A 56,824-nucleotide genomic window follows, 5' to 3' on the forward strand; every position below is an offset into this window, starting at 1 on the left:
TGGAATGTAGTGCATTTGCTGGGATTGGGGGGTGAGGGAGGCTCGGAGACAGCCTGGTTTAGGCACTGGCAGTAGACAGTGTGAGGAGTATGTGTGCCAGTGTGTGTGTGTGTGTGTGTGTGTGTGTGTGTGTGTGTGCGCGCGCGCGCACGCATATGCATGCTATGCATATTAGAATGGGAAGAAGAAATGTGTAAGTGTATGAGCAAGTCTGCTTGGGAAAGCACGGGAGCATGTGAGAGATGGGTACAAGGGTACACAATCACCCAGGGGCCAGTGTTGTGCACAGGTTAGGCGGGGGCTTTGGACACCTGCGCCCCGTATCAGAGTGCAGGTTCAAGTCCCAGTTATCCTGCAGTTCTGCTGTAGCTTCCGGCTAACGTGCCTGGGACATAATGGATGATGGCGCCAAGTACTTGGGCCCATGCCACCCAAGTGGGAGGCCCAGATGGAGTTCCTGACCTCTGACGTCAGCCTGGCCTAGCCCTGGCTGTTATAAGTGCTTGGGGAGTGAATGTGTTGAAGAGTTCTGTCTTTGTCTGTGGCTTTCAAATAAAACAACAAATAATTTTTATTTAGAAAATTGATATGTATTTTTAAAAATGAAATTTCAAAAATCATGGAAAAAATTAAGAGGCCTGCATGGCACAGTTGTCACTGCCTGTAGCATCAGCAATCTATATAAGTGCTGGTTTGAATCCCAGCTGCTCCACTTCCAATCCAGCTCCCTGATAATGCCGCTGGAAAAGCAGCTGAAGATGATCCAAGCCTTTGGGCCCTTGTACGCACATGGGACACTAGATGGAGTTTCAAGCTCCTGGCTTCACCCCAGCCCTCCCAGTTCCAGCCTTTTGGGAAGTTCTTTTTCTCCTTCCTCCCTATTTCTCCCTTCCCCTTTCTATAATTGACTTTTAAATAAATAAATCTGTTTAACAATTAAATTAAAGGTAATGCATGGGACTAATGTTTGACCTGGTAGTTGAGGCACCTGTTGGGACACCTGCATCCTAAAGCAGTGTGCTAAATGCGGTTCTTGGCTGTTTTCTACTCCAGCTCCGGCTAATGCTCACCCTGGGATACAGGCAGGTGAAGGTCCCAGGATTTGGTTCCCTACCTCGCCCTACCCCGTGAGAAACATGGATTGAGTTCCTGGCTCCTGGCATTGGCCTGGCCCAGCCCCTGATTTTGTAGGCATTTGGGCCATGAAGACGGGAAAACTCGCTCTCTTTAAAAAAAAAAAAATTCCATGAACTTTCTTTTTAAAAGATTTGCTTATTTTTATTGGGAAGGCAAATCAGATTTACAGAGAGGAGGAGAGACAGAAAGATCTTCTATCCACGGTTCACTCCCGATAAAGCCAAAATGGCCAGAACTGATCTGAAGCCAGGAGCTTCTTTCAGGTTTCTTATGTGGGTGCAGGGTCTTACGGCTTTGAGACATCCTCCTCTGCTTTCCCAGCCCACAAGCAGAGAGCTGGGTGGGAAATAGAGCAGCTGGGACATGAACCAGTGCCCATAAGGGATCCTGCGATGTGCAAGGTGAGGATTTAGTCACTGAGTCCTTGTCCTGGGCCCCAGTGAACTTTCTGAAGCACCCTGTATGGGTATCAGCTAGGATGCATAGATTTTTTCTTTTTTAAGATTAATCAATTTGAAAGGCAGTGCAGAGAGAAGGGTAAAGCATCACATGTTCCATCCACTGTTTCATTCCCCAAAAGCCTTGAGTCAGGAGCTTCATCTGGTCTCCCACGTGGGCCATCCTCCACTGCTTTCCCAGGCGCATTAGCAGGAAACTGCATCAGAAGCGGAGCAGCCAGGACCTGAGTTGGTGCTCTGAACATTTGCAAGGCGGATGCTTAACATGCCATGTCATAACGGCCGGCCCATGAAAGTCCGAATCCTCAGTTCTGGGTTTCACGCTGGTATACTAGTGTGAGTGAGCACTCTGTGTGTACCACCTGCCGTGGGTTTGCACCTGAGTGACAGTTTCCTGGGTGGCCGTTGTCAGACCTGCACCGGGAGGTGCGCCGGCATGACCTGAGCAGCAGATCATTCAAAGAAAGCAGGAGCACGTGTGTGGGCGTGCAAGCCTGCGCGACCAAGCTCACACGTGCACCAGCGTGTGCGGGGACGCGCGAGTGTCTGGGCTCGCGCGTGCGCGTGACTGAGCACGCGCCATCCCCCGCCGGGGTCGGAGCCGGTTGCCATGGTAACACGCCGCGGCCCGAGTTAATCATTTCCTGTGGAAAGTGTGCGGGAGGGGCGGGAACGGGGCGGGCCAAGGAGGAGGAGAAGGAGGCGGCGGCGTGGAGCTGCCTCCCACCGGCGGGCCGGGCCCGGCCGAGCCCCGGGCGCTGCGGCGACGCCGGGATCCTGCCTCCTCCACCCGGCCGGTGAGTCGAGGGCCCAGGCGGGCTGGGGACGGGCTGGACGCTCGGGCTCCGCCCGCTCCCCCGTTCGGGACGCTGCGTCCGTCTGTCCCGGCTGGCCCTTTCCGAGGGACGGCTGTGCCAGGACCCGCTAGGAACGCAAGGAGAGCCGGGCCCCCAGAGACCCAACCCTTACGCAGTACCCCGCCCCAGACCCTCCAGCCAGAGCTGAGGACCTTGCTGGGAGCTGGGCCTGGGGGCGGCACGTCCTTTGGGAACCGAGCAGGCTCTGTGCCCGAGTCTGATTTCATTGGTCGGGGAGAGCGCAGACCCTACCTGGGAGCTGCATTGCCAATCAGCACCGCCCCCTTTGCAGGGGTCTCTTCCATGTCCCCTCCTCTCGACCTTTTGCCGGCTACGGTTTTGATCCTTGCCCTGCCACTGTGTCCAGTTTTCTTGCCTCCTGGCAGCGCTAAGGGTGGGCTGCGTGGTCCTGAGGTCAGGAAGGAGGGCCTGTGCCGGTGCCTTCATGGGGCAGGGAGGTGAGGACCCTTGACAAGCAGCAGCTGGGAGGGAGAGTGTCCCATGTGGGAAAGCCCAGCAGCCACCCGTTTCCACCCCCCCAAATGTGAGTTAGCGCAGAACTCAGCTGGCGCAGGAAAGGGCCTGGCCCTGGGAGATCTTAAAGAGGAAGCCGCGTGTAAATTTTCCAAGAGCGTTTGTCGCCCCCACTGCGACCTCCCAACATGGGGTGAGTCTCTAGATTGGGGTTGGAGGCCCCCTTCATCTTCTCTGGCTCTCCCTGCGCCTGAAGGTGGGTGAGCACCCATCTGAAGTGGGATGTGTGCCTGGTGCCCTTGATAAAGGCGCCTACTTGGTCAGCCAGAGGCACTGGCCAGAACCTGGGACCCTGTGTCAGCAGTGAGCGGATCTCAGGGACACAGGTGCTGAACTCTGCTGTTGGTGTGGATGCCGGGGTTGACGCCAGAGTTGAGGTTGCCTTGGAGTGACCCAAGTCCCTGTCTAACCTCTCTGACCTTTGTTCCACCTATTCTCTACCCCTCACCAGGGGGACCAAGCACTCTCCAGAAGTAGCCTGTCGGCAGATGTCATCTGGGCTGCCATCTACGCAGTGTCACCTGGTTTAGGGCAAGATCAGAGCCACCATGGTCCAAACCCACAGACACAGGTGCCCTTTTTGCCCTTGGTCCCCAGTCAGTCCCTCTAATAGTCTCCTGCTGCTAGAGTAGAGCTGCTGCAAAACTAAACACACTCCTGGCACATGCCATGATTGTACACTGGGCAGGCTCTCACTGGCCCTCTGAATTGCATAGAGGAAAAGGAGGCACAGAGAGGTGGAGGCATCCTCCAAGGTCACACAGCTGCTCAGTGACAGAACCAGGGTCTGCACAGCGTCGTGGCCCTACCCCAGGAGCCCCAGGTCTGGCATTACATTTCTGGGTTCCTTTGGGATACTTCCAGACTTTCAGCCTTACTTCCCTCCTTGCTGCTAAATTCAGCTGCTATTTCCCCTTGGGGAGCTAGCACACGCCCTTCCTCTCTCTCCCTAGCATCTTCCTGGCCCCCTCCGAGCTTCACTTCCTGGTAGCCCCAGGGCCAGCATCTCTGCCCCTACCCCTCAGCCAGAGCCCAGCTCCCCTCAGCACAGAGTCAGCCTTGAACGCCCTGCAGCTGGGCACACAGTGGACTGGTCCTTCCGCTCCTCCTGCTATTTTGGCCAGCAGGGCGGTTGGTGTGCCTGGGGACCAAGATGCGCTCTGCTTCCCATGGTTTTGTCTGCTCCGTCCCACTGCCTGAATGGAGTCTGCTCACGTGTTTGAACTGGCCCCTGTCCCTTGCTTGGGCACACAACTGCACTCCTTTTGCAGTGGGCCTGCACCTGGGAGCCTCCTCCTCCAAGTGAAGGAAGAGACCGGCGCAGCTCTGCAGCCTCTGGTTCTTCAGGCCTCCAGCCCTGGACTCTTACATGCATTCATTTATTTTGCCTCCCAGGACCTCATTCATTCCTGCCTATCTACGCATCGTGTTCAACTCTGTCTTTGGTATACCACATCCTCTGGGGTGTCTTCTCTGCCACCATAGCTAAAATCCTCAAGCAGAAGGAATTGGCTGCTTCCTCTGGCCCCACCCCACTCCTCCAGCCTTCTGAGCTGCCCTCTGTCCTACCCACTGCTTTCTGCCTTCGGGGGACCCTAGAGCCCCCACCGTCTCCGCTCTCTTCCAGCTGTCCTGATGCACCATCCTCTCCCTCCCTGCACTCACTGGTTGTTTCTTGACAGTACACCTGCCACCTCTCTGACATCCTTCTCTGCCCCCATCCTCACCCAGCTGCCACTCCTCTCACTCACTCAGCCTCCCCACCTCTGTAGCTGGGCTCTGTGTCCAGCCCTGGCCTCTCTTCCAGGTTGCAGGTTCAGCGATTGTAAGGGAGGCAGTTCAGAACATCCACCCAGCAAGCAAGCCGCGCAGAGTGTGTGATGTGGGTGCAGCTGTAGGCTGCATGCTGGAGCCAGAGTGGGCTGGGGCTGGTGGCTATCATTCTGATAGATGACTTTCCTGCCTGCAGGAGGTGGTCTTTGCAGTCGGTGGGGCGAGGGGGGGCGGGGGGGGAGGGGGAGGGCGGGAGAGAGGACAGTGCTATACTAGCACATCCATTGGGGGAAGCACTCTCCCCAACTCAGAACCAAAAGCAAACTCTGCTTTGCCTCTGTAGGCTGACCTTCCTTCTGTGACATGGCCATTTGAGCCTGGGACTGTAGCTTTGATGCCCTCTGGGCTGCTTTGCACATAGTAGGTCCCCAAGGAGGTTTTGTGCAGTGACTGCTGGGACTCTGGTCTGTTGACCCCGTGTGTGAGGGCCCACTGAGGTTTTCAGTGTCCATCTGTGCTGTGCATGTCACCTCCATTTTCTGCACCTACCTTGGTCCTGGCACCCACCTCCCGCTTCCCTGGATCCCCATTCATACTGTGAGGGTTTATTGACATGTTGACCTCATTCATTGATAGGACTTTTGGCGCTGGGGCCATATCTCTCCTGATCAGAGGTCTCTCTCCCCCTTCTATGTGTAGCAGGGGCCCAGCCCATAATAAGTCACCTGATAAATAATCAGTAAATGAGGATTGAATGGGTCTCCTGTTCTCAACACCTGTGGTGGTGCCTGCCACACCCCTGGCCAGACAGATACCTGAATGAGCTAACTTTAAGAGAATTTGTCGCAGATCCATCGTGTTTGGCACTGGCCACAGTCCGGGACCTTTCCAAGCCCTTCCACTTGGGAGCATTAGCTGCTGGGCCACAGACCTAAAGCACAGGAGCCTGAGGCCGAGGCTGGGTGCAGTGAGAAAAAGAGATATCTTACAGAAAAAGGATCAAACTTTTTGGGAGACACGCCCACCCATAGCTCTGCCTCCAGGTGGGGCTGTGCACCCCTCATGCTGTCTTTGTGTTGCCCAGCTACATCACAGACCCCACAGTATGTTTGCACACACACCTGGTGGGCTGCTTGCTGAGCATCCCCTATTCCGTTTTAGCAAGCACCAGGCAAATGGTGGAGTCTCATTTCATTCTGGGGAGGACACTGCCATGGGGGCTGCTTTCCTGGGCAACAGGAGACCCATGTCATTCGTTCTGGTGTCTGTCCCCAAGCTCTTCTTCTGCCCCTCGATTTTTTCCCACAGGCTGCCACGTGCCCAGAGGAGGAGGAGGAGGCTGCAGAGCCCCAGGCCATGGTCCCCTCTCGCAGGACGTGGAACCTGGGAGCCACGCCCTCACTGCGGGGCCTGTGGAGAGTGGGCCGGGCCCCAGAGCCGGAGCAGCCGGGGATGGCTCGCCCCGCCCCAGCCCCAGCCAGCCCTGCCACCCGCCCTGCCCCACACACCGGCCTGGGGAGGTTGAGAACTGGTGAGTCCGCATTTTTAAAATGCCTCTTTATTTCCCGTCCTTCCTCCAGATACCAGAGATGAGACTGAGGTTTCTTGCCGGTTCCTAACCTCAGTCAGAGCTGACAGGTAATTACAGGGTGAGCGGCAGCCTGAGCCGGGCAGGCGGGCAGGCGGGCAGGCGTGGAGGCTCAGAGCCTATCGTGGTCTCACTGGGTGCCTCTTCCCTGCACCCTGCCTGCTGGACGCCCCAGTCCTCAGAGCCGGGTTAAACTTTAACAGTCACCAGAGTGGGGCTAACAACCTCGGTCTCCCCGACCCGGCCGGCTCCGGACTCTGCTGTCTGATCTGCCCCATCCCAGGCCAAGCATTCCCGGGCTTGCGGCTGGTAAACAAGGTAGGAAGTGGCGGCTGGCCGGGGCGCCCTGCGCGGTATTGCTGACACTTGATCCCGCCTGGGCTGGCCTGAGGAAGGCAAGGAAGGCACTAGGAATGGACGGAGGCTGCTCGGGAGCGCAGCCTGGCGGGGGTTTTGGACACCCATGTGTTCCCGGGGGAGATACCCTCCAGGCAGCCTCTGTGGATGCCTGGCAGCACAGGTTGGTGAAAGGGTCCCCACACTGGGCTTGTTGGAACCCTGGGTATCTGTCAGTGCCAACATACCTGTCTGGGTCACATCTCTCAGAGGCGTGTAGCTGGTAAGGGGTGAGTGGTGCCTCTGGTGCTGAGTTGGGCTGGATAGTGAGGGTCGAAGAGCTGCCCAGGACCCTTCCCAAGCTAGTTGTGGATAGGATGCCGTGGTGTTGTCAGACAGACCCAGTTCTCCAGGCTGGCTGCCCTGCCGGAGTTGGCTAACCTACACAGGGAAAGGGGTTTAGATGAACAGCTTGCCTCTTGGGCCATTGCCTGCAAGCCCCTTCCTGAACAGAAGGGGAAACTGAGGCACAGCACAGTTTCCCCTCATTCTTTCCCTCTCTCCTGTATTCATGTTTTCAGTGGCTGCCAGAGGGATGTCTTTCAAGATCCCACTGCTGCTCATCAGCGGCTCTGCCGGGTTCAGCATGCCCCCGGGGACCTCTGGGCAAAGCTAGGAGTTTTGGGTCCAGGAGAGGGCAAGGTTATCTTTAGGATCACAAATGTAATGTGAGCAAGTCCTGCCTTTCTGGCGGGAAAGAAAAGGGAATCTTCCCTTAGAAAAAAAAAAATGTGAGCAAGAAACTGGGACCAGCCAGTGAGGTTGTCCCGAAGGGATTTTTGTGGTCCCTGCCGGGCCTGTGTGTGTGTGTGTGTGTGTGTGTGTGTGTGTGTGCATGCACCTGTCAGGTGGGCACTGTGGCAACCACAGCCGTGCAGCCTCAGCTGTGTTAGAAGTGGAAGGCAGCAGTCGAACAGAACCCTGCATGAGGGGTGGAGACTCGGCACCTGCCAGCACAGCTGCACGAGGCCCCTCAGTGCCCCAGCCTCCCCTCTGCTATCCTCAGAAAGGTAGCCGCATAGGGCTGATTGGCACCTGGCATTGAATACTGGCTCCAGGTGACCCTGGGCACCCTGTTAATCCATTCGAGCCTCCACTTTTCTTTCTTTCTTTCTTTCCTTTTTTTTCATTTTATTGAAAAGGTAGATATACAGAGAGAGGAGAGACAGAGACAAAGATCAGGCTGCTGGTTTACTCTCTAAGTGGCCACGATGGCTGAAACTGAGCCCATCTGAAGCCAGGAGCCAGGAACTTCTCAGCTTCCCACTTGGGTGCAGGATCCCAAAATCTTGGACCATCCTCTACTGCTTTCCCAGTTCACAAGCAGGGAGCTGGATGGGAAGTGGAGCAGCCGGGGTATGAACTGGTGCCCATTTGGGATCCCAGTGGATACAAGGTGAGGATTCAGCCAATAGGTTATCTCACCGGATCTGAGCCCCCTGTTCTTTGCCTGACATTGGGGAGGTCGTGGGCGGATAGCAGTGGTGCTCCAGGTGGACCTGGGATGCTCCATTGTCTCATCCTGTCAGAGCCTCATCACAGGCTTGTGAGACTCCCTTATAATCCCCACTTTGCTGACAAGTAAACTGAGGAACAAATGAAATGGGAGGTCAGGATCTAGTGCCTCACACTTTGGAGTGTTTGGGGTCACATCCCAGCTGGCTTCAATTCTGGCTTCCTGCATGTATACACTGGGGGTGAGGGAGGGCAGCAGGGGATGGCTCAAGCAAGTACTTGGGTCCATGTGGGAGACCTAGATGGAGCCCTGACTCTTGGAGTCAGCCTGGCCCGGCCCTGGCTGTTGCCAGGCATTTGAGTAGTGAACCAGTGTATTCTTATCTGTCTGTATTGGACTCTCTGCCTTTCAAATCTATAAAAATAAACCCATGTAGACACAAAGGATTGTGGGGCCTGGAAAGCTCTTGGCCTTGCAGGTAGTGGAGATGGGCATTCAGGGCATTATACCCTTGGGGACTGTTGGCCCTCTCAAGGGAGCCCCTGTTTTACTTGTGGAACCCCATATGCCATGCTGGAAGGTGCAGGTGGGTGGGGTATCCTGCCCCAGGCAGCCCTCTCTCTTGCTCTGGGTGGGACATGCCAGGGGATAGGTTCTAGCTGCTTCTGAGTATGCTCTTAGAGACATAAGGAACCAGGCAAGGGTTGGGTCCTGGCAAAGTCAGGGGAGAAATTGCCACCTAGAGGCAGCCAGAGTAATGAAGCCAAGGGCTCCAGGTACCGCCTGGCACTGACTTCCTTCTGCCACTCTTTGCAGAGGGCGCTAAAGAGCACGTGCCAGCGCCAAAGCCACTGTAGTGCCAGGTAACACATAGGGTCTCCAGGAGAGAGGCTTGGGGGTGACCCCTGCCCATGTGTGGAACAGATGCAGGAGGATGTGGCAGGGGGAGGAGGCCAGGTTGGGTGGGAGGGGAGCAGCCAGGTTATGTATGGAAGCTGAATGCTGCCACAGCCCTGCACTGAACAGTGGTCAGAGTGTCTCACCTGCTTCTCTGTCCCGGGCCAGGGCGTGGGAAAGACGCAGCGATCGGTGGTGAGGAGGACTCCAGTGCCCGAATCACAGCTCGACCCGCCCTAGCGCAGTGCCGAGCGCTCAGTGTGGACTGGGCCGGCTCCGGGAGCCCCCACAGGCTGTACCTGACCGTGCAGGTAAGACCGTTGGGACCATGGCTGGCTGGCTGGGCTGGGATGCCTTTGCCGTTTGACCTCCAGCAAGCTGGATCCCCAGGGAGAGCTGGGACCTGCCACGTGCCTCTTTACTGTAGGCTGGTGAGGCAGTTTGCTTTGTTATCTGGGGGAGGTGACAGAGCTTTAGGGTGAAAAGTGTGGGGCTTCCTAGGGCGGGAAGGCAGACAGGTGTGGGGTGGAAGTGAGCTGGGGTGATGCTTATATTTCTTTGTGTAAAGGCCAAGCAGAAAGCTCTGCTGAAGGGAGGTTTTCTCTGGGAGTGATGGCTATGTCACGGGGTCAACTTGGTGTACCTGGGCCTGGTTGGGAGCCATGCAGGATAAGGGCACTGGTGACAGCTACCCTCTGTTGCACACCGTCTCTGTGCCTGTCGTCACACAGCTCGTGCCAGTCCTTGGGACCCTTGTCACAGCCTCCAGACACTGTCCCTTCAGTTTTAGAGAGGAAGACATTGAGGTGCAGAGAGGTGAAGTGAGTTGCTGTTGGCCATACAGCAGGCTGGGGTCTGAACCAATAACCAATACAAGCCTTGTAGCACACGGTACTCAGAGTTGATGTGGGCCACAGGTGCCAGCCTAGACCCCAAATGCCTCTTGCCTATGAAAATCCTCTAGTTTAACGTGTAGTTACTTCTCTCTCCCGTACAAGTGTCTCCTTGTATTTATGCGGTAGGGATTGTCCTTGACCTTGATGTCTGTTTCTGTGGCCAACTCTTTTTCTCAGCAGTGAGTCTTGGCCATCTCTTCATGCATGTTAATGTGTGCTGTACCTTCTTCCAGCGTAAGGCCTTGTATGCTTTGGGGCTTGTCTTCAAACCCGCCTGCTGTGCATCTGTGTCTGAGGGCAAGGAGCCCCTTGAGCTCTCCCCCTCCACTTGGGTGACATTCATTTTGTCACTTGGCATGTTTTCAGAGCAACGCAGACTGTGCCCATTCTGCATGAGTGCATTCGTTCCACAAATACTAACACAGGGCCTGCTGTGTGCCAGGGCCGTGCTAGTCACAGGGACATGGTGAGGAAGAAAAATACCTGGGGCAGTCTAGCAGTGCTCCACGCAGTGACCAAGCGGTCACGGTCACAAATATATGAACACAGGCAAGTGAACACCAGAGAGGACTGGAGCTCCCTCGGGGTATGACCAAGCAAGGGTGTGCGTGAGATCACTCACTGTCCCCCACTTCCTGCTGGCCACACACGTAGACTCTGCCCTTGCTAGAAGTCACGCTGGCATGGCCCCTTGAGGTACGTGCACATGGTGAGGACAGGATGGAGCAGGGGCAGTACATATACCCTTGATACGAGTCCTCCCATGTGCAGGATGAAAGTACTGGGCATGGGGAAAGCGTGCCCAGCAGCTGACCTGGCTTCAGGGTCAGTTTCCGGTTTGGTAGTATTTCTTGTTTTTGCCTCATGCCATCCAGCTGTGGCAATAGAACCTAGGTAGTCTTCTTTTTTTCCGGGAGGTCTGGGGGCAAAACAGATCTGGTGAGAGAAGAGTTAAAAGAAGTCAGGCGAGCAGAGCGCCGCTCGGACTTGAACTTGAGCCGGTGGTAGTTAAGTGGGCAGCCGTGGTCAGAAGCCCGCAGCCTGGAGCTGGGCGGTGGCCACATTCTGAGTTTTGATGATGGGGTGTCAGTTCTGGGGTCAGCAGATCTGCTGAGGATCCCCGAGGAGCTGCTGCGCCAGCAGATGGCTTCCAGGCCCTGGGAAGTTCAGCCACATTCAAAGGTCATGCACGTGGGGCATGGTGGGTCCCAAGAGTGGGGAGGTGACCTGGGCAGATACAGGGCCACCCCAACCTCTGGGGCAGCGGTAGAAACTCAAGGATTTTCTGCATACGAGCACTGATGAAATCCCCAACCCCTTGGGCTGGTCTGCCCTTCCAAGGAGTTGGCCAGCGGACCAGAAATAGTGTGACCATAGCTTGGGGTGGCATGGGAACCATAGCTGCCACCATCACTACATGGTCGAGGTCGGGGGTAACATGAGGTCGGTGGGCATGCCCCCTGCCTTTTCTAGTGGGACTCGCAGACAGTCCTGGGAGGACGGGAACAGATGACCCGAGTGGCTGTGTGGTTGTTATGTCTCCTTGCTTTTCTGTAAGTGACTTTTCAGTGATCAAAGCGAGATGTAAATACGACAGAAATAACAGGTTGCTGTAGTGCCACCTTCCCCCCAGGTGAAAAAATAAGTCTCAGTTGTTCCAAGATTCAGAACTTGCTGTGAGCTGACATGATGCCACAGGTGGGCACGTCCATACCACAAAAGTTTGTTTTGTGACAGAATTCTGAGTGTTTACATGGAAAAGTGTTTCATGAAATGACGATTGGGTTCTGTGCATGTGCAGCAGGCCTAGAGACTCCATGCTCAGACTGGGTGCCCCTCCCCAAGGTCTCTCCTGGGCTATGGGCCGATGTTCCCAAGTCCAAAAAGTTCTGGACAGGGGCTCATCCCACCTGTGCTAGCTGCCCGTGTTGGGATCTTTACCAGTGCCGGCCGCCTCCCGAGGACCTTGCCTCAGCGGGCCACGCTGGCCCCTGTGAGGCCGGAGCTGCTGCTCTGGTCTGTGCTCTGAGCAGGAAGATGGTGCAGCCAGCGAAGGCAAGGAAGCTGCCCACAGTCACATGGCTCACACCAGGCGGAGTCAGGCGTCCCACCACGACCCTGCCACCTTGGACCAGGCGTTTCTTTCTTCTCTCCCTCCCTCCCTTTTTCTCCTTCCCTTCTTCCCTCCCTTTCTTCCTCCCTTCCTTCCTTCCTTCCTTTTCTTTTTCTTTTTGGATTTATTTCTTTTTAATTGGAAAGTCTGATTTTACAGAGAGGAGAGACAGACCTGACATTTGCTGATTTCTCTCCCCAAGTGGCCACAATGGCCAGAGCTAAGCCAGTCTGAAGCCAGGAACTTCATCCCAGTATCCCACATGGGTGCAGGGTCCCAAGGCTTTGGGCTGTCCTCTACTGCATTCCCAGTCACATGCAGGGAGCTGGATGGGAAGTGGAGCAGCTGGGATACAAACCAGTGCCCATATGGGATCCCAGTGCATTCAAGGCAAGGACTTACGCCACTAGGCTACTGTACCAGGCCCTCTTTTTTTTTTTTAAGATTTGTTTTATTTTTATTGGAAAAGCAGATTTGCAGAGAGAAGAAGAAACAGAAAGATCTTCCATCAACAATTTACTCCCCAGATGGCCACAATAGCCAGAGCTGAGCTGATCTGAAGCCCCGGGGGCAGGAGCTTCTTCCAGGTCTCCCACAAAGGTGCAGGATCCCAAGGCTTTGGGCCATCCTCTACTGCTTTCCCAGGCCACAAGCAGGGAGCTGGATGGGAAGTGGAAGAGCCGGGACATGAACCAGTACACATATGGGATGCTGGTGCCACAGGTGGAGGCTTAAACTATTGCAAATTGCAGTGCCATTCCTCAGACCAGCAATTTTCAAAACATAGAGGGCATAAAGTTCTTTTGAAAATATAGAACCTGGCACAATGGCTCAGTGACTAAATCTTTGCCTTACATGCACTGGGGCTGAGGGGTGAGGGCAATGGGGCAGTCCTTGTGCTTAACATATGGACTTAGGTGCTGTGGCCTTAGTGGCCCTGAGGGTACCACTTGGATGCAGAAGATGCACCCTTGGGATGGTGGTGGCTGACGTGATGGGGAAGGGGGAAGATGCCTCAGATAGGTGCACATGTGGCAAGGCGGAGCGGGGACAGATGCTCAGGATCAATGGGGCTATTGCCCCGCTGACTCGCCTGTGGACTTGACGTGCCCTTGAGCTCTCCCTGTTGGTGCACAGGGCCAGCTGCCCCAGGGTGGCAGGAGAGGCAGTGTCTCCACATCCCTGTGGGGCCGTCCTCACCTCAGCTGGCAGGGCCTGGACCTGCTGGGTCCCCTGGGGTTCGTGCCAGCTCCAGGAGCGCTCCACTGCCCTGAGCACAAGGAGTCCCCTTCCCGGCAGAATCTCCATTGACAAGAGGCCTCTGATTGTGTCTTGGCAGGAGGCCCTGCAGGACAAGGGGTACGAGAGCAAGAGTCAGGGGACGAAAGAAGAGAAACTTGCAAAGAGGCCTGCACCGGCCCCCAGGCGCGAACGGGAGGCCCCGGAAGCCGGTGGCAGTGCCATGAATGTAGAGAAAACAGGTAAGGGAGGTCTACCTGGCAGCCCAGCGCCCTGGCCAGGCTAGTGCCAGAGGAAGCCACTTAGGGGGTCAGGGCCCACTCTCAGCAGCCACCTGCCCCTCCCCGGGGTCAAGAGTGGTGTATGTATCACTCCCTTTCCCCTGCCACCCTCTTCCCTCCCGGGGTGCCACCCAGTGATAAGAGGCCTTGGCCAGCTGGAGCTGGAATTGAATTTCCCCACGTTTTGTCTCTTCCCAGTGCCTGTCAAAAGCAGGACACAGTGGCAGCCGTACTGACGCCACTGCCTGCAGGGAGAGGCTGGCTTCCCCCCTTTCCTCTCTGTTCCCTGCCCCCCTTCCCACATTCTGGACTTGTGAGGACCCTGGCTTGTAGGGGACCCCAGTTTCGATTCTGCTGCCTTGAGGTACCAGAGGAAAGGGGCTGGCAGCTCTGTTCTCTGCCTGAGGTTCTGGAAGATTCTATACCCTCCCCCACCCCCACCCCGTAGCCTCACAGATCCATGCTGAGGTGCCCAGCAGTGAGTCTGAGCCCAGCATCCTCAGGCACCCACAGGAGAGACCAGGAGCGGGCGGACGGCGCAAAGTGGAGCCAGCCTCCTGTTATTTGCCTCCCACCGCCACTGCCAAAGGTTAATCTGTGTGTCTGAACTTGCTGGGGCCCGAAGGAGCCACTCCCTGCTCTGAGACCATGCCGAGCCATTCATGCCTGCCTCTGCCCAGGCACTTTGTGTCGAGCGGCAGGTGCAGGGTCTAGCTGGGGAGTGGGCTACAGGGTCTGGGAAGGGAGGGGGCAGTATCTTCCAGTTGGCAAATGGACTTTCTTCATTGGGCAGCAGAGGAGCCGGGCAGAGAAAGACCCACCCCAGTGAAGAACAAGGGCTGATTCATGTCAAGAGGTGCCAGGCTGGGGCCTTGTGGGGGCAGGGCCCCAGCAGGGCCTTGGAGGCCCACACTCTTTTAAACACCAATCTTTGAGGTGGATGCAATGCTCTGGACCCAGGGCTCCATTCCGCCCACCCTGATATTCATCCTGTCCTGCCTTATGCCTCCTGCTGGGACCTCCTTCAACTTCAGTCAGCATCATTGCTCCCCTCCCCCAGTGCCATCCCCCACCTTCCCACCAAGACCCCAGGTGGCTCCTTGCACCTGCGTGTTGGCCATGCCCAGGTCAGGCGGCACCTACTAGGGGAGGGCTTCTGAGACCCCCGTGGCAGGAGCAGCGACCCGAACAACAACTCTCAGGCTCTCTTCCCAGTCCCTGGCCCTGCACATCCCTGACATGATCCAGGCTCCATTCCCCCAAGTTGTCTTTTGGGCAAGGTGCATTGTCCCCACTTCCCTGAAGATGACCCCATGGAGCCCCTCCTCCCGTGTATCTCCTAGAAGGCAGGCCAAGCTCCAGAGCCAAGTCCAGCATGTTCCCTGCACTCAGGTCACACGGCAGCCCCGTGTGCAGGCCTGGAAGCATCCACCTGCCCTCACTCTCTCTAGAACTCATCGCGGGAAGCTCAGCCAGCTCCGTGTGACATGCATGCTGTGTCACGTGCAGGCCGCAGAGCCAGGCTTCCTGTCCACCCAGGGGCTGCCTCAGCTCCTGCTCTCTGGAAGGAGAGAGAAGCAGGGGTGCCTGCACCCTTCCTGCACTCTCTAGAGGGCCCTCTTCCCCCTCCTGTCCCTCCTGTCTCCCACCTGTGTTCCTCCCTCACTGGTGGTACTGGGAGGTCCCTGCCCAGCCTGCGGCCCCTGCTAGGCCCTCACCCCCATCCCCCCGCTGCCCAGTTTGTTGGCCTTGTCCACTGTGCAGTGAACAAACACGCTGGCTGCCTCCTGCTGAGGCTGCCAGCTGGGTCAGGTGCAGGTGGCTTCGTTCACAGAGGCAGGGAGCTGGGAGCCCGCCCACTCCAAACAAAGCCCAGAAACCCTGGGGCTTGAGGCAAAGTGGGTAGGGCTCCCAGGCTAGCAGGTGCCTTTCATTGCCCTTTGCTCTTGAACTCGCTGCTTGATTTCTATGTGCAGAGCCTGATGGGAGGAAATAACTTTTCCCCCACACACCCCGCCACTGCCTTTCCATCCACTGCCTAGCTCCCAACTTGCAAAGCTACAGGCACCTGTGAGCTGCAGTAAGTTTGCTGGGCTCCTGTCAGCAGATCTGGGGCCTTCATTCCATGTCTTGTCCTGCATCTGTCTTTTGCTCCTAGAGGTAGGAGAGAACTCCTCCAACCTCTGTATTTATCATGTGCCTGCATCTGCGCAGGTCCCACATGACCCAGCCTGGTTGCATGCACAGGGCCGTCTGCATGCTGACCCATCGCTCTCTCTTACACACACCTGCACACATACGTACATATGTTGTACTCTTCTTGCTCTGCCTCTGTGCGCAGGTGACCGCTCCATGCAGGCCCAGCTCTGCTCCTCTCTCTGGGACTCTTGAGACAGTGAGAGGTGTAAGAGGCTGTGCTTTTCTAAGAATGGTGTCTCCTGTTCTCCTGTCGCAGTTCCTGGCAGACTGACCCTGAAGAGGGGCTACCACCCAAAAGCCCTGGGGCACAGGCTCTGAGAGAAGGCCACAGGGAATGCCCAGGCACTCTAACTTCTTCATCCAGGCCTTCTGTTTCTGAGAGCAGCAGAAGGGCTCCCCAACCCCAGGCAGCCCTGACAGACCCCTGCTGCTACAGCTTCCAGGTCTCCTGCCCTGTACCCCAGGTTCTCTGCTTGCATCCCACTACTTCCCCAGCAGTCCATCCTGCCATGGGGGAGTGGGCGCCCTGCCCGCCTCCCTCTGTCACACCCGCTGATCAGCCACTGCTCTGCTTGCAGGTAGCCGGCTGTTTGGCAGTGGGAGGTGCTCGAGCCTGTCGGGATCGCCGGGGGCAGTCCCAGTCGTGCATAGGATGGTGGAGGCCATGTCCCAGCTCCAGGAGGAGAAGGCCCAGCTCCAGGAGGAGTTGGTGGTCCTGAGGGAGAGGCTGGCCCTCCATGACAGTGACCAGCAAGCCACCGCCACCCAGCTGCAGAACCAGGTACCTGGAGAGGTTGAGGCTGGTAGAGCTTACCATTGCCCACTTGTGGTGTTAGTCACAGGACAGGGGTCAGCCACCAGTGTAGTAAGAGGAGAGAGCTGGGATCTCCTCTGTCAGCCAGTGAACACCCTAGAGGAGGCAGGACAACCCGGGGGCCTGCTGCAATCTTCTCTGCTCAGGGAGCAATGTGTTACAGTGCACAGGTGCCTTGGTCCTTCAAAGCTGTCTGTGGCCGCCTGCCCGTTGCTCAGGGGTGGGCCTTCTGGGGGCAGCCTTCTTGCCCTGTGTTTGCCTCTTACACCGTTACCTGTTGCTTTCCTGTTTGTGGGCCTCCATGTGGCCAGCTGTGTTCCCTGCTGCCCACCTGCCCTTCTCAGACAGCTGTGGGAGTCTGTTTAGGACCTGGAGGGCTAGTGCACCTCTGCCCCTGTAGAGGCTGTAGGCTTCAGGAAGATGGTCACTGGTTCCAGGCCCGTGCATGGGTGTGAGGTAGGAAGGAACAAGCGATGAGGGCTCTGCAGGAGGGACACATGCATGGCTGTGAGGGCCATCTGGGTGGTTGAGGCAGTCTCCCTGGAATAGCAGAGCAGGGCTGAAGTGGGCACCGAGCAGAGGAAAGCACATTCTGAGCTAAGGGAAGGCGGTGTAGAGGGCACTGCCCTGGGGCCATGGGTTTGGTCTAGGACCACTCTGCAGGAGGGTCTGAGGTAGACACCCAGCAGCAGCTCTGCCTGCCCAGCCTGGCCCAGCCTGGTGATCCAGGGCTTCTCTTTGAGGGCAGGTCTTATGTGTGTGTTTCTTCCTCCCTCCCCACCTTCCTTCCTGACAGAGTTACAGAGAGCAGGAAGAAGGGCCAGGCCAAAGCTGGGAGGCAGAAGCTTCTTCTGGGTCTCCCCATGTGTGCAGGGGGCTTTGGGCCATTTTCCACTGCTTTTCCAGGTCATATGTAGGGAGCTGGATCGGCAGCGAAGCAGCCAGGATGTGAACCGGCATCCAGAAGGAATCCTGGCATTGTATGTGGCAGCTTAACCCATTATGCCACAATCCAGGGCTTTATTTTCTTTATTCCATGAGCTTTGTTGCTAGCCCATTCTCACACCCCAAATTCAGACTCCTCCCCCCTCTCCCCCCCCCCCCGTGATGGAGGGTTTCCTGGTCATGAGTAGGCATGGCTGCTATTTACAGCCCCCCAAAAAGCCCTACTGACAGCACCCTCCCTCTTCAACCCTTCACCTGCCTGCTCTTTTCATGGATTTTGCCTTTTCTGAACATTTCCCACAGATGAAATCATAATCATATGTGATCTTTAGTGACTCTAAACAGTTTTAAAAAAAAAATCACTGCTCCCTGTAATTAACAAAGTGGATGTTTCGCTTTGTCAAAGTTGAGGGTGAGGGTGAAGCAGTTCAGCTGCCTTGGCATCTGTGAAACCACTCTCCCCACTCCAACCTCCTTCAACCCTCCAGCCCTCCACCACCACTATCCTCTCCCCAATGACCCAGAAGTTTGCAGTGGTCCCCAGTCTCGGCTCAAGTATGGTTTGGGAACTCTCTGACTACCAGCCCTTTTCTGGAAATTTCTCCGAAGATGCACCTGCAGCTTCAGGTGTCTGAGCTGCCCTGTGGAGGTGAGCCTGGAGCTGAGTTCTGAGTCTCACTTTGGCACCACTCATTATCTGTGTGACCCCAGGTAGCTAATTAGCACTCTGCACCTCCAATCCCTCATCTGCGGAATGGGCATAATAACAGTCCCTGCCGAGGCGGTCCCTGGTGAGTTGCCGAGCTTGCAGCTCACTGGTTCTGTGATCATGCAAACAGGAGCCCAAGCCCAGGCTGTTTCTTCCTTTCTCCCTGCACTGAAGCTAAGAAACATAGCTGTTCGGATATCGGGCAATGGCACCTGGGTGACATGGCTGCTGCATGCTTTGTTCTAGCATTCTGAAAGCTGCTTCCCTAAGGAAGACCCCCCCCCTGCCCCTGCCCCAGACACACAGCACCTTCTTTTCAGCATGCCTATCTAGAGATCAGACCTACCTTTCACCCTGACCACTTTTCCACACTTGTGGATTCTAAAAGGCTCACATAGCTTGGTGAGGAGGAAGAGAAGGGGCCTAGCCAGATCTTGCATGGGTCAGTTGGTGGTCAGGTGACCCTTTGGGAGCTGCTCATGCTCTTGGAACCTCAGTTTTCCTTCTTGTGTAATGGGGAGCACCCTCTGCAGGGTGGTGGAGGGGTGGTTTGGGGCTTAAAAGCTGATAATGTACATGGGGATTCCGGAGTACCTGAGGCCAAGGCAGGTGGAAACGCCTGCATTTCTTGGGACACTCAGGCTGGAGGGCTAGGTTACAGCAGCCCAGAACCACTCCTGGGTGGCCTTGATGTCCTGTCTTCTGTGGGCATCTCTGAAGCTGGGCCCTGTAGGTTCCCCAGTGTAACAGGCTGTACGAGTGGCAGCCCTGCTCCCTTCCTACTCTTCAGCCTCGACACAGAAGAACTGTCCCTTGGGGGCAGGGATGCTGGCTTAGCAGTGAATGCCCCTGCGTCCCATGTGGGTTCATTGCCCAGCTCTGGCTCCTGCCTCCAGCTTCCTGTGAATACAGACCCAGTGAGAACTCTGGTCATTGGGCTGCAGTCACTCACCAGGAGACCTGGATTGGACTCTTGACTCCTGGCTTCAGCCCAGCCCAGCCCCAGCCATTGTGGGCAGTTGGGAAATGAATCAGGAAAGGGAAGCTTTCTCTCTCACTTGCTCGCTTCTTCTGTCTCTCTCTCCCTCTCAAAGTATTTTAAAAAATTGTTCTTGTGGCCATAAACTAGGAAACTAGATGTTGCTCTTAAAAGTACCTTATTTGGCCTGTTTTAAAAAAGAGATTTATTTATTTATTTGTCTGTTTATTGGAAAGGCAGAATTAGAAGGAAAGAGAGAGCGTTTCCATCTGTTGTTTCATTCCCCAAATGACCACACAGCCACAGCGGGGCTGGGCTGAAGCCGGGAGCATCAGGGTCTCCCACGTGGGCTCAGGATCCCAAGTGCTGTCTGCTGCTGCTTTCTCAGGTTCATGAGCAAGGAATGGGATCAGACATGGAGCAGCTGAGACCTGAACTGGCTCCCATTTCAGATGCCAGTGCCCCAGGTGGCAGATTTACCCATTACACTACAGTACCAGTCCCTGGCCTTTTTTCAAAATCATTATTTTAGAAAATTGTGCTAGACAGGCCAGAATGGTGATGTATCAGGCTAATCCTCCACCAGCATCTCATACAAGCACTGTTCATGTCCTGATTGCTCCACTTCTTTTTTTTTTTTAAGATTTATTTTTTTATTATTTTTTATTGGAAAGGCGGATATACAGAGAGGAGAGACAGAGAGGAAGGTCTTCCGTCTGATGATTCACTCCCCAAGTGAGCACAACGGCCGATGCTATGCCGATCCATCCTCGACTGCTTTCCCGGGCCACAGGCAGGGAGCTGGAAGGGAAGCGGGGCTGCTGGGACTAGAACCGGCGCCCATATGGGATCCCGGGCGTGCAAGGCAAGGACCCCAACGACTTGCGCCACTGCGCTGGGCCCCTCCACTTCTTTTTATAAGATGCATTTGTTTTTTATTAGAAAGGCAGATTTACAGAGAGAGAAGGAGAGATAGAGAGAGATCTTCCATCTGTTGTTTCACTGCCCAAGTGGTTGCATCGGCCGGAGCTGAGCTGATCCGAAGCCAGCAGCCAGGAACTTGTTCCGGGTCTCCCACATGGGTGCAGGGTTCCAACTTTGGACCATTCTCCACTGCTTTCCCAGGCCACATGCAGAGAGCTGGATTGAAAGTGGAGCCACTGGGATACGAACCGGTGCCCATACAGGATCCTGGAACATTCAAGGCAAGGATTTTGCCAGTAGTTTATCACACCAGACCCATGTTGCTCTACTTTATATGAAGCACTCTGCTTATGACCTGTGCAGGGGCCCATGTGGGAGACCTGGAAGAAGCTCCTGGATCCTGGCTTCAGATGGGCTCAGCTCTGGCCATTGTGGTTATGTGGGGAGTGAACCAGAAGATTGAAGACCACTCTCTTTCTGTCTCTTCTTCTCTCTCTAAAATCTGCTTTTCAAATACAAATAAATGTACCTTTAAGAAAAATTGTGGTAGAATGCATGTAACAGCACGTTCCATCTTAACCATTCATAAGTTTAAGTTCAGAGACATTATACCGACTCATGTTGATATGTGCCCATCCCTACTCTCTGTCTTCTGAACTGCCCCCTTTCACAGTCTGAAACTCTGACCTCATTAAAAACATTTCCCATTCTCTGCCCCATAGTGCAACCTCTGTTCTGCTTTCTGTCCCTTGTGGCATCCTGCAATATGTGTCCTTATGTGGCTGGTTTCATGCATGGCATAACAGGTGTCAGCCTTTGTTCCTGTGTGTGTGTCCATGGCACATTTCCCTGAGCTGTTCTCCATTGGGTCCCCAAGCCCTCCAGCTCTTGTGCATAGCGTTGTGGTGTACATTGTGTCTTGAGGATCCTCATTTCCAGCTCTGAGATGAAGGGACTGGGTCATCTAGCACTTCTGTCTTTCATTTCTGGAGGGAGCTGCAGCATCTGACATTCCCGCCCGCAGTGCAGAAGTGGCCCAGCTTTTTCACATCCCCACCAGCACTTGCTGTGTTGGTTCTCTGGTTTTCACAGCAGCCATCCTAATGGGTGCCAAGGGGTGCCTCTGGGTTGGTGATCCACTAATTAATGGTGAGTGGTGCTGAGCCTCTTTGTGCTATACACAAAAGTCATGTACACATCTTCCTTTGCTCATGTTTCAGTTGGATTGCTTTTGTGTTGAGTTGTAGTTGTGCTTTATGTATTTGAATATATTTGAACTTTTTATTATTAATGTGACTTATATTCCGGAATAGGCTAGGCTGAAACCAGGATCCAGGAACTACAGCTGGGTCTCCCATACGGATTGCAGAGGCCTGAGTACTTGGACCATCATCTGCCTTCCAGTTGCATTAGCAGGGAGCTGAGTGAGAAATGACCAGTCAGAACTCAAACTGGCACATATACAGGATACCAGCTTTGCAGGCAGTGCCACAAAGCCAGCTTCCAAATTTACCTTATTTATTTGAAAAGACCGGAGTTTCTATCTGCTGATTCACTCCCCAGAATGCCTGCCACAAATGGGCCATGCCTGTGCTAAAGCTGAGACCTGGAAGCACAGTCTGAGTCTCCCATGTCAGTGGCAGGGACCCACTCCCAGAAGCATCTCCTGCTGTCTTCCAGAGTGCATACCAACAGGAAGTTGGATGGGAAGTGGAAGAACTGGGACTTGAACCAGGCAGTCTGATATGGGAGGCAGAGATGCTTTTCATTCTAACCACTGTCCCATTGGCTGCCCCCATGGTCAACATTTAAATATCAGTGATGTTCGCATAAAAATGTGGGTTTTGTGGTCAGCACTGTGGCCCAGTGAGCTAAGTGACACACTTCACTTGTGACAACAGCAGCCCATATAACATTGCTGGTTTGAGCCCTGGATCCTCTACTTCCAATCAAGCTTCCTGCTGATGTGCCTGAGAAGGCAGCAGAAAATGGCCCAAGTATTGGGGACCTTTACCACCCATGTCAGAGACCCAGATAGAGTTCCAGGTTCTTGGCTTTAGCCTGGCCAAGACCAGACTGTTGCAGCCATTTGAGGAATGCACTAACAGGTGTAAGATCTTTCTCTTTATTTCTGTCTTTCTGTGTGTGTTTCTCTGCCTTTTAAACAAACAAATCTTAAGAGAAAAAATAATTGGGACCAACATACCCTCAGCCCTAGCCCTGCCACCCTGCCTACCTCACACCCTGTCAGCCTCCCTGACAGACTCTGGTCTGCTTGCCCTCCCCCCTCCTCCAGCATTCAGCTTGTATGTTTACTGAGCATTTACTTTGTGCTGGGTGCTGTGGTCCAGCCCTAAGCACCATGGACAGCTCTCTGCCCTCCAGGGCCCTTCATTTTAGCTTAGGACTCAGAGTTGGGCCTAGTACATCTCCCCCCTCTCCCTGTTACCCCGGTGTCATCTATTTAATCCTCCCTGGAAGGCAGGTGAGGAAACCCAAAGGCACAGAGAGGCTAAAAGACCAGTTCAAGGTCATTGTAGGGAGGGCAATGTCTCCTGGAGAGCCCAGGCTACTTGGCTTGAGCATCGCTGCTCTGAGTGGTCCAATGATTTGGCCAAGGATCTGGCCTTCTTGGAGTAGGCGGAAAGGGGATGGGGAGGGGGCTCCCAGGGCATGGTCCTGAGGCCTTGCTGGCTCAGCAGTACCTCTGCCTCTTCACTGTGCGGCTGTAGGGAGAGCCCGCCTTTCCTGGGAAGCCAGCAGAGGCCCCTGCCGCCACACTCCGTGGGTGGTGGGGACCTAATCAGCGGTTGTCTGCCCGGATAAGAGGCCTTCTGCCCCAGGGGCAGACAGCTGAGAATACACAGCACAGCGTGCCTGCTGCCCCCTCTGCTGAGCTGGTTTCTGCCCTAATAGCCCACTCCCTTTTCTCCCTGAGCCAGGCAGGGCTGAGTCCCAACCTTGGATTCACTCACTCTGGCTGTGGAGATGGGTGGGCATGGGCTGGGGGGAGGGGTGCAACTTCTAGCCCCACCCCAAGGCAGGTCCTGGGACCCTCGCTGCACCGTGGCCAGGTCAGCAGGCAACTGTTCTTCATCTCCCATCCCACTCTTTGAAATGGCCATCCCTTCCAGTATTGACTGAGCAGCGCACTGGATCCTGGCCAGGGGCCTGACATTCTCGGGGACATCAGAAGGGGTCTGTTCGCTGGTCACAGTGGCCCTGTGCACCGATTCAAGGGGGCAGATAATAGTCAAACAATGGCGCATTTGAAGCTGTCAGAGCCAGCCTGTGTAAGCTAATATAGTAATCCTGCTGCTCACCACACCTTTTCCAATGGGAAGTATGGGCATCACAGAATATTCTGGGAAAAAATCCCCAGATAACTTCGGGTGAATGATGCTGACAGTCTTTGTGTGTGACCATTATATCCCGAGGAGAGGTTCCTGGAGGAAGTGGGGGTGATGTGAAGCCAGAGTCGGGGTCTTTTGGGGAGGTCAGCCAGCTCAGGGGCTGGCTCCAGGAACAGGCACTGCCAAGGAGTCAGCTTGCCAGTCTCTGGGCTGGCTCCATGGGGGTCCTCCTCTTGTCAGGCCCTGGATGGACCAGCTCACTTTCACTTCTGTCTCTCCAGTCTTGGGCGAGCACAGCTCTTCTCAAAGTAGAGGACTAGGGGTCAGGCTAGGATGGCTCCAGGACTGCTTGTTAAGAAAGAAGACATATAATTGTCTGTTCAGAGGGCCTGAGTGCCAGAGAGCCAGGGCTGGGGGGCTGGCTCAGTCCCACAGTGGGTGGGCAGTGGGAGAAGGGGCCTGAGGCTTGACCCCAGGGAAACCCAGGGTTGTGGTAAGGATCAGTGTGGGTTGTAAGAGAGTAAGGTCCCTGGTCTGCTCTGACGCTGGCTTTGTCCTGCAGGTGGAAAACCTGAAGGAGAAGCTCATTAGCCAGGCCCAGGAAGTGAGCCGACTTCGGTCAGAGCTGGTGAGGCCTTACAGCGCCACCCCGGGGCTCCAGTCCTGTCCCAGAAGACATGGCCGTGTCTCAGACACCTCGGGTCATGTGGTTCTAGCGGGGAGGGGACCGGCGGCTCACAGACATAAAATTGGAGTGTGAGCCCTGTGTGTCACTGTGACTTCTTGTCACTTTCACACTTGGAAAACTAGGATGGGCCGGGGGTGGGCGCTTCTCTGGTTTTTCCTTGCTTGTTCACCTTTCTCTTTTTTCTTTCATTCCTTCCCCATCCCATCCTGGGCCCCTTACATGGTGCTTGTCGACCCGTCTGTCCCCGCCACATGTCTGCCCTGGGCCGTGGCCCTGCACAGGGAGGCACTGACCTGGAGAAGCTGCGGGACCGGCTGACAGTGGAGAATGAGCGGCTGAGGCAGGAGCTGCGGCGCTGCGAGGCTGAACTGCAGGGGCTGCGGGCACAACCGCCGCCAGCAGCGCCCTGCCCAGGCTGTGAACACAGCCAGGTGAGCAAAGCATGCATCCCTATCCCCCCACCCCCCAGAGGGCTCTGCCAGCTCCTCCTCGCACTGCCCTCCCCTCACCTCCCCTTTCCCCGCGCCCCTGCAGGAGAGCGCCCAGCTCCGTGACAAGCTGTCGCAGCTGCAGCTGGAGGTGGCAGAGAACAAAGGCATGCTCTCTGAGCTGAACCTGGAAGTGCAGCAGAAGACAGACCGGCTGGCTGAGGTGGAGCTACGCCTCAAGGACTGCCTGGCCGAGAAGGCGCAGGAGGAGGAGCGGCTCAGCCGGCGCCTGCGCGATAGCCACGAGACCATCGCCAGTCTGCGGGCCCAGTCCCCACCCGTCAAGGTGAGCTGCTGACAGGCACCCCAGGCCTGTCTCACCTGCACCTCAGCCCACAGCCCCTGGCACAGAGCAGGGCAGCGTCTTCAGAGGGGCGCATGGTGTGAGGAACAGGTGTGAGTGCTTGATGGGCTCATCCTCAAGCTGTGCCTGGCCCTGGCCCCTTCCTGTGGCTGTCCAGGGCCAGACATCGAGAAACCAGCAGCTCCCCATGCTTGGGGTGCCCCACTGTGCCCTCAAGGCTCTTCCTTTCTGGCTTGTTCCGAGCCCAGGTCATGGCCAGGCTTCTAGAAGGCTTGTTATAATAAGATTCCACTGAATTCTGCAAAGCCACTACCCCGGGCTCTTCTCAGTTTCTTCTACAGTCCCACCCCTCGGGCTATTGATGGGACCCTGAGGTTCCCCTCCTATGGCCGCCTCTCCCTTCCTGTGGCTCACATTCCTGCACCCTCCAATCCTGACGCCTTGCAGTATGTCATCAAGACGGTGGAGGTGGAGTCGTCCAAGACCAAGCAGGCGCTCAGTGAGTCCCAGGCCCGGAACCAGCACCTGCAGGAGCAGGTGGCCATGCAGCGGCAGGTGCTGAAGGAGATGGAGCAGCAGTTACAGAGCTCACATCAGCTGACCACACAGCTCCGCGCGCAGGTGTGCAGGCACACAGGCCACACTCTACCCCACCCCTACCAGGCCTTGGTACCTGCCAGGGAAGGAGGTTGGTCCGGACGGCACAATAACTGTGCATTGGGGATGATCCACTGCCTTCTTGCCCTGCTGGGACCAAGGGCAAGTTTGTTGCCTTTTCCTCATCTCTAACATGAGCTGGTCAGCACCCAGGTTTGCTCCAGGGTCTCTGAAATGCCTCCCATGTGCTGAGCCTGGAACAGTCCTTTGGTTGGTTCTGCAGAGACTCTTGTCAGTTTTAGGGCAGTCACTCTCACAACTCCTCTAGGGGTGTGAGGCCCTTGCCACCCCTTCTGTTCTCAGGGCAGGTGGTGCTGATGTGTGGCCGGGTGGGAGGGATGTGAAGGCAGCCTCATGAAGCTCACAGTCCAGTGCCAGGGAGTGGTGAAAGGAAGAAGCTGCTTGACCATGCTCCCCTGTGTGTGTGTGTGTGTGTGTTCACATGGGTGTGGAGGTGAGGGAGGGGCGGGGCTTCCCTAGCCGACACCCCACCCTCTCAGGCCCTGGGGCTCTGAGCCTTCTGACCTGGCCGCCAGATTGCCATGTACGAGTCAGAGCTGGAGCGGGCCCACGGGCAGATGCTGGAGGAGATGCAGTCCCTGGAGGAAGACAAGAACCGGGCCATCGAGGAGGCGTTTGCCAGAGCCCAGGTGGAAATGAAGGCTGTGCACGAGAACTTGGCAGGTGAGAGTCCTGCCCGGCCCTGCTGCAGCCTTCCCATGCCACGCCATGCCCTTCCTCCTCCTGCCCCCCTCACACACCGTGCCCATATCTTACTCCTTCTGTCCCTGAAGGCGTCAGGACCAACCTGTTGACGCTGCAGCCAGCCCTGCGGACCCTCACCAACGACTACAACGGGCTCAAGCGGCAGGTGCGCGGCTTCCCTCTGCTGCTGCAGGAGGCCCTCAAGAGTGTCAAGGCCGAGGTGAGTGCTGGCCAGAGGCAGGGTCAGGGGGAGAGGCCCTAACCTGGAGTCCCTAGTCAGGCACAGTGTCCCCCGGGGCTCTACTCCTCAACCCAACAGGCTGCCACCCACTGGTTGTGGCAGGTATTGGTCTCTTTCTATAATTCTTTCTTTTTAGATTTATTTACTTAAAAGCCAGAGTTAGAGGGAGAGACAGAGGATCTTCCATTTGCTGGTTCACTGCCCAAATGGCTGCAGTGGCCAGAGCTGGGACAATCTGAAGTCAGGAACTATGAGCTTTTTCTGGGTCTTCCACATGGGTACAGAGGTCCAAACATTTGAGCCATCCTCTGCTGCTTCCCCACTTGCATTAACAGAGAGCTGGATGGGAAGTGGAGCAGCTGGGACTTGAACCGGTGTCCATATTGGATGCCAGTACCACAGGTAGCAGCATAGGTCCTTGTGATTGCTTGAACCCAAGCTGTCGCATGGGTGTTCAGGGCCCCATGGGCCACACGCATTCTCATGACTGCCAAAGCTGCTCTTGCCCAACATGAGACGAGCTGGTGTCTCTGCAATGACTCCCGTTTGCTGAGCCTGGAACAGCCCTTTGGCCAGCTCTTCAGAGACTCATACATCTTGGGTATCTCTGCCTCTCCTTGCTAGCCAGCAGAGGCAGCCCTGCTGGATTTGGGCTTCTACTTCTTGCTTTCTGCTCCTCTGTGATTGAACTGGGAGACTTTTGCCCCATCATCTCCTACCAGTTCGCAAATTAGCCTTATCCCCATCTTAGAGGTGAGCAAATTGAGGCTCACAGGGAGCTTGTTGTCTCCAGGGTAGAATTTGATCTGTCCAGCTGAACCCAGTCAGTAGCAGGTGCTGACGCTGAGCTAGGTGTCTGACCTGTGGACCTCACTTCTCCATGTCTTGTTTTCTTCATTTGTAAAACAGGACAGTAGTAGTAGTGCTGGCAGCCCCTGCCTCAGTGGGGTCAGTGTGTGTCTAGCAGTGAATCCAGGGTGAGGCAGGGTGACCATCCTGGGTGGGGATAGGGGGATGGAGCCGGCCCTCATGGTTACGTGTGCACCTCCAGATCGGCCAGGCCATCGAGGAGGTTAACAGCAGCAACCAGGAGCTGCTGCGCAAGTACCGCCGGGAGCTGCAGCTGCGCAAGAAGTGCCACAACGAGCTGGTGCGGCTGAAAGGTGACCGCTGGATGGACCAGGGCTGGAGTGGTGGCTCAGGGGGCCAGCACTTGATCTCTGGGGCAGGTCATGCCGAGAAGCTGTCATTGTCTCTTTGTAGACCAGGGGTCAGGGGACTCTCTCAAAGTCACACGGATGGCAGACAATCCTTGCATCTGAACCACTCTGTCCAGCTCTGAGGCCCCTACCCCCATGCCGAGGGCAGGTTATTCCCAGGCTGTGGGTAGCCAAGCACTGGGCAGTGGTGGCCGGAATGCTGCATGTTCCAACCTGGGGTCTGGTCTCTGGGTACTCTCCAGAGGTCCAGAGAGCAGTGCTGTGTGCCAGGTGCTGCTGTGGCCACTGAGGGGTTGCTGCTGTTCCTGCCCTCACAGTGTATCGTCCAGAGTTTCTTCATACTAGAGCCCCTGGGTGTAGGACAATGAGTGATGGGGGGCTTCCTGGAAGAGGCAAAGCTGTAGTCAATACTTGGCCCTTGAGCGGACAGGGTATGAGGGCAAGGAAGATGGGGCTGTGTTGAGAGTAGGGGCTCTGTGGCCATTCAGGCTGCTAAATGCCCTGAGACCTCCCAGTGTTCTTGCCCGCCACATGGTCCCATTTCCTGGCCTGATTCCCAAGCCCCGTGTTGGCATTGAGTGCCCTTTTCGAATGGCCAGACGTTGGCTCACCTGGGCACATGCTGCTCACTGAATGGGTAAGGACGTTGAAGACTGGGTGTGGGGGAAGAGAGAGAACAAGTCCACTTTGGTGTCCATCTCAGACCAGATGCAGTGCTGGGCCCACAAGGGGCCTTTCCTCCCCATCCCTGAAGTGAAACTCCCATATTGGGCTGCTCAGGAATGAATGCACTAAGTGAGCCCAGGGGGGACGTGGCTGCCCAATGGCAGCACTGTGGGCCACCTAGCTAGGGGCTTTGTACAGAGTCATCTGCCATTCACCTTCCTTGAACATTAGTGGATGCCAGAGCAGAGTTTAAAAGACTTGAAAGGTAGAAGGGAAGAGACATATCTTTCATCCACTGGTTCACTCCCTAAGTGAGCACAATTGCCAGGGCTGGGCCAGGAGCCTGGAACTCTATCCAGGTCTCCCAAGTGGATGCAGGGACCCAAGCACTTGGATCATTTTTCACTGCTTTCCCAGGGATGCTAGCAGGGAGCTGAACTGCCAGCAGAGCAGCTGGGACTTGAACCAGCGCACTGTGGGATGCCAGCATTGCAAAGAGCAGCTTAACCCAGTGTGTCACAGTGCCAACCTTGATGATCTGCTTTTGACCTGACCTGTCCCCATTTACCCCACCCCCAACCATTTCAGGGAACATCCGAGTGATTGCTCGGGTCCGGCCAGTCACCAAAGAAGATGGGGAGGGACCCGAGGCAACTAATGCTGTGACCTTTGACCCCGATGATGACTCCATCATCCACCTGCTGCACAAGGGCAAGCCTGTGTCTTTCGAGCTGGACAAGGTCTTCTCTCCGTGGGCCTCGCAGCAGGATGTGAGTGTGGGCCCTGGGGGCAGATGGCCTCAGGCATGGAAGGTAGACCGTAACCCACTGAGACAGGCTTGTTGGGACCAGCTAGAACAGAAAGCAGTGTTTGAGGTAAGGGCCCTCTGTCTGGGAGGAGACTCCAGGCCTCAAAGCCTCCCATAGGTGGAGGGTCCATGCAAGCCCCTCCTACCTGATTATTCTTATGGCTCCTCCCATTTAGAGGACTCAGGGTCCCCAAGGCCCCAATCTCCTGCCAGGATTACCCTCTTGTATCAGTCCCCTGAGCCTTAGTGGGGACTTGACCTTCAGTGGCATGGATGGTGTGTGGTCTCAGCATCTGCTCTTCTCTGCCTGGGCCCGTCTCTGCCCTGACTGCTGGTGGGTGGTAGGCCCTGGAGGTGGGCAGACACAGCCCCCTCTTCCTTGGTTGCCTACTGATGTCAGACACACAGGGTATGTGAGTGGGGAGCCCCCACAGCAAGCATGTGGGCCTTTGGGGTGTGCAGGGAGCACTCTGGACTGGGAACCAGCAGGGTCCTGGACCCTGCAAGCCCCCATCCATCATCCATCTCACTCAACTCACAGGTGTTCCAGGAGGTGCAGGCCCTAATCACCTCATGCATCGATGGCTTCAACGTCTGCATTTTTGCCTATGGCCAGACGGGGGCTGGCAAGACGTACACCATGGAGGTGGGTGCTGCCTGCTGGTGTGGGGGTTACGAGTTTTTGGGGGGCCTCACACCTTGCTCATCCCAGGACTCCAGGCAGACCTGGGGAGGAAACCCCTTGCCCTAGAACCGTGGTCAGTGCCCATATAGTCAGGACAGTGCTATGCTGCCAGCCAGAGTCTGGGGCAGTCAACGCCTGCTTTCTGAATTCTTGTGGTCTGGCTGCTGCAGGCTGGGCCCAGGGTTGCTGGGCTGAATGAGGTGGGGCTTTAGGCCAAGGAGCAGGCCAGGCTAGGCCCCTGAAGACTGCTGTGAGGTATGGTGGAAGACGGCAGGCCAGCCCCTCCACAGATGGGGCACTGGGAGGGAAAATCTTGCTTGGAGATGGAAGGCTAGCTCAGGGGGTGCGCTTGGGACTTGGGTGAGCTTTACTCACTGTTCCCTGGAAGGGAAGGCAGCTGTCCAGTGTGCAGATGAAGGGAATGGCAGAGCTGCCAGGCACCCTTCAGGAACCCGCTCTGTCAGCCCCGTCCCCCCAGTGTATACTCTACTGTTCGTACCATCTTAGGATTGGTTAGTTGGGAGGGGGTAGGGGTGGCAGAACCTTCTGGGCTCCTGGCACTGTCAGAGCTGTTTAGAACTGAGAAGGGCATCTGTTCTCTAAGCACATCTGCAAGGCCTCGATGGAACAGAGACCCTGCCCCTACAGCCAGCTTGGCAGTGGGTAAGATAGCAATGAATACAGCCAGTTAGCAGGTGCCTGGCCGGGGGCGGGGGAGGAGGGTTTGGAGAGAAGCTGCTCCAAGGTGACAGAGGTAGCCTTGACTGCCTGGGAAGGGTCAAGGCCCAAGTGTGCCTAAGGAGGGAGGAAGGGACATAGTAAAAAGTGCTGTGGGAGTTGGGGCGAAGTCCAGATGTCTCAGGATCTTGACCCAGGCAGGGCCTCAGCCCCTCTGACCCCAGACTCTTTGCACCTGCCTGTGGCTACCCCCAACCCCATTATCCTGGCTCATGCTTCCCTTGACACACCTGGTGCCTAGCAGGGCTGTGTGCAGTCCCAAGCCCACCACCCCGGCCCTCCAGTGCTCTGCTCAAGGTCCCAGGGCCATCCTGGCAGGACAATGTTACTTTATAGATAGTTAAACCTGGGCCTGGGGAGGGGAAGTTGCTACCAGTTGGGTTTGGATGAGCAGACCTGCACGGAAGCTCCCCTGGGAGGAGGACCTGAGGAGGTTGGGAGATAACAGTCGTCATGCAGCCGTCAGCCATGGCAGGGAACACCTGACTCAAGGCACCCTTTCCTTCCACTCCCAGGGAACCCCTGACAACCCAGGCATCAACCAGCGGGCGCTGCAGCTGCTCTTCTCTGAGGTGCAGGAGAAGGCATCTGACTGGGAGTACAACATCACTGTCAGTGCAGCCGAGATCTACAACGAGGTCCTCAGGTGCAGGCCACAGCACCAGCCCCACGGGCAGTTCTGGGGATTTCCAGGGACTAGATGAGGCCGTGTAGGGACCCATGCCCTGGGGGTTGGGGTTCAGGAGGTCCCTATACAGGAAGGGGCAGTGATGTGTGACAAGACAGCTGGGGCCTTACCCACAGGGTTCATGCAAAGTGGAGGCAGGAGTGACTCCATCTGCTGGACTCCTGAGGGAACAGCAGAGTACCGGGGAGAAGCTGCAAGAGAGCAGGCCTGGATGCAGAGGAGGGGGTGACTGTCCTGCCTGCCCCTCCAGGGACCTGTTGGGGAAGGAGCCTCAGGAGAAGTTGGAGATCCGGCTGTGCCCAGATGGCAGTGGACAGCTCTACGTGCCAGGGCTGACCGAGTTCCAGGTGCAGAGTGTGGACGATATCAACAAGGTGTGTGGCCAGGGGGCATCTAAGGAAGTGCTGGGGAGACCCCAGACCCAGCAAAAGCTGCTGCGTACCAGGACAGAGCCAGGGGCCAACCAAGTGCATGATTGGGGCACATCCCTACTCCCCTCGGAACCTTAGATGTGATGAGGCAGGTGTTTGGGGGCAGCAATGCCCATGCTGCATCCCACACTGGAGTTTTGGCATCCCATCCAGCTTTCTGCTCATGTGCAGCCTGGGGGGCCAGTAGGTGGTTGCTCCCCCCGGTGTGGGAGCCCTGCCTGGAGGTTTTGGCCTGGCTTAGCTCTGGCTGTGGTGGCCCTTGGGGGGGGGCAACCAGTAGGCAGAGTAAACCTCTGCCTTTGAAATTGAAGTGAACAGAACATGGAGGGTCACACTACCCCTCAGAGGCTTGGGGTTCAGGGATTCCAAAAAAAGCCCATCGTGAGCCCCTGTGCTGCAGGTGTTTGAATTTGGCCACACCAATCGCACCACGGAGTTCACCAACCTGAATGAGCACAGCTCCCGCTCGCACGCTCTGCTCATTGTAACGGTGCGCGGCATGGACTGTAGCACGGGCCTGCGCACCACAGGTGAGTGTGGGCACCCGGGTGGCTCAGCCTGGGGACCGCTGCTTCCCCCCGGCAGCCTTGACATAGTGAGTGCCCTCCCTTCAGGAAAGCTGAACCTGGTGGACTTGGCCGGCTCCGAGCGTGTGGGCAAATCGGGGGCGGAAGGCAGCCGGCTGCGGGAGGCGCAGCACATCAACAAGTCGCTGTCGGCGCTGGGGGACGTCATTGCTGCCCTGCGATCCCGCCAGGGCCACGTGCCCTTCCGCAACTCCAAGCTTACCTACCTGCTGCAGGACTCACTCAGTGGTGACAGCAAGACCCTCATGGTGGTACAGGTGAGGTCCCCAAGTCGGTGCTCTGTCCCTCACACGGTGCCCTTGTCACCTTGCCTGCCCTTGACTGTCACCTGGGTCTCCTAGCAACCCTACTGTCCCTCCGGTACAGTGGGGACAGCTGGCTGAGTGCTCTGACCCCCAGGTGTCCCCCGTGGAGAAGAACACCAGTGAGACACTCTACTCCCTCAAGTTCGCGGAGAGGGTGCGCTCTGTGGAGCTGGGCCCTGTGTCCCGGCGTGCAGAGCTGGGATCCTGGTCGAGTCAGGAGCATCTGGAGGTACGGGGACAACACAGGCCAGAGTGGGAAAGAAACTTGGGATGGCATGGGCAGGGAGAAGAGGAGGAGCTTACAGGAGAAGTCACAGGCTTTGGACCAGGGGAAGCCACCAGAAGGAACTAGAACTTTACCTCAGCTGGGCAGCAGGCCTGGACCGAGGTAGTGAATTGGTCTCATAACACCCTTCTTACTGCTGAGGGAACTGAGGCTTAGGAGACTAGAGAAGGGAGTAGAGGAAAACACCGCATGGCCAGTGCAGCGGGACCCCAGGCCCTGCCTCTCTGTCCACAGTGGGAGCCAGCTTACCAAACGCCGCAGGCTTCAACGCGTGCCCACTCAGCACCCGGCTCTGGGACCACAAGCCGCGCTGGCTCCATCCGGAGGAAGCTACAGCCCTCAGGTGAGCCTGCCCCACCCAGCCCCCTGTTGCCCTCCCTGGGCAGACAATGCTGCATCCATCTCAGAGGGGAACCCCAAGGCTCTGTGATGGGACAGCTGCTGCCCCCTTAACTGGGCCTGCTGATAGGAGGCCAGGAGATGGTTTGGAGGCTGGGCTGGCTGGGTTCGGGGAAGCAGCACACCCTCTCAGCATAAACTCAGCATCCCTGGTCTGGGAACTGACAGAGAGGAAGCTGTCCAGGATGGGGTCCTGGCCCCAGGTAAGCCCTGCAGTGAGACCCCTGTCACTTTAATTTCAGTCTGAAGGCTGGGGCTGCACGGTCTCCAGGTGAGTGTGGGGCCAGCGGCCCAGGGCCCGCTGACTGCCCCCTGCCCACCCGCCTGGCCCGGGGCATAGGGCTGTGCTGGGAGTTCGGCTGCTCGGGGCTGGCTCTGTCCCCGCTGCCTGCTTGTCTGCGTGCTTTGCTGGGCTCTGTCCTATACTCGCAGTCCTACCATGGGCCCTGCAGCTGACAGCCCTATATTCCCCCTCCCACAGGGAAGTCAAGACCCGTGCCTGTGTGATGGACAGGGTCACCCTGCTGGGCCAGGGGCCTGAAGCTGCTGCACTGCAAGGGCTTCCTGTACCACGTTCAGGAGGAAGTAGCATCTTGGCTTGGGCACAGACGGCGTGAGCTGCAAGGGCAAGCCCGGGCCCATGAGGGGAGGGTGGGCCTCTGGCCGTCATGTACATAGTGTTCTTGGGGGTGTAGGAACCCCACCACCCAAGTTGTATTTATGGCCAGGGATCCCACTGCTCCCATCTGCCTGGTAGCAGGCATGGTCCTGGCTCATTGGCCTCCCGAGGCCCACCCTCCCTGAAATCCTATTTAAGAACTTTTGGAAGCTTAGCTGTTTTTACTTATTAAAATAAAAGCCTTTTTACACAAGTGTGGTCAGGGAGTGCTGGGTTGGTGAGCCTTGTTCACCCCTCCCCACAGGCAGGTAGGGACCCTGCCCCATCCTAACCCTCGATTACTTTTAGGAGGTGCCCATAGCAGCTGTCGGAGCCGTCCTGCAGCGTCAACTCTGCGTACTAGGTGGGGAACTATTGCCTGCTGCTGGGCTCCATGGTCCTCCTGGTGTCCCCAGGACCATGATGGCCAGCACAGCCCTTCCCAGGCCCGGGGAGACATGCACAGGGCTGAGGGGGAAGCTATACAGAGCTGCTCTCAGTGGACAGGGCAGCTGTTCCTGAAGGCATCTGGGGTGGGGGCGGAAGGGTAGACATGGCTGGGAGGCTGGAGACAGCTGGAGTATGGCTGAGACAAGGTGAGACCTTGCCCGTTTCTCCCAGCCATGGAGGGCAGGTCTGTCCCTCTACTGCCCCCTGCTGGTCACACGGCCTGCAGCCCTCCCCAGGGCTTGGAGTGACTGGTCTTGGAAGCAGCCAGGGCTGGCAGTGCTGGGAGAGTCTTGTGCCCAGGAGAGCAGGGAAGAGTTACAAATTTAATAAAATTCACCTTATAAATTACAGTAGCAGCCCTGGGGCTCAGTTCACTGTCCTAAGCAGGCAAAAGTCAGGCAAAGCTGGGCAGCCATTGCTGGAGTTCATCATCTTGCGTTCCAGGCTGCAGAGGTCTCTGGGGAGCCAGCACTGCCTTCTCCAGGACAGTTCAGGCGGGGGCTTGTGAGCCGGTGTACACACAGGGAGCAGGAGTCGACGCTGAGGCCAGGCCCAAGGCCTGCCCCCACCTGCTGGAATGCTCAGTCTAAACTGGCCATAAGCAGGTGTAGCTCTCGGAAGGCACTGCCATGGCGGCCACTCAGGCCCGACTTGCTCTTGACGAGGCCGCTGATGCTCTTGAGCTGCTTATAGCACAGCCGGCACTTGTGTAGCCTGCGGGTGGCAGGGCAGGGCAGCCCTGAGGACATCAGCCAGCCGACCTGGCCCAGGGGCCACCCAAGTTGTGCCCACCCCCACCCACAGTGCCTGACCCTCACCTCTCCTCCCGGCTGATGTCAACACCCACAGAGGGTGGCGCTGCCAAGATGTCTGTGATGAGGGGCAGAAACCGCTGCAGGATCAGCTTTAGGGAGGTGCAGCCCGTCTGCACATAGCTTCAGGGGCAGGAGCATGGAGAGAGAAGCTGAGAAGGGGGCACGGCCAGCAGACAGCCCGTCTGCACTATGCCCTGCACTACCCTATGTGTGCGGGGGGAGAAGGAGGCGGCAGGGACACTCCATAGCCAACCCCCGGGGGCCCTTAGGGACCCTCGTGCCCCTCCCGCCCGCAGGCGTGGCTCCCCAATTGCACCTCTCATATTTGCTCTGTAGAAGCTTCTCGACTTGCGGCAGGACAGTGGTGCACAGATCCAGTTTCCACAGGGAGCTGGGGAGAGGCAGGGGACATGCACTGTCAGCCCAGCCCAGCTCCCGTGGGCCCGCTCCCCCACGGCAGCCACTTACGCTTTTTGGTTGACAATGTTCAGCAGGTCCACTACTACCGAGAGGTCATTGATGGCCACAGCCGAGTCCACCGAGGTCTGCACAGACAAGAGCTTGGTCAGGGGTGGGACCTCTGCGCACATGTGTGGGTGTGGAGTGTGGGGTGATGGAGGGGGTCTGCCATGGGTGCTGACAACGATGTACCTCAAATGATAAGCTAAGGCCAGGCTGGGGAGTGGCTGCAGCTTGGGATGACAGTAATGGAAGAATTAAGAGTCCATCACAGCTCTGCCACTGGGGCTAGCCAGCCTCCCACTCAGCCCCTCCCTGTGCAGCCTCTGGGGTCTACTCAAGGGCCAGGCACTTGCCTTGATGTCACTTGTGGTCCACACAGCCCGCACAGTGTCCAGGTTCTTATGACGGCTGGTGAGCACCACACACATAGTGTCGTGCCCTTTGCGGATCTGCGACATGGCATCCTCGTCCACCAGCTCCGCCTGCTGCGGGATCTTCACAGCCTGTGGGGGATGGGCCCAGATGCCAGAGCTGGGGCTGTGGCAGGGCTCAGCCCCAACCTGGGGGGGGGGTCCCACTCCACTTACAGGCAGGAAGTCGGAGGCCTTGAGCCCGATGGGCTCATTCCGGGTGGCAGGAATGACGGCGGGCTCACCCTTGGGTGCAGATGCGGAGGTGATGGCCGGGGGCCGGGGTGGGGCCTCAAGCTGAAGGAGTGGAAAGCTCAGTAGGTGGTCACCTCAAGGGCCCCTCTCTGCCTCCCTCAGCCAAGAGCCCATCCCTGCAGTGCCCACACTGCGCCCCACCCTCCACTTCAGACGTACATTTGGCATTGGGAACGGCACATCCATGGCTGGGCTGGGCTTTGCTGCCTCCTTCACTGTGGGCGTATCTGAGAAGGACAGGCCAGGATGGCCAGGCCAGGGCAAAAGGGGCTGTGAGTGGGGGCAGAACTCAGGTGGGTAATGGGAATGCAGCGGGAGCCCAGGGAGGGCAGAGGCTGGGCTTGTCCCTCCCCTCTCCTTGGGGGCTTAGACTCAGGAGTCCTCACTGGGCACATAGGATATGCCGTAGGGGACGTAGCGTGAGTGTATGATCATGACGAGGTGGAGGAGAGAGGGGGGCTCTGAGGAAACCCAGCTTCAGGAGGAGGGTGGGGAGAGATGCCCATCCCACCCTCTCTAGCATGGGGCCTGAAGGCGCAGCCAGGGCCCTTGGGGAGTTCCCTGCCAGGGCTCACCCAACTCCTGCTGCTGACTTCCAGGCACTGCCCTCTTGCTTCTTGCTGGTCTGTCTGTCTCTCCTAACCTCTCCCTCTCACCCCCACCCCATGTCCACTGGCAGACACTCCCTAGCTGCAGGTGCACGGCTCGGTCACCAGAGCCACGCACAGGCTGGGTACACAGTAGGTGCACTGAGAAGAGTGAGGGAAAAGACCAGGGAGAGAGGGGCTGGAGGGAGAGCAGGGAGCAGGGAGGCCTGGGTGCATGAGCTCATAGGGAGGACACAGGAAGACTGGGGGAATCCCAGCAGGCCAGGCCCTGCCCCTGACTCACCATCCTCTGGGGGTGCTGGGAAGGGTTCACTTCTTCGGGGTGGTGTCCGGCCTGAGGAGGCAAAGGAGGCCAAGGACTCAGCTGAGCTTGCCCAGGGCTTCTCTGTGAGCCTCCAGGGCTCTATCAGCTTACAGAGGGGTGGGGTTAGGGAGAGTGGTGGGACAGAAGGTGCTTCCCAGGCACACAGCTGCGGGCCGGGGATGCTCGTCCTGCCCCTTCCCAACTACCCGGCCCCATGGGCCTCCCCTTTGCTCAGGCTCTACTGCGGGGTGCTAGTCCCATGGGGGCACATCCCAGCAAGGGCCAGGACAAGGACAGCACTGGGAACCCGGGTGTGGGTAAGCAACCAAGGGGAGGGGGCATGGACAGGATGTTCAGCCACCCCCACAAGCAGGGGCCCTGCCCTCACTGATGCTGTTCTTGGGCTGGAAGATCTCATTGTAGTCCTCAGCATTCTGGATCTCAGCCCGAGACTCACGCTCGTCCCGGTCCTCCTCACTGCTGGGACTGCGCCGTTCACTCTCCGAGTTCTGCTTTACCCTGTGAGCGTAGGACCGTGCACCAAGGGAGCCGGGGCCCTGGTGAGGCCAGGGTAGGCGCCCCACACCCCACCCCAAGTCTTTCCTGTGATCCTCCTATATACCTCCCTGATCCATGCCCTTCACTGCAGTCCCCCACCCCAACCCACCTCTGAGGCTTGCTACAGGTCGTGCTGGGCCGCTCATAGATGCGCCGGAGTGGGACACTGGGGTTGGGTGGCTGCTGCGCCAGGGGCCGGCTGTCCTGCACGGGATCCTGGGCTACCGTGCCCGTCCTGGTAACCCGGGTCAGGTCCACCACGTAAGAGGAGACATTGCTCTGGGAGATGGCCACACCTATCTGCAAGAAGCAGCAAGGCTAGGGCTGAGGGCCAGGGTCAAGGTCCTGGCCAAGCAGGGTGGGAGCAGGCAAGCAGAGCCTGAGGCAAAGGTGGGCAGTAGGCGCTGTGGCCCTCTTACCAGCTGGTCGTTGCAGATGGCTAGGTCAGCCACCTTGCCCCAGTTGACGAGGACCACGTCAAAGCAGCGCTCGGGCTCCCAGCCATAGACACGCAGTGAGTCCTGGCAGCCGCTGTACAGGCAACAGCCATCGGGGTTGAAGAGGACGCTCCTGGGCCAGGAGAGAGGTGGTTGTGGGTCAGGGGGCACCCAGCCTGGGCCCCCACCCTGCCTCAAGAAACCTGGGGGGAGTTTAGCTGAGGGAGGGAGGGAGAAGCAGAGATGTGGCCAATCTACCCGTTCCTGCGTGCCACTTCCTGGAGCCTGGGCCAGCCGACCCATGACCCATCTACACATCTGGCTGCCCACGTACCTCACTGGCCCCGGTTCTCCTTCGATGCAGCTCACCACCTGGAACTTCTCTAGATCCCAGAATCGGATTGTCCTGCAGAGGCAGCCACACTGTGTCACCCTCCACCTGCTCCTGGCTTCCACAGAGGCCAGGAGCCACCCCATGACAGGGCCAGCAAGAGCAACATCTGAGCTAGCCCTGCACAAGAAGAGGGTGAATACTGCCCCAGGCTGAGGCCAAAAACCCTGTCCCCAGGGCTAGCTGTGACAGCCACAGGCCTCTCTGTACTGTGAGTCTCCCTGCCCCCTTTAGGGGTCTTGGCTTCTGGCATGCTCAGGTCACCTAGGCCAGCTGACTGGATGGAGAGAAGGGACTAGGCTCTGCTCCCAGCTTGGCTGGAAGCCAGCACAGTCTCTACTAATTGGGTGACCCTCCAAAGCCAGCAGCCACGGCAGCACACCTGCTTCCGCTCACCTGTCAGAGCTACCGGAGGCCAGGAGGTACTCGTTGGGGTGGAACTCCACTACGTTGACAGGCCCTGTGTGGCCAGGAAACTCGGACATCATCTTGCCAGCAGTCAGGTCCCAGAGCTGGGGCAGAGAGGGTGCTGGGATCATGGTCAGGCCGGGCCCCTCAGTGGCCTGTGTACCTTTCCTCCAATCCAGCCCTAGACAGGGGAAGGGCATGGGCTGTGCCAGCCCTGCTGAATGTGGGGCAGCCTCCCCACACCCAGATCAGGCCAGGGCCTACCTTCACCATGTGGTCGTCTGCAGCCGATGCCAACCACTTCCCATCGGGGCTAAACCGGAGACACCGCACGGCCTGGCTGTGCCCCTGTGGAGAAAGAGGGGCCCCGAGCTCATGACAGGGGTTGTGGGGCACCCTAGAAGTTCTGGGCCACACACTCAGGTCATTTGGGAAGAGACCACATGCTATGCCCCCTTCTTTTAACACTAAAAGCTCTAGAAACCTCCAACAATGACACTTTTTACTGGACATGGAGCACATATGGGTGCCTAAAAGAACACAGCGCTGGTACCTGCCTGTAAGCCCAAGGCCCGGGTAGAAGAGTGCAGCTCGGGGAGAGATGCATGCAAAGCCAGGAGTTCAGAGGGGCTGCCCCCACCCGCCTACCCCATGTGGTTCACATGCCCACCCCTGCCAGGGCCCAGGGCCAACTGTGCCCGACAGTGGGCACCGTTCTTACCCGGTATCGGAAGACACAGCCTTTCCTCCTGATGTCCCACAGCTGCGGGGAGACAGGGGCAGGCAGGAGAAGTCAGGCTGGTATGCTGGAACCCAAGCCAGCAGACAGGGAACAACCACAGCACACAAGGACCCTCCAGGTCAGGACCCCTTCCCCCACCCCCGCCAGGGGTCTGGAAACCGCTCAGCGACACTGGACATTCCACCAGACAGAAGTGTTTGACAAACACCTGTAGGTCCCTTCCCCTGGTGGTGGCAGTGACAGGGGAGGTAGTGACACTGCTACAGAAAGGGAAGAAGCCCCTGACACAGAAAGCCAGCACTTGAGGGCCACCCAGTGGGAGACAGCAGTCCAGGGCGGCCCCTCACCTTGATGTTTGTGTCCTGGGAACCGGAGGCCACGAACTCGCCATAGGGATGGAAATCCAGGCTGCAAATGTTGGCTTTGTGTCCCATGAGGGTGCGAAGAACTACCAAGGGAGCGGGCAGAGAGAGCGGTATGAGTGGCACATGAGCTGCCAGAGGGGCTGCCAGGAACTGCACAGAGCCCCAGATGACAGGCGAAGGGGAAGGCATCATGGGGTGGCTGCTCAACAGCTGCTCCTGGGGATGCCTACACCCCTCAGAGTGCCCGGGATCAAGTCCTGCCTCTGCCTCTCACCCAGTTCCCTGTTAATGAACCTGCGAAGGCAGCAGATGATGGCCCAGGTGCAGACTGGGTCCCCTGGCACCCACAGGGGAGGCCTGGACTGAGTTCCGGGCTGCCAGCTCCAGCCTGCCCCTACTGTTGTGGGCATCTGGGGAGTGAATCAGTGAGTGGAGGATCTCTCACTCTGTCATTCATATAAATAAAATGCTCTTTAAACAACAATAATAATAAAAGGCAGGAAGAACCACACCCCTCCATCAACTCATTCTGTTTCCTTCCTAAGCACCTGCAGCCGTCTCTGCCGTCACTCAAGTCAGCAGCAGATGAAGCACGCGCTCCCCACAGCCCCTGCAGGCTCTCCCCTGAGCAAAGCCCCAGAGCCGGGCAGCCCCAGGAGCTCAGAGTCCACGCTCAGCAGGGCATCTGGTCCTACCTGATAGCACAGGGCAGGGAGGAGGAGAGGCTCAAACTGTGGGAAGAAAGCCATTTAGTTGAAAGGAGAGAAGTCCAGGAAGGCTTTATAGAATAAGTACCATTTGAGCAACTAGCTCAAGTGGAGGATCAGGGATGCCATGTTGGGCACATGGGGGTGGTGGGCAAAAACTCTGAAGGAGCATGTCTCGGTGCACCTGTCTGGGTACTCTGGGTTGATCTAGTCTGAGGGATCCTGAGGTTGGCCTTGGGGACAAGCTGTGGCAGCCTGGGACCAAGCTTCCATCCTTTAGGCTTGCACAGGCACCTCCGTGGCCAGGCCTGGCCCTGCCCAGAGGCAAGCCTTGCTCTATCTTGGGGTGTTATCTGGTACCAAATAACTGCATCTCCTGCATCTAGCTCTCTGAAAGATTTATAGCTGCCCTGTGGGAAGGCAGCTGATCAGCCCAAGAGTGGCAGCCAGGGGACAGAGGGCACAGTCCTCATGTTCATGGGCCTCAGCCTGCAGCTGTACCTGGGCCAGGGGAGCGTGGCTGTACCAAAGCTGCTAGAACAGGGCCAGAAAAGGACAGGACAGGATGAGCTGCTGTCCTTTGTCAGGGCCTGGGGACAAAGTCTACTCATCCATTCTTGCCACTGTGAGCCCCAGAGCTGGGACCATGCCCCCTTCATATTTTCCCAGGAATCCCATGCTGCCTGCCCACTGGCCAGCTCCTGCTCCAGGCCACACCCACGCCAGCCCACTTGCTTTCCACCAGGTGCCAGCTGCCTTCTCTGGGCTGTGCAACCTGGCCCTCTGGTGGCGCTGGGGAGAGCAGGCAGGACTACATTCTTCAATCATGATTTGTGTCCGCACTTAGCCCGTCCCAGAGAGGGCAGCAGAAGGCCTCCCAAGGCCCAGACTCAGCCCCAGGGGCGTCTGGGGTCTGTCTGGGAGTCTGCCAGGGAGGCATCTCTCAGTCCTCCCAGGGGAGCCAGCAGCTCCGTCTCCGCCTGGATTCCCTTCCTCCCCCTCAGTGCTGGGTAGCTTTTCCGAGTCACCGTGACAGCTGGGTCCTCCTAAATCTGGGGCCTCAAAAGGCATCTCTGTCGCTGTCACCCACACTCTGGTAGGAGTTGGGGGGTAGGGAGGGGCAGTGCCGAGGTCTTAGCTCTTGCAGCTGAAAATAAGCTGCTGCTCCCCCAAGGACCCCTAACATAAGACAGCAAGCAGTGACAAGTGTTCTGATTTCTACCTCCACTGACAGGAGACCTCACCAAGGTGGGGGCCTGCCCCGGGTCTCATTCACTTTCCTGTCATACACAGGGGCCCTTATCAACCCAGCTCCAGGCTCCAATCGGCCAGAAGCCAGCCAGGTTTTGTGGGGACAGGGTGTGGGCCCTGTGGGGAGTTAGCCCCGGAATCAGAGGCCTTCAGGCTGCACGCCCTGGGCACCAGGAGGGACTCCACTAGGGTGGAAGACCTTCTTGGCTGGGAAAGCCTGGGGCAGGGGACACAGTGCTCCTGGCTTCTCCCTCTTGTCCCATAAGCACCTGACCTCTGTCCACTGGGATTCGGGTGCAGGCCAAGGTGTCTGGGAGGCCTGAGCTGCACCTCCTCAAAGCAGCCCCATCCTGGGGTAGCTCCTTCGGCCCACCTAAGTCCAGCAGGCCCCTGGCAGTGGGCTGCATGCTGATAGCAAAGCACACAGCCCTGGGGCACTGTGGTTCCCAGCCTGATCGGAGAGCCCCAGGCTGACAGAGAGCCCCCTCTTCTCCAGCACAGCATCCCTTACCACTGGGCTTGCATGCTGCACAACCACTACCTTGTATAGGGTGGGGAGTCCCTTCAGAGTCTCAACCGGGCAGTGGGACACTTGCTCTTCTAGAAAAATCAGCCTTAGCAAAACCCACACAGGCAGGGCCAGACGCTGCTGAAAAGCAGGGAGCAGCACCTCCCGGTGCCAACCTACATGGAATTCTGCAAGCCAGGTTGGGTCAGTTGTTAATACTGAAGAAATGGCTGATTCACAGAAAGGGCCAGCTTCTCCTGAAACACACTCAGGGAACCCCATCCTGGAGACGGTGATACACCTCATGTGGTCCAGCACCGAGAGCCCGGAGTTCAAACAGTGGACCCAGCGAGGACCTGGTACAGGGACGGAAACAGACCCACCCACACGAGTCTCATCACTGCAGGAAGTCAGAAGATGGGGCTTGTGAGGACTGAGCGTCTAGAGGGACACAGGCAGATACAGAAAGGGGAACGGAGCAGACCCTATGTACAGGATCTGACGGCAGCCCTGGCACTTGAAAGGCTGCAGGGTGAACCATTTCCTACTCTGCAACGTCTAACAAAAGCCTGGGATATAGAAGCAGGCTGCCTTCAGCATGGACAGCCGCTGACCCCATGCCTGCTGGAGACCCTTTCGTGGTAAGCAGTGGGAGAATGAGCAGCCTGGGATAGAGAGAGCAGAAAGCAACCAGGATGGCAGAGCGGAAGCCACTGCAGCAGAGAAAGGCACAACTCCATGTATGGGGGGAGATGGGCAGGGGTCGGGGCAGCTGGGCTACAGGCGCCCACGCTCCCAGGCCACCAGGCTCTGGGTTATGGGCCTGGCTACTGAGAAACAAGATAGCATTCCCTTTTCCGGCCAAGGATGTGGAGATGAACTGGCTAAGAGGGAAACAGACACAAAGACTTATGGATTCCAACTTGTATGAACACTCAACTGTGTATGGCACACATGTGGTCCTGACAACGTGAGCCCTGGCTGTATAAACAGGGATCCTGGGAGGAGGGCTGTCCCAGGTGGCGGGGTTGGGGTTCTTATGGGAGTTCAGGCTGCCTTCTGCACAGGAGGGCAGCAGTATCTACTGCCCTCAAAAAGGGCATCTACTAGTCTCAAAAAGACCAGACAGAAATTGTAACATAATTACGATTCCAAAAGTGGAGGTGATCAACACAACAAAAAAATCAAAGAAGTAGAAGTCATAGCTCCTGGCTTGGGGAGGAGGGCACAGGCCTCCTTTTCTAGAGACTAACTGTACACCTGCCAGGACTCGACTTTTTACACTAGCTAACCGCAACTTCCCCCACAGGGAAAGCTACACTCAGATGTGCAAAACACAGGCAAGCCTGAGTACTGCCTCCAGCCTTGCTGGGGCCCACATGCCTGCAGGAAAGCTAAGTGGGGACCACGCAGGGGTTGCCCCAGGGTACCGCAGCTTACTTCAGCCCACTTTACCACTTCACTCCTTCATGGGTCCTGCAAGGCTCTTGCTCGCATCTGATGTCCTTCTGGGTTCTGAACACACACATCCATGTATATACACAAAGCCATGCACACAACCATGCACACACACATACCCATGCATACACATATACACCCATGCACACACACATAGCTACACACATACCTCTTATCAGGCTTTTCATTCAGACATTTCGTGCGCACCTCCTGTGTGCCAGCTACTTAAGGGGCAGCACTGCATGCCCCTGCCAGGCTAACGGGCAGAGGTGGGTGCCACCCAATCTTGTCAGTGCTTCAGCAGCTGACCTAGTCATGGTGGGCTTTGTGGAGGAAGCAGCACAATGACAAAGCCGCGAGGGGAGCCCAGGCAAGCGGGGTGGGGGCAGCTTGGAGGCCTACTTTTGGCAGCTTCCAGGTCCCAGACGCGGATGGAGCCTGACTGGGAACCCGCCACGATCAGCTCCTCAGGGGTGTTGAGGCGGACGCTCTCCACTGGGGACGTGTGGCCCGTCAGGCTCTGTGGAAGAGAGAGCTGCAGCTTCAGGGGGTGCACACAGTTTGCCCCAACTCACCCCTGAATTCAGGGTCTGTGGGAAAGACTATAGCGGGAGTGGGCAGCAAAGGGGGCCCACTGTGGGCCACTTCTGAGCAGCCTCACTCAGCTCCCGGGGCTCACCAGGAAACCGAAGCCCAGGCCCCCCTCTGTCCTCAGCTCCCAGCTGTGCTCTGCTCCAGACATCACTAGCAGACCAGACCCTTGCTCCTGCAAAGGGAGCAACCAGGCCACAGAAGCAGCTGTGGTGTCTTTTGTTAAGACTTACTTTATCTGTTTGAAAGGCAGAGTTACAAAGAGACGGGGTGAGGGGGGTGGGGAGGGTGGGCAGGGCAGCAGGAGGGAGTAAGGGCTTTCATCTACTGGTTCACTCTCCAAAAAGTTGCAGTAACTAGAGCTGGGCCAAGTCAAAGCCAGGAGCTTCTTCTGGCCTCCACGTGGGCATAGGGGCCCAAGCACTGGGCCATATTCTGCTGCTTTTCCACACATTAGCAGGGAGCTGGATCTGACGCAGAGCAACGGAGACTAGAACTAACACCTATGTGGGGTGCTGGTGCTGCAGGTGACAGCTTAAGCAGCTATGCCCCAGAACTGTAGTCTCTTTAGTGCTAAGACCACAGAGCCCTGTCTCAGAGTTGGCTCCCAGCTTCCGCCTGGCTCCAGCCTGCCCCTCAGCAAGGGAGCAAGGGCAAGATGAAGGCTGGGCTTGTCACAGCATACTCCTGGAGTGCCTGGCCCCTGGGGTTGCTGGCTGCAGGTACCGTGCTCACACAAGCCAGCAACATACACCTGTACCAGCCAACACCATGCATATGCCCACAGGTGAGAGGACACAGGCAACAAAAACGCTCACTGGGCAGGGTCCCATGTTGTGGCACAGCACGTTAAGCATCTCACAGTGGAGTGCCACTTTGTACCCTGGCTGCTCTGCTTCCCATCCAGCTTCCTGCTAATGCTCCTGTCAGACAGTCTGAATGCTTGTGCCCCTGTCACCCAGGTGGGAGATGAGGATAGAGTTCTGGGCTTTTGGCTTCAGCCTGGCCCAGCCCATTTAGGAAGTAAACCAGTGAAAGGAAGATATTCTGCCTTTCAAATAAATTATGCATGTTTGAAGAAAAAGGAAAAGAAATGACCCTCCTGGGAACAGATCAGGAAAGCTGTAGTCAGCCAGGCAAGTGGGGTACTACGTATGCAGCTGCAGGAATGAGTGAGGCCACTCTTCCAATAAGGGGACCAAACTACAACCATCTGTTTGTGTGTGTATAAGATAATTCTGGAAGGACACAGAAAGAACTGGGCACCGCAAGGAAGGGGTGCAGGGACCTGGGGAGGGAGGAATACATTTCTCCAAGGCTGAAGAGCGTTAACTGTGTACCTGAAAATAAACAGCAGCAGCCGCAGGGGTCTGGGGCAGCAGTCAAGACAGCACTTACGCTGCCTGCATCCCAGAGCAGTGTGCAAGTCTGAAACCAATCTCCACCTCTGCACCCACGTTCCTGCACACCCTGGGAGGCCACAGGTACTTGGGTCCCTGCCACCTGCCTGACAGACTTGTGCTTGGGCCTGGCCTCACCCTTATCACTGTGGGCATTTGGGGACTGAACCAATGAATAGAAGATCTCTCTCTCTCTCTCCCTTTCAAACAAAATAGAAGTAAACAAAAATTTGCAGACCCAGTAATGGAGATGAGCAGAGCAGGAACGTGGACTTCCCTTAGAGGGAGCAATGCAGGCTGAGTCCCAGTGACATAGCATCTGCCAGGTGGAAGCTGGTTAAAGGCCTGGGTACAGGTCTATGGCAAGCCAGCGGACACAGCAAGTTTGGCTGGGGTCTGAAGGCTGCACATGGTATCCAGGAGAAGCCCCCAGGCTGGACCCCACACTACTAACTGTGCTTCTCTCGGGGCTCAGAGCACGGATCATTCCACATCCTATATTGGGTCAGTCTTTATTAATTTACGTATTCTAAGTGTTGGGGGGAGCAGATATATATCTTTCAGAAAGCAAGGGAGGAGAAGTAAGGAAGTAAGGGAATAAGGGAATAAGGGAGGGAAGGAAGGAAGGAAGGAAAGGGAAGAAAAGTGAAGGAAGGAAGGCAGGGAACTATTTCAGCCTGATTCTAGCACTTAGTTCTGGTTCAGGCAGATCTCAGCTCCTCCCACAGGAGTGCACAAAGACCAGCAGTGATGAAGTTTCTGCTAGCCAGCATCACCTCCCACCATCATTTTCCTTTGTGTTGCCCTGGCTGAGCATCCAGAGAACGCCATTCCCTGTGCTGGCAGGGGCACGCAGGGAGAGGGCCATGGCCCGCGCTGCAGCTGGTGAGCAGGTAAGCCGATTTCTGTAGGGCAAGTTTGGCAATGGGCTTTAAAAGGCTTTTAAGCAAGTGCATACCCTGGGATTTGACACAACCATCACAGGTCTGCTTCACATGCAGGGAGACGTTTACCAGTGCAAATTAGCAGGGCCAAAAAATCCAAAGACACCCTTCCTGCTGATGACAGGGCGTGGCTAAGCTAATTACAGCCTAGCACACAATGGAATACCATGAAGCCTTTAAAACTCCGCTTGTAAAACAGCACATGTTGACATAAAGAAATCCCTGCAACATTGTTATTCCAAAACAATAACTACACAGAATAAGATTATTCTTATTCTGAAGATATGCTCTTATGCACTTACGTGTATGTGCATTTACACACATGCCTACATGTATATACAAGCACACCCACATGTGCACGCACACATACCTAATTTCAAGCCTCTGGGAGGACACAGACCAAAATACCAACCACAGTGCTTTAGGGATAACACAACTGTGTTTAGATACCATTATTGGTTTTTGTTTTGCACCATTCTTGCCTGTTTGGGCAGTTTTCAGCACTGAATATAGTTGTGTAAATGGGGGTAAAAGGATACTGTTAAAGAACTAGTTCTCTAACCAGAATGGGAGTGAATGCCCCCATGGGAGTGACAGGTGGGCAGGGGAGGGCTTCAAGTCTTCCCATTCAACCACTGGCCTACGGTTTATTTGACCTTTATGTAAAAGCACTGAAAGTTCTCAGCCACAGCCAGGTGACTCTCATTTCTGAAAGCCAACGACTGGGTTGTCCTGGCCTTATGTGGGTGGGGCCTCCTGAGTGGCCACGCCCCCAGCACCAGCCCCCATCGGCCCGCCCCCAGCTCACCATGATGCAGTTAGGCTTGTTGATGGACCACAGGTTGACACGGCAGTCCTCCCCGCCTGTCGCCAGCAGCCGCCCAGAGGCTTTGCCCAGCACAAGTGAGGACACATTGCTGGCATGGGCCACAATCTCCTCTGCAAGGAAGAGGGGAGAGCAGCAGTCAGCAGCCTGGCAGGGCCTCGGGCTCGGAACCAGAAGCTCAGACTCCACCTATGCACAGTAAGAATGGGAGCCAGGGCAGGTGTGGGCCCAAGGCAGACATGGCTGTTCTCAGCTTGGACCATTCCTCTTATCACTGTAACTTTCACTGCACATCATCCGGCAACGCTGATGCAATCGTTAAAATTAACTTGCTAGTTTTAGATCATTCTTTCAACAATATTCATGAAATTACAAGTCTGCCCTGCTCTTGATATTTTGCCACAATGAAAAACACCAGAAACATTTATTAAAGTAAACAACATTGACACATCCATCTGGAAACACAGACTGTCTTGGGGAACACACTTCAGGAACAATTCAACAGGCTGGTGCTGTGGCTCAGTGCGTGAAGTTGCCTCCTGTGGTGACACTGGTTTCCCATGTGGGCACCGATTCATGAAGGCCTGCTCTATTGCCAATCCTGCTCCCTGCAAAGGGCCTAGGAAAGCACCAGAGGAAGGCCCTTGAGTCCCTGCTGCGACCCACACAGGAGACCTGGACGCAGCTCCAGGCTCCAAGGTTCAGCCTGGCCCGGCCTGGGCCTCTGTGAACATTTGAGCAGTAAACCAGCAGATGGAAGATCTGTCTCTGTAACTGTGCCTTACACACACACGTAGGGGGCCAGTGCCGTGGCACAGCAGGGAAAGGTTAAAAAAACTGAACAATTCAAGTCACCTTGGGACATGCTGCTTGGGACACCAAGGGAGCTGACATGGAGTATCAGTTCTGGTCTGGATATTGCAGACACTGGGTGGCCTTAGATAAGTCACTTGATTTCTCTGAGGTGGGTCCCTCGTCTGATGGAGAGAGACAGCAATGGTGCCTGTCCCCTAGGATTGTTAAGAGACCTTGTTGAGGGGGCTTTGGCAGGTGCTCTGTGGTTCCAGGCTGGCCAAAGCATGGGCTACACAAGGCAGGACAGAGGGTAGCAGAGTGAGTAGATGGAGTGGGGCCAAGCTGACCAGACGGAACAAGAGATAAGGGCTGTGGGCAGCCCGAAGGGAGGAGGAGGGATGTGGCCTGGACTGGTGGGCAGCAGCAGGGACCACAGATATAGCAACCTCAGGGGGCCCTGTCAGTGCCCCAACAGCAGGACAACACAGACAAGCAGCCAAGAGGGGACCCCTGGCTGTCTCCCTGTGCTGGAGCTGCAGACCAGGAGGCAGGAAGATGGGCCCAGAAAATCGGCTGGCGAGGCAGCCTGACTCAAAGGAGCTATGCCAGTGTTGGGGATCAAGTCCCAGGCCCAGCCTCACACAGATCACCCACCTTGGGACCAGGCTAGGGCAGCACCCAGCCCAACAGGGACAGGTACACTGGGTGCAGTCCAAATGTGAGGCAGGTGTTGGAGACCCAAGGGAGCTGGGGCCCTCTTCAGCTCTAATCTCTCCTTGTGGGACTATGTCTGGAGGACTCTGGCCCAAGATGCTCATCTGTTTAAAAGCTCTAACCCCACCCAGAACGCAGGCAAAGCCCTTTCTCTGAAGACAGCCCTGCAGGTACTGTCCTCTACCCACCACCTGCCCAGAGGCCTTGGGCTCTCACTCCTGCCAGGAAAAATTCCACCTGGGCTGCACCACACTCAGGACCACGGGCCTGGAGATGGCCATTAATTCCCAGCATCAGCACATCCCGGGCATCTTCTGGGCCTGGTGCTTGGGAGCCTGGTTCATCAGATAACTGGCTCCCGATCCAGGGCACAGAATGGAAAGATTGTAGACTTTGGGATAAAAATAACCGACAGGTTGGATCTTTCTAGAAGGGCCCAGATTTATTCCCCTCTAAGCAACCTAACTAGGAACTGACTGGAGCCCAAGGAGGGATATAGGAGTTGGGGCTGTGGGAGACCCCAGCAAAGAGGGACACGGGGCAATGGCCTAAAAGCAATGCTCTGAAGGCTGGCTTGGGAGGACAGCAGCTACCCATGACCCAGCCTGGATACATCATTTGCATGCATGTAGCAGGTAAGCCAGGTGCCAGGTGCTGTGCATAAATCTATAGCTATGCCCCCAGCTCTGGACCAAAGCTAGGCTCACTTTGCTTTCTGGCCTGTGGTGCCAAGGGCTTGCAGGCTAGATGAAAGGCACAAGGAACTGGACATAACAGCCCCCATGCTGGCCAGGCAGCTTCTGCTCCTCACCAGCCCAGAGCCACAACGAGCCAGAGGCCACATGGTTCCAAGCTCTGTGTATGGGCCACGACCTTGGAGACCACAGTGCACAGGAAGCTGCTGGTAAGACTGGCTACTGCGTGACTGCATGACCTCCTGCATGAACACTCTCATGGCTCGGCCTGACCTCCAGGATGAAGCCACGGTCTCAGAAGGGCTGGAAGCTCAGGGACACAGCCCCGGTGGAACGCACCACCTTCCAGGGATGCCTTGCTCTCCCGCTGCAGAGGCACACCCACCCACAGCCTACAATTGGCCTGCTGCCTGCCTGAGGCCTGCTGCACTTGCTACTGCTGGAGTCTCTGGCAATCCTGGCCCCACCCAGCCCCATCATTCTGGGCAGCTGATGGCAAGCTCAGGCTCTACAGCCTGGAATTAGAGAAGGAGCCATGGACCGAGGAGGTTGTGAGATTACTGCCTGTGGCTTCCCAGGCTCTGAACCCTTCCCCAGTGACCTCGTCAGTTCTTTCTTCCTCTGCCTCCCCAGAACCTGTTTCTATGCTTTTCCAGAAGGTGCATGATACAGGATGACACCAGCAGTAGTGGCACGTTTGACCACAGGCATGCCTGAGTTCTAACACACCTGTATTCACGTCTACTGATTGGGAAATCCTGACTATGGAAAGGACGGATGCATAAGCCCAGCTACACAACACTACTCTGTGCAAAGTGTACCATAACAGGGAGCTCTCACACCCAGAAGCTCAGGAGAATGATTAAGGAAATCGAGACCCAGCAAAGGGTCTGGCCTAGGGTAGCAGCATTTATACAAAAGGTAAAGCCTTATACCAGCTCCCCAGGACAGCCCAGCAACAGCGCAGAGCAGGGGTGCCCAGGTGGAGCACATCAAAACCTGTGCCAACCAGGAACTACAGCTAGGGTGGGCCCACACAGATCCTAACGAGTAGAGCATTCTTAAAACACCTGGGGACCCTTCAGGCCCAAGAAGACAAACTATATTCACAATAGGATGAAGACGGCGACTGCCTTCGGCAATCTCATTGGCTCACAAGCTCATGGTAGAATTTTCCAGAAGGTGCATGATACAGGATGACACCAGCAGTAGTGGCACGTTTGACCACAGGCATGCCTGAGTTCTAACACACCTGTATTCACGTCTACTGATTGGGAGGCAAAATGAAAGCACGTGGGGGTCCCCAGCAACTTAAGTATGAAGGGGACTTGGAATGAAAGAGCCTAGCACCACCAGCACAGGGCAGGAGTCCACTGCCCCTCAGCCTGCCTGCCTTCTTCCACCCCTAGACCCAGGCGCTTCCTTCTGGGGGGAGGAGTCTGACATTTTAAACCATGAAAACACCTAGGAGTCCTCCTCACGCCATCCCACCTGTCCGCCAACTGGAAATCAGTGCTGAGTACTTTCTCCTGGTCCTGGTCCCACTGGAACGCATAGTCACTCCAGAACAAAAGCATGAGGATCTCAGAGCGGCCACCCCATCTGGCCGGTGTCACTGAGCTAACAAGTGACTGACATCTTGGTCTATCTTACAAGACCCAAGAACCTGTCCCCTCACCCTAGTCCACTCTGGGCCCAAGAGCCAGAGACGAAGACACAGTTTCAAACCACCCAGGAACATGCAGTTCACAAGATAAACAGAGGCTGTAGGGATGGGGGGGAGAGGATAAGAAAATGGAAAAATTACTCACGCAACTTCCAGGCAGTCTTGGTAACCACTGGGGTGGCCATCATTCAAGGGCCGGCACGCCAGAAGCTCCACCCACAAAGAAACCGCTTTCCTCTTGGGGTGGGGGGTGGATCCCCCCCAGATCCACCAATTAAGTTGGCAGGAAGTTCCCACACATCCAGGCAGAAGGAATGCTGCGTCTTCTGGGGACCTGGGCTGTTTAAATCTTCCACGGCAGCCAGCAGTCTGTGCACATTTGCCGGGACCTGGGAGCATGTATGGAGCGTCAGACTGGAGCCATTTCAGCTCAGCAGCGGCCTACGGTACACACACAACGGAAGCAGCTTGTTAGGAGACACCTGAGAATGGCCATGGGCCATGCAGCTCTGAGATGCTCCAGTGGGGACACCTGAGCTAGGAAGACACGGAACCCAGGCAGAAAGGGAGGTCCTGCCGAGAGATGGGATGAAGGGAATGCAGCAGGCAAGCTGGCAGCTGCAGTGAGGCAGGGAGGAGCACGTGTCTGCAATTCACACAGATTTCTAGCAGGCATTGCTTCTGCCCACCCTCAGGGACACAGGGTGGAGCTAGAGGTCAGATTCAGAAACTAGGGGGGGGAAGACACCCCACAGACAGCCATCCAAGTCCTCGCTGGGGAGAATTTCAAGGGAGGGCCTGAGAGTCCAGACACCTGCCTCCCGCATCCAGCTCCCAGCACAAGCACCTCCCCACCCTCCCCGGTCGCCTGTGATGCCCAAGGACAGCGCAGGGAAATGGGCTTCCAGACCAGGTGACAGTCAGTGTGTCTTCCACCCAAATCCAGAAGGCCACATCCCGGGGATTCTACCCCTTTCTGGCACCCTCTTCTTCTTTCCTATGAATCCTCTCCCCCTGCGCTCCCGGTCTCCTGGGGCCCCCTCGCTTCTGCCCCTCTCTAGACTCCTGCGCTCTCAGTCGCGCACATCCTGGCTCCCAAACTCCCCAAGTTGATCTCCATCTCGCTAGAACCCCTTTCTTCCCCCATTCATTCACGCTCCGGTGTCTCGCGTCCCACTACCCACCCCAGCAGGCCCCCGAGCCAGCTCTGCTTCCGGCCTCCCAGGTTTCCCCCCTCCGGCCTCCACTTTGGTTCCACTGGTCCAGAGGCAACGGGCTGGTCCGTCAGCCCCGACCGACCCTCCCACCCCTTTCAGCTGCAGGGGCACTGGCTCTAATTTCCCCCTGCCTGGAGCCCGCTCTGGGCGCCCGGCCGGCCCCGCCTCGCTCGGCCCAGTTCAGCACCCATCTTCCCTTCGGCCTCCTCGCCCCCCTGCCCACCCCACCTGCAGCTGCGGCTCCGGAGGCCGAGGCTCCGCTCCAGGCGCGACCCCCACTTGCTTCCATCCCCTGCTCTGATTGGCGGCTGCTTGACAACCGACCCTCACAACAAAACCTCCGGCGTAGAGCCCCGCCCACCTTATCTCCCACACCAATCAGCCGCCATCGACGCTCCACCTACTGCCAGAATTGACCAATGCAAGTAGGCGCTTCTGCCGCTTTTCCTGAATACCCGCCCCCTTTTCCCCTGAATCTGACTACTCCTGAGGAAGGAGCGTTCAAGAGCCGCCCCTCGGCCTCTAATGAATTAATGTGCGCTGCCATTTTTCTTGGTACCGCCTCCGCCTAGAGCTTTTCCCGTTCCTCCTCTTCCTCGAATCAGTTTGCATTTAAAATTTTGAGAAACGCCCTGCAGTGGTCGCTGCGCCAATCGCTATAGTAGCCGTCTTGGATTATCCAATCATCTCTCACATTATTGAGCGAAAAACTGCTTGAGAGCCAATGGGAAGGGAAATCTGAATGCCTCTTGAAGCCGCAGATTCCATCTTGGATTGGGGCGAAGCGAAAATATGGCCTTAGTCAGCATTTTGCCTAGGGGTTTTCTCCTCGATCCAGGGGGCGGTTCCTTGAGGATTTTCCCCTTTTGTCTACATTGGCACTGGTTTGAGTGCCCCCCAAGAGAGGCCAAGAGGGCGACCGTAGGTCTGGTGCGGAGCTCCAGGCAGGTCCCCACAGCCCAGCCTCAGCGAATGAATGAGTGGGCGTGTGGTGGCTGCTTCCTGATACCCAGGACTCCAGGAAGACCGACACCTTAGCTGGATGGGTTCGGGAAAAGCTGTCAACGGCCACACTTGGGATTCGCTCCTTGCCCCCGCAGATCGAAAGCCGCTGAGGGCAAGATTCTTCCTCCTCCAACAGCAGTTTCATTTTCTGGGTCCAGTGCCTGCAAGCAGAGCTTCAAACCTCCTGGGTTATTCTCTCTCGTTTCAGGATAGGATGATTGGGCTCACTTAAGGCTCACAACCCGAAGGAGCAGGAATTCAATGAGGCACAGGTGAGGGTACCTGAAGAAAAACAAGACCAGCTGCCAAAATCCATGGCCCAGGAAACGGCGCCTTGGAGGGATTCCGTGCTCTCCTGCATCTGTCCCCTGCCCTCGCAGGAAGCAATGTGACCTGGAATCTGGGGATGTTTCTGGAAAGAAGGCCTGGAGAGGCATCTTTCTAGACATGCTGAAGAGTCACATCAGATGGGGGTGTCCAACCTGCATTTCCCCTTCAACTTTGTATTATGAAAACCTTTGTGGATGGGCCTGACAGTTGGCTAATCCTTCCCCTTCAAGAGCTGGGATCCTGTATGGGCACTGGTTTGTGTTTCGGCTGCTCCATTTCCCATCCATCTCCCTGCTTTTGGCCTGGGAAAGTAGTGGAGGATGCCCAATGCCTTGGGACACTGCACTCTCCTGGGAGAAGCAGCTCCTGGCTACAGATCAGCTCAACTCCAGCCATTGCAGCCACTTGGGGAGTGAGCCAACAGACACAATACGTCTCCCTTTCTGTGGATCTGCTTTTCCAGTAAAAATAAATCTTAAAACTTTCACAGAAAATTTGGGTGGATAATATAATAACCTCACTCTTGTTCTCCTTGTTAAAGAACTGGAGGAGGGGCTGGGAGGCTCTAGGCACAAAGCAAAGGAAGTAGAAAGCCTGCTTGCCCAGTTTGATTGGTTTACACTGTGTTGAAATATTGCCCTGTTCCCCATAAAATTCTATGTGTATTACATGTTGGTAATTTAAAAAAACTGAAAAATAATTTCCCATTTTTTAAAATTGATGAGCCATTGAGCATTGTGGAGACAGGTCACCCCTAACACTAATTACTGAGCATCAAGCTCTTCGAAAGAAGGTGCTGATCCAGTTTCCTGCTCATGTGCCTGAGGCGGCAGAAGAAGGTGGGTGAGATACTTGGACCCCTTCCAACCAAGGGGGAGATTAGAATGGAGTTTCTGGCTCAGACCTGGCTATTGCAGCCATCTGGAGATTGGACCAGCAGATGCAAGGCGACCCTCCCTCCCTCTTTGCCTTTCTTCTTTTTTCCCCTCCTTCCTTTCTTCCTATTTCCCCTCATACCTTTATTATTCCACATTTCAAAGAAATAAATTTTTAAAACTTTTTTTTTAATTTACTTATTTTTATTGGAAAGAGATTTTACAGAGAGGAAAGGCAGAAAGATCTCCCATCCGCTGGTTCACGCACCATGTGGTTGCAATGGACAGAGTTGAGCTGATCTGAAGCCTGGAGCCAGGAGCTTCCTCTGGGTCTCCCACGTGGGTACAGGGTCCCAAGGCTTTAGGCTATCCTCGATTGCTTTCTCAGGCCATAGGTAGGGAGCTGGATGGGAGGTGGAGGAACCAGCACATGAACCAGTGTCCATATGAGATGCTGGTGCTTGAAGGTGGAGGATTAGCCTGCTGAGCCACTACTGTAACAGCCCTTAAAGATTTACTTTACTTGAAAGAGTTACAGGGGGAGAAAGATCTTCCATCTGCTGGTTCATTCCAGAAATGGCTGCAGTGGCTGGAACTGAGCCAATCAAAGCCAGGATCCAGGAGCTTCTTTATATAAATGGAATCATACAGTGTTTTTTTAAACCTAGACTCTTATTAAAAATTTTTTAGAATTTATTCTCTGTAGTTGTAATTACCTTATAGCAGCCTCAATAGTATTGACATTTAAGCCTAATCAGTTTCTTGGTGGGGCAGGCTGTCCTGTGCATTGTAGGATGTTAAGTAGTGTTCCTGGTCTCTACCTATTAGATGCTATCAGCATTTTCCCTAAACATTATAACCAAAAATATCATAGAACTACAACATCTATGTCCATCCCACTCCTGGTGGGCATTTAGGTAGTTTCCAGCTTGGTTATCAACAGTACTGCTAGAAATAGTCTACTTGCATGCCTTTGGTGGTTATCTATATCTGTCTAGCTACATTTTTGTTGAGTTGTTCATCCTGCTTGGTCATTGAATGGATGGATGGGTGGACAGGAGTGAAATTATTGGGCTAGTGTTCCAAAGTGGTTGTGCTACTTTACATCTCCACTAGGGAAGCTACTTTATGAGAGTTCCAGGTACTTTTCATTGTCACCAACACTCATCCTAGCCAAACTGGTAAGTACGTGGTGGCATTTTGTTTATCTGATAACTAATTTTGATAACATTCTCGTGTGCTCACTGGCCATTTTTTAAAAGCTAACATTTAAGGAGGACTTCCTCTATGCCATTCCCAGTCCTCTCTGCTCTGGAAGTCTTACTTAATGCAACAACAAAAGGGTGAGTGGTGTCAGGGAAGCAGAGGACCTGGGATTCACTCCTTTGCATTGTCATATTTCAAGCCTGTATACTCTAGACTGAGCCCCTGGGTCTTACCATTTCCATCCATGTGCTAGGCCACCTAACTTGTCCACAGGTGTCTGTGAGACCACCTGCTGAGGTTCCGTGAAGACCCTACACTCCAAGGGAGGG

General features: G+C 56.2%; 2 protein-coding genes across 4 annotated transcripts; one reads left to right on the top strand and one right to left on the bottom strand.

Moving 5' to 3' along the window:
• Positions 1-6,078: 6,078 nt before the first annotated feature.
• Positions 6,079-34,316, top strand: KIFC3 (kinesin family member C3). Of its 3 annotated transcripts, XM_040982632.1 has the most exons (21): positions 6,079-6,290; positions 9,265-9,407; positions 13,445-13,586; positions 16,403-16,605; positions 24,111-24,176; positions 24,518-24,667; positions 24,771-25,010; positions 25,476-25,649; positions 26,222-26,369; positions 26,480-26,610; positions 27,683-27,794; positions 29,106-29,287; positions 29,867-29,971; positions 31,264-31,394; positions 31,687-31,810; positions 32,268-32,397; positions 32,482-32,711; positions 32,854-32,988; positions 33,280-33,388; positions 33,687-33,715; positions 33,926-34,316. In XM_040982632.1, the coding sequence occupies exons 1-20, from the start codon at positions 6,116-6,118 to the stop codon at positions 33,689-33,691; spliced, it is 2,835 nt and encodes a 944-aa protein (XP_040838566.1). In that variant the 5' UTR covers positions 6,079-6,115; the 3' UTR covers positions 33,692-33,715; positions 33,926-34,316. The 3 variants fall into 3 exon arrangements, with proteins under 3 accessions (XP_040838566.1, XP_040838565.1, XP_040838567.1); XM_040982631.1 differs by lacking the exon at positions 33,687-33,715; XM_040982633.1 differs by lacking the exons at positions 13,445-13,586; positions 16,403-16,605; positions 33,687-33,715.
• Positions 34,317-34,862: 546 nt separating this feature from the next.
• KATNB1 (katanin regulatory subunit B1) lies at positions 34,863-53,393 on the bottom strand. The gene is made up of 20 exons (XM_040982634.1): positions 53,308-53,393; positions 52,008-52,303; positions 47,975-48,105; positions 44,634-44,751; positions 40,290-40,390; positions 39,922-39,963; positions 39,465-39,548; positions 39,189-39,304; positions 38,736-38,807; positions 38,384-38,534; positions 38,074-38,264; positions 37,795-37,925; positions 37,386-37,436; positions 36,654-36,721; positions 36,417-36,536; positions 36,183-36,332; positions 35,836-35,912; positions 35,684-35,758; positions 35,371-35,487; positions 34,863-35,266 (listed from the first exon to the last, which is right to left on the bottom strand). Exons 2-20 carry the CDS (start codon positions 52,048-52,050, stop codon positions 35,134-35,136), a joined length of 1,971 nt encoding a protein of 656 aa, XP_040838568.1. The 5' UTR covers positions 52,051-52,303; positions 53,308-53,393; the 3' UTR covers positions 34,863-35,133.
• Between the last annotated feature and the right edge of the window lie 3,431 nt (positions 53,394-56,824).

The sequence above is a fragment of the Ochotona curzoniae genome, unplaced genomic scaffold, assembly GCF_017591425.1.
Source record: "Ochotona curzoniae isolate NIBS_2020 unplaced genomic scaffold, NIBS_Ocur_1.0 contig_3622, whole genome shotgun sequence".
NCBI lineage: Eukaryota > Metazoa > Chordata > Mammalia > Lagomorpha > Ochotonidae > Ochotona > Ochotona curzoniae.

Coding starts and splice junctions, on each gene's coding strand:
- KIFC3 (XM_040982631.1), top strand. CDS start 6,116: ATGGTCCCCTCTCGCAGGACGTGGAACCTGGGAGCCACGCCCTCACTG. Junction 9,408..13,444: donor GGCTGTACCTGACCGTGCAG/GTAAGACCGTTG, acceptor GTGTCTTGGCAG/GAGGCCCTGCAGGACAAGGG. Junction 32,712..32,853: donor AGACCCTCATGGTGGTACAG/GTGAGGTCCCCA, acceptor TCTGACCCCCAG/GTGTCCCCCGTGGAGAAGAA.
- KATNB1 (XM_040982634.1), bottom strand. CDS start 52,050: ATGATGGCCACCCCAGTGGTTACCAAGACTGCCTGGAAGTTGC. Junction 44,752..47,974: donor ACAAGCCTAACTGCATCATG/GTGAGCTGGGGG, acceptor TCTCTTCCACAG/AGCCTGACGGGCCACACGTC. Junction 35,267..35,370: donor GACATCAGCCGGGAGGAGAG/GTGAGGGTCAGG, acceptor TGCCACCCGCAG/GCTACACAAGTGCCGGCTGT.